Source organism: Antrostomus carolinensis, unplaced genomic scaffold (genome assembly GCF_000700745.2).
Source record: "Antrostomus carolinensis isolate BGI_N321 unplaced genomic scaffold, ASM70074v2 scaffold45500, whole genome shotgun sequence".
Taxonomy (NCBI): domain Eukaryota; kingdom Metazoa; phylum Chordata; class Aves; order Caprimulgiformes; family Caprimulgidae; genus Antrostomus; species Antrostomus carolinensis.
Window position 1 is genome coordinate 1 of NW_010291469.1, and position 50,772 is coordinate 50,772.

Consider the following 50,772-nt stretch of genomic DNA (forward strand, 5'->3'; position numbering starts at 1 on the left):
ACGGCTATTTATTGGCTTTTCCGTGGTGGTGGGAATCTCTTGATTTTTGGTGGTTGTGGGAAAGATGTACAGTCTCCCTGCTGAGAGTGCTGAGGGGATGGCAGTGAGCTCACCCTCGCTTCCAGCAACACTGCGGATCCATTTCTCCCCTTTCATTGCTGTAGCTAGCAAGGGTGCTCGAGAGGATGTTGCAAATCCACGTCGTCCTCCTTTGTATTTGCTTTTTTATGTGTCTTTGGCCTCCTTCATTTTTTTCTTGTTTTTGGTTGGGTCTTTTTTGCATTGTAGTTTTTGTCTTGGCTGACAGAGGCGTGATTTCTGACAGTCAGGCAACTCATCTCGTGCTGCACGCCAAGAGAAATATAAGAATACAAGTTCTTCTTCCCAAGAACGTATGAGGTGCAGCGTCAGCTCAGAATTTCTCCCTCAAGCCTGTCTATACAGCTGTAGCTGCTACGAGACCATTTTCTTCCAGTTGAACTGCTCCGTTGTGTTAGATGGCCGAGAAGTTGCTGTGACTGTTGTGGAAGCGATTGACCACTTTCAGGCCGTGTAGTGGTTGCATCTGTTGGTACAAAGCTACGCTACCGATTGTCGGTACAAAAGCTTAATGTTTAGGTTTCCTGAAATAGATAAACCCTCTTCCATGTGCACTGAATTGTTACGTATTCTAAATGCATTAGGAAAAATATATGCATCTTTCGCAGTAGCTCTCTATTCTGGCAGTTCGAACAGCGTAACACTGGGGTAATGCAGTCAGATCATAGTAAAAGGATACAAGGTGTACTGTATGGGAAATGACAGGCTGTCAAAAATATATTGTATATCCATTTGAAACGTACTGCTGAAATTTTTGTCGTTTTTACTTCTTAGCTGCATAAAAGGAACCTTTAGAGGAATTCAGTGAACCTTTTTTTCCCATATATTTTCTGTTCCTTATGTATTGATGCTTGTTCTACACATCATAGCTTACCCTTGTGATATTTCCTACTGTCCTTTATGATTTATTTTTATTGTAAACTCTGTGGAATTGTGTGCTTTTATAAATTAAATTACATAGTCTCCAGTTTTGGCTGAAGCTAGCTTTGCGGGGTCTGTATGTAAGCCATAGGGAACACTGTATTCTGTTATATTGTTTCTCAGATCTTGAGACAATTCCTTTTGATTTAAACTGAATATTTTCGTAATTGTTCTGACTTGTAATTACTTTCAGCAGAAAACATATTAGAAAATCCGAGTCCTGATCTTAGCAAGTCTTGCCACTGCTTTATTTTTAACACTTTTTTCCAATAAGTAGTGTGCAGCTGTGAAAACATCAGTAAAGTTTAATGTCATAATATATTTGGTCATCCATAAATCTTGACGTTTGGACTATGTGAACTTTTTGAAACATATTTTGTTGTTACCAGTGTCTATTTATAATGGTCCTCTGAAAGCTTTCCTTCTGTATAGGTTTTATCTTTTGCATTTAACATATCTGCATCTTTCTCTTTTGAATGTAGTTGAAATTAGTGTTGCTATTTTTTATTTTCTCATTTGCTTGTCAACAAAAGAAATACTATGGCTAAAAATAGCAACTATTGATTTTAACTTCCCATTGTGGGAGTGGACAAGTGAGGCTTTTTTAAAACAAACAGGAACAGTGAATGCATTTCTGTTTCTGCCTTAACTATTTATGTAAACAGCTTCAAGATTTTCTGCTTCTGTTGAAGTATTTGACAGCTTGATAACAAAATGCGTATAATAATACAAATAACAGCCTGTGTTACTGGTGTGGTTGTTTTGGGGTTTTTTTTCCCCTGTTCCCAGTCTGATTAAAGTTGTAACTGATATGTAACACACTTTGAGGGTACATCTGTACTGCTATCAGCAGTATCGCTCAGACAGAGGTAGCTGAGCTAGCTTTAAATGAACTAGCTCAGATACTGGAAACTGCCTAGCTGTGGCAGCAGAGTTTAGTCCAGTCTAATTTCCCTGATGCAGTGAGGACAGGAGGATCTCAGGTTCCTTGCAATTCAGATATTTGCTATAAATTAAGAGAGCTGGTAAGCTATTCCTTTGTGGATATATCTTTGAAAGTCATGATTTTGTAAAGTATGATGTTGTATTGTCAAACAAATGTAAATAATAACATCTTCAGCCACTGCAGAGGGCTCATCCTAAAGGACAAACTTATTTTCCTTCTGGAACACTGGTGCTAATATCCATTCCTGTGTTTCAAGGTTTTCCCACTCTGGAAAGACCCTCACCAAAACTGCAGATAGTGGGGTATTTTTTCTATCCAGGAATGACTCACTACTTGGGGTTTGGGTTTTTGAGGGAGTATTCTTCCCCACCCCTCGAAACACAGAGGTTTTTTGCAATTTGCTATTTAACTATATTGCTTGTCTGCTAATATTTGCTGCTTCATGGTCGTTTGTAAACATTGGCTGAGAGATTCAAGGAAGATCTTATTCATTTGGTTTTTAATATCTGATCTGGTATTTTGATTTTTGATACTGTTGACAAGGGTTGCCCAAAGCTTTTGGAGTAATGTATTGAACAGCCAGAAACATATTATACATTCAAAACAGCTAAAAATTCTTTAAAGGAAAACAAAACAGTAACAATTCTCTGATAGTAGTCTGTATTTCAATAGATTAAGTCTGCTGCTGGGAGTGTGTATTGGTAGGGTTTGGAGTCTTTTTTCCCAGTACGTGAGGATAGCGTTACCAAAATTAACTCACCTTGGGTTACCTCAGTCAGTCACTACAGTTAACAGAAAAATGAATTAAATTCCTTGACATCAGTGAACATGTATATAAAATAACTTCTCTTTGAATTTTTGGTGATGGTTAAAGACAGCAATCAAAAGACAACACAGTATTCAATCAGAATAATTACAGGTTTTTAGTCATGTGTGTGTGGAGGTTCTGCCCAAAGAGAAACTTCCCACAAATACAGGGTCGTTCAAATGATTCATGGGCTTTCAGTACTTTTTTAAATTACAGAAACATTGATAATTTTAAAAAATAATTTTCTAAATTATGTACTTTCTCTCACATAGTTCCTCATCAGTCATTTGCAACACTGTTTCTTATTATCTGATACCTGTGCTTGTTGTAGTGGACAGTGGTGCCACAAATCCACCCTTATCATGAGCAGTAACAAAGAGAGTAATGGGGGGTGGGGGGTGCTGCTGCAGGGAATATTGTTACAGCCACTAGGTGAGGAAATGGTGAAATGGGAAGCATTCTCCTTGCCATGTAAGCTGTCGGGTTCTGACGTGCAGATTACAGAGCCTTATCTGCAATACTGAGTTACACCACCTCGAATATCTCTCAAGTTTAAACTGCAAGCTTTAATTGGTTAAAGAATATGTTTCTAATGCTAGAGGAGCTTTAAATGTGTTGAAAGAGGTTATAGGTGACTGAGTGCAAGGTGCCTGGAGTTATTTTTGAAATAAATTTTTGTAATCTTATATAGTTTATGTATTGCTGTAATATAACGCTACATACTAAGACTTCAGCAAATTTTCCCAGAGGTCCTTCTTGTTGTTTGTAATTCAGAGAACGAGATGAGCCTTAGCATCAGCATGTTGTGTGCTAGGCCTGACAATACCTTGTGGGTCAGAAAGTGTCATACTGCAGCGAGCCAGGTACGTACTGGTGGCAGGAGAAAACTGTGTTTTGAATAAGCCTTTTGACACGACGGATGATGTCTGGTACCTTTCAAGAAGCAGTGAGGAATTAGTTTGTGTAAGATTCTTGGGAGTTCAGGTAAAATGTTGCTTTCTAGAATGTTCAACTTTTTGCCTACTAGCCTGTTCCTTAGAGCAGGAGGTGTAAGCAGTGGGAGGAAATAAAAACTTGATGCATCTCTATTGACAGGGCTACTGCTGCAATCTTGAATGGTGGAGGAGTGTTGTGCAGGTGGTTGAGAGTGTTATGGCAGGGTCTTTGTTCTTTCTTACACCTGGCCTGTAGCCACAGAGGAGAAGCTGGAAGGTAGCTTGATGAGAGCAAAACTATTGTGCCTTCAACTTTCTTAGGCTTTTCTTTCTGATACAGTGCTGAATTCCTAATGCTATACTGATAAACTCTCTCTGGATGGATACTTGTAAAATCTTGACATGTTGCCTTATAAAGAATTCCAGCCAGTAAGGTGTTGACTGACTAACCAGTAGTATGCCATATATTTAATGGTGCAAAAACTCAGAGTATCCTATGTATTGGACATCCTATGTTTCTCTCCTGAGAGAGAGACAAACTGGTATTAATTCAGTTTCCAGAACATCAATATCAGTTATTCTTTTAATTCAGCTCGCTACCTCTAAAGTATCTTGTTCAACAGGTTTCTGACACCACTGATCACTTCAGGAAAGCATTCATATTTTTCCTAATTATTAAAACATGTTTTTCAATAATTGTATAATGTAAGCACATTGAGCTATTATTTTTTTTCCTAGCTAGGGCATGCAGCCTCAATTTTATCAACTTTGCTGACTGTAGGAGTAGTTCTTTTTATACTGCCTGAATTATTGCTAATAAAATCAAAAGCAAACTAATATGCTCCTAGCTATTTGAAGGAAGCTTTTGTTTACTTCATTCCTGTTGTTCTGATGAGACATTGTATCTGAGACTAACTTTTTCCAGTTGGGAACAATAATTTTTCACATTAAAGTTACATGTGAAAGTACTGTAGTGCTTAATTAGAGGGAAAAAATAGCCTGTCCAGTAAACGTTCTTTGTTGGTTTCAGTCAGCCCTGTTTCGTAACTCTTGGATGTTGTAATTCAGCTGGCCCGAGTTTTAAGTGTATCTTGCAGTTCGGCAGCAGCAGGGGGAGCACTGTAGCTTTATTTGGGGGCTCTCCTTGACCAGTTCCAGAGTTAGTTGATTATTAGCCCAGAACAATGCTGTTCGGGCTCAAAAATCAGCTCATGTTAGGAAATCTTCCACTTCTCACTCCCTAGGTGAGCTGGAGACATTATTCTGCAAGCTTTGCCTTGCTGCACTTCTGTAAAGCCCAAGTCTACAGATGTAGAACTATACCTGCTGCGAGAACATGACCACCAGGTTTCTGTGTCCTGCTGCAGAAGCGGGTCAGGCCAATTGGAGTCACAGTCATGAGGCTGGAAGGGATCTCTGGGCATGAGCTGGTTCGGCTGCCTGCTCAGAGCTGGGCCAGCACCGAATGCAGGCCAGGGCTTTGTCCACTTCAGTTTTGAAAACCTGCAAGGATGGAGATTCTTGCACCTTTCTGGGTAACCTAAGGCTTAATTATCTTCACAGTGAAATATTTTTCCTTATGCTGTCCCATGCTAACGTACTGTAGGTCCCTTCCAACTGCAATATTCTATTCTGTTCTATCGCCATTGTCCCTCGTTCCCCTGCCGTGCACCTCTGTAAAGAGCCTGCATCATCTCACGTTTTATAGTGTACTTTGACACCTTGCTCTGTTGCCTACCTATTCTACTGTAAAACAGTTGTGGATTTTATTTATTTCATAGATTTCTTACTGAAGTCTCTGGTTAAATATTTTTTGGTCAGTGATACACACTAAATAAAATAATCATCAAATGTTTCTATTTTTTTATAAACCATTGCATTGTTGGCTGGTGCTCAGTTTGTTATCCCCAATAACATGTACATCCTTGTATTTCCTGTAAGGAACTGCCTGCTGTATTACAAGTATACTGACCTTCTCTGAAACAGTAGTGTCGGATCCTTGTATGTGTGTCACTGTGTTGCAGCAAACATCTTGGACTGTTTTTTACTTAGGGAAGGAGTCAGTGTAGACAGTAAATTTGAAAATGCAGTCAAGTTACAGGGTGGAGAGCAAATAGCACAAAAATGTGCATGTGTACTCATAGTATCTTAAGCAGAAACTGATTTGAAAATTTAATTACTGTGCAATCTAGTATCATGTTGCTCAAATCTACATTCATGGAAATTTTTTTGCACCTTTATATTTATCTTGTTTTTACTTCCAAGTTAATTTAATCTTGTGCTGCGCATAATATGTCACTATGTTCCCACATGGATTTAAGATAAAAATACTATTTTCCATGTATCCACCTAGCTTTTCTCTAGTGAAAATGTGTTAGGTTATTGTGTTGCTGCCATATAATTATAGCTCTGTTACATTTTTGGCATTCGTTGAATTAATCCCTTGCATACTTCCTCAAAATAAAAATGTTATTTAGATAAGTTACTGACATAATAAAATAAACCTTTTAAAATTATATTCCTGTATGCATATGTGTGTGTAGGAAGAAGACCAAGATCAGGATGCCATAGGTGGAAAGAAGATTATTAACTGGACATTTCTTTCTCTTTCTCAAATTACTACTTTGTCACAACAAAATGTAGAAGGAGTTCAAAAGTAAGTGGCAATGATAATGACTCTAGAACCAATTTAATATTGAAATAAAAATTGTAGACTATTTGTTAGATTTCTCTTATGATGGTTACATCATTAATCTTTAATTGTTCAGTTAAATCACTGATATTTAATATGGTTCATGAAAGATAGGTAGAAATACTGTTGATTTCAGATCCACTTTGTTTTACTGTATTTCCTATATTTTAGTTTTTCTTCAACTCCTTTTTTTCCCACTGATATTTCACATGGATATGGTTTCTGAGTTTACAATAGTATTAAATATTCTGTAGATTAAATAGATGTAACTAAGAACAGGCCAGTACTGAGCTTTTTTTATGAGTCTCATTTGGTAACTTTTTTGCTAAAACATTTAAGGTTCTGTACTCTAACATGAGTTATTGGAAAATCAGAAAGGTTTTAAAAGTTCGGAAAGGGATGGAAAGCTTAAGAAGGTGTTAGTAGGTAGCCATTATGGTGCACTGGGGAAACAGGCGGCAGCTGAAGACTTTTGATGTAAGCCCATTTTGTCTTTCCTGTAGCAATACTCTCCCTTGTTATTAGTGCTTAACAGCAGCTGAATTTAGGAGGCCAGGAGTTCAATCTTAGAGTCTAGACTTATATTTTAAGGATGGGATTTTTCAGAAGTGCCCAAATTATTTAGGAGCACTTGTGTCCACTAGCAAATTCTAAGTGATCTGAAAGCCAAAGGACTGGTCCACTGACTAGTTTTGGAGGAGGGAGTGAGGGGGAATAAAAAATGCAACCCTGTGCCTCTGAATACATAAACCATTTAATGGAGACTAAAATATTATTCCTGAAATGTATTTTGTTGCTCTTGTTTGTCACTGTTCCAAGGTAAAAAATAAAAAGTTCTTTCTTGGATTTTTTTTCTTTAAAAAAACAGAAAGAAAATTTGTTCCCATCAAATAATTTAAAAAAAATTCTTTCATTTACTCCTCTACTACATAGAGGAGTTTTCTCCTCTATGATATGCCTCTTATTTTAGGGGAGACTGAAGTGTACGACTCACCAGAGACTAAAATATGCTTAAGTATGCAATTTATTGTGAAACTTTCTCATTAAGATTACGAAGAAAAGCATTGAAAGATGGTACATTTCTTCTTAGTCTCAGCTGAACACATATGTATTTATATATATACACAAACTGTATAAGTGGCTTGTCAAGTATATACTGCATCTGATTGAAAAGAGGGTAGTTGCAGGGTATTTTATGCACTCTAAGCAGTTTAGCAGCAGCATTGAAATTTTGTTAGTTTACCACAGTGCATCATGTCTATACACACAAGCAGTCTGAAGGCCACAGCTAAGGTTAGAAAATCAGAATAGATCTGATTCAGTATGAGAATTTTGATGTCCTGAGTTCCCATCTACCATGGAGTTTTATGCTGCTGTCCATCTCCGTAGGACTTGAGAACCTTCTGTGAAGGAAGAAATAGCAATCAGGGTAACTAGGAAGTCTAAATGCCCCATCATTTCCCAGTCACTTATACATACTGTTGCCAGTGACATGCCTTGCAGAATATTGAAAGGATGAGTATCAGCATTGTTAGCAGGATCAGAGAAAGTATAAAGCCCTGAGAAACTCTGATTCTGAAAACACAGAGCTGGCAGAAGCTTCAGACAGAGAGGATATGGACTGTTTCAAACCCTGGAAAGTTCAGCTGGCCACGTTCCACGTCTATTTCAGTACACAGTGAAGTGTTTTTAACTGACTTGCGTGTGTACAGCCGTACAAATTTGTCATGCAGAACAAAGGAATATATGTTTTAAACACAACTGATTAGATTATATGCTTTACTTTGTTAGCTATTGAGGCTTTAACTAAAAAAAAAAAACCCAAACCAACTCATCTTATTCATCTTACTTGACAGTGTATTTCTACTGGCTTAGTGAAAACCCTGAAAAACAAATGGTTGCCTATCAGTAGGTCAGAGATTAATGACCTTAGGAAGGAATGAGAAGTGGAGCAAGGGGGAAGACTTTGCTCTTTTACAGGGGACTTGAAACTCTGATCACAGCTAGCACCTGTATTGTCAGGTATAGGTAAGAAGCTAAGGATTGCTTTGATGTAAAACTTAACTACCTGAGACATGGCTGAAGTTATACTGAAAGAACTGCAAACTGAAGTCCTAGCCCTGATTCCGTCTCTTCATCTGGAAAAATGCACACAGTTATTATAAAAGACATAACTAATTCTATGTTTGGATAGAGTAGACATAAATGTGTCAGCAACAGCATGATCTCCTACAAGGGAGTGTATTTTTTTTCATTAGTTTTTCAAGTTAAAATAAGTGGAAAAATTTTCACAGCATTCCAAAAAAATAGGATGAGGCTCTTTTTAAATGTCTTGACCATTACAAAAGTGGAATTTAAACTTCTAAATATTTTAGGTACTTTCAGTAATTTTATATTATTTACATTAATTTTCAAATGTATTATTTCTTAAGAGACTGCATGAAAAATAATATTGAAAGGGAAGCATGATCTTTTTAGTACTGTAAAACTATCTCAATCAGAGTGAAAAGGTATTAGTAGAAAGTGGAGAATAATTGTTCAGTTTCATCCTACAAACCCCTTCCTGAACAAACACTGATTTTTCTTGGGATTTTCAGCTAAATTTCTCTTCGGGATTTTTAATGTTCTTATTTTTGTTATTTCGTTAGTCATATCTTGACATTTAAATAGTATCTGTTGAAACCTGTAGGTGTTTGTTTACTTTTTTCAGTTGATATGTCCTCTCTGGTCATAAACGTTCATATCTGGAAGTTGATGTAGCTAAGTTCCAGTAAGGCATATACATATATGTATAATATAACAATAGTAAATATAGATATAATTGCAAGCAGACTAAGTTAAACTTTGGAACCTGTAATTTATTTTTTATTTCATTATTTTACTCTGCAATTTCTTCTAGGAAGCTGGGAGAATTTCTGAATTTTAAACAATTAAAGACATCTTTGAAAGAAGCTATTTTGCTAGATTATTATACGGCAGGATTTTGGTGGGCTAAAGAAATGAACTTCAGTCTTATACAGCTCTCAGGATTCATGGATCTATTAAATTTCGTGTTGGAGAACCTCAGTGGTAAGTATAATTAAAAACTGTAAAATAAATATCTGAAGTCGAAGGCAAGAATGTTTTCCAGTAATTTTAATAAAGCAATATTTAATTACAAATAATTGTAAGAGTATTTATTCTTGAAAGTTGACACGTTATACCTTGTACCTGAAAATAATTCTTATTGACAGGCATTAAACTTTTGTTAGACAGGACTGTAGTCCTTTTAGCAGAATATCCCTCATTCTTTGTTTGTACAATATGTGGTACAGAACAGCCAGATCTTAAAAAGACCTCATCTTTGCTATGGTAGAACAGTTAATAATTGCAGTAGAGTGAGAGGAAGGAGCTCCTAAATTCCAATTCCAGCTGTCTCAGTGACTGACTCACTGTAGCCTTGGGCACATTTCTCCTCTGTTTGAGATATTCAGTACATCCTGTAGCATTACAGCAGGTGAATTACATTTATTTTATCCTTGGAGGTCAACTCTCAGGCAGCTTTCTATATGGCAAATGCTGCATTTCTGGCACAAAATATATTGGTTAACTAAAGACTGGTGAGGAAGTAAACTGGCATCACTGCCGAAGATTAAAAATGACAATGAAAGGACTATAGCTCCTGTGGCTAAAAGGAAATTTGCAACAAAGCATGTAGCTTGGGTCTGGCGGGAACAAAATAACCTGAAAAAGTGGTAGCAGCATCCTCTAAAACCTGTTTTTCAGACATCACAATGCTTACTTAACATTCATTTTGAAAGTGATTATTATGAGAAAAGTCCATCCCAGAGGAAGAGCAAAAGGACTCAGTGGTTCCATTCAAAGAGAAGATGAATATTTAAAATCAAGCTCATATAGTTATTATATTCTTTCATTGTAATTTAATTCAAGGGCCTTTCTGACTTGGAATTTTGACAGAACATGTACGTGCTTTATGATCATTGGAATTCCAGTTGTCCTTCCTGTCTCCAATGAGAATGTATCTTAACATATGCTAACTATATTAATATAACAATGGAGAAGAATGGAAACATGTCAGAAATTAGTTTTATGAGCCTGTATGTAATGCGTGTGTACTAGACAGGCTGGTAGCACAACTGCTATTATTAAAACTGACTGACATTTTTCAGGAATGTGATCTTAGTTGTGTATAGCTTTGCCAACCTTTAACTCTTTAAGCTGAAATTTTCCATAGCCGTGCCTGCCTCTGATTAATTTTTACATATAAAATTTCAACTAAAACAGTTCAATGGGCTCGCAGACAGAGGCTGGGGGAGGGGGGGAAGTAGTTTTGTGCATATTCATGTTTAATCAGTTACGACTGTAATTGTTTACCCTTTTTTAATATCTGTTTCTTTATTAATGGTTTGTTACAAGGGGCGTGATCAGAAGAACAATCTTTTACAATACATAAACAGCAGTAATCTTTTTTTAAAGATAAACATACTGTGCATCTCAAATTTACATACTATTCTGCCTGTGGTTATCTCTGCATAAGTTAGAGGCCAAGCTATAGCATCTTAAACACCCATTATTGTGATTCTTACATTATGAAGGTTGATCAGGGATTTTGTAATGGAATTTTAATGCACATTTTATTGATAAGAATAATGGCAACAGACAAAAATGTTTGGCTGCTTGTTGCTTTTTGAGTTTCTACGTGGCTCATTATGTAAATTCTCAAACTTCAAGAAGTCATATAATTAAAATAGGCCAAAAAACCCCACCCCACCCTGTCCTGTTTATACTTAGTTTTTGTTCTTTGGTATTACTTTGCAGACAAACATATGACCTTAGGAGATAATTTAAAAGAACTTGGAAGAGCAATGGCTGGAATAGGAGAAACTTATTCCGAAAGAAGTGGTGACTTGAATTTCTTCAGCATTGAGCAAGCCAAAGCAGTCATTGATTATTTCAATATCAGGTATTTATTTCTACAGGATAAATCTGGTGGGAAATTGGCTGATAAAATAAGTTAAGATTATTTAATTGGATACGTTCATACTCTGACAACATACTGCACACCAAACTTTAGAACATTAAAAAGAAGAGAGAACGCTCATGTAGCCATAAAGATCTGGCCTCAGTTGCCAAAGCCCAGGAAATAAATTTAGACTGGCAGTTTATCGAAATGTAAGATTATGCTGAAAAGCTTCCTTTTGGGTTTTGTTTTGAGTGATAAAAGGGAAAGATGAGAGTGGTGTATAGAGAATATTCTTGGTTTGCTGTTTAAAACATTCTGTTTTTAGATTACAGTTGAACAAAATCTAGGTCTTGTCTTTAACTTTAAGTATTTGTCTGGCCTTGACAGCTGTAGCAGACTTCTTTAAGTGGTTTAAAGTTATGTACTTTACAGAATTAAAGCTACGGTCATGTATGAATAATAACAACGTTGCATTTCAAAGTTAGCAGAAGTTCAGTATCTACATGAAAAGGTTTCATAATAGGTCTCAGCTTTTAAACAGAAACATGGGTAGAGATGCAAACAGCAGTAATTCAGTTATTTATCTGAGAAAATAATTAAAGGTCTGATAGCAACCAGTCACACCTCTCCATCTAAAGTCTTAACTATATGGTAACGCATACAGACCTTTCTCCACTGAAATGCCATAGCTAGGTCAGTGGCTATGCTCATATACTGTTCTTTCCAGTACACAATGGATGGAATGATTCTCAAGCCTTGTATCACCCACGAGTGTCAGAGGCAAGGAGATGGAAAACGGAAAAGGTATTAATGTACATTGTACTACATCTGTAGCCCTGCAGCCCATTTTCTGACCTGAATGGTCGTTAGAGGGAGAGATTTTTTGGCAGATGGGCATAAAAAGTGAGTAGGGTCATGACTGATCCATACATAGAATTTTCTGACTGTTCTTTTGTCTGGGAAAAGTTTAACAGGTCAAAGAGCGTTTTTTTGGAGTGTTTTCCTGGATGCAGAAAAGTATTTCCTCTTGAAGACAGGCAAAAATAATAGGACGACTAATAGCTTTCCAGTTTAGGGTACTCAGATTCAGACTGGGAATTTAAACCCATCACAGATGATTTATCTGACAATTGGACTATAAAGTTTGTCACTTTCTCCTGCTCTCTGATTTTTTTCCTTTTGTTTCTTTTTCATGGAAAATACAAAAAACTTCAGGTTCTTCCCATATGAAATGAGAACGTTGCTTTAAATCTCAAATTTCTGTAGTCAAGGCAAACCAATGTCCTGCCAGTTACTAGCCCTAAACTAAAAGGAAACTTGGCATTTAAGGTGTCTCACTCGACTTCTTTTACTTCTCCCTTCCTGTCCGTGCCTTTTGTATATTTATTTAGAACAAATGTTCTTTCCAAATAGCATGTCTATAGCTCTCGTGTAAATTATCCATTGAAAGATATCTTGTCCATGAAGCAATTCCTTCACAATGGCAAGAATTTCATCCAAGAGATTAGGTGCTCCATCCTACTACCGCTGAAGTATCATCTGGGCAGGAATACAATCAGGCCACAAGACTTTTGCAACAGAATGGTATTTTGGCAACCAAATATGTGGCTCAATTTATCACAAGTATGTGCTGGTGCAAGGTCATGGATGTATACACATACACTGAAATGTGTCATATGTGTCCAGTTTATACAACCCATTATTTCAGACATTTGAACATTTTTTCTAAATAAGAAATGAATCAGCACACTTCTTATGTGGATATGTTTTGAACTTTATGAACTCAGAAATAGGTTGGCTGAATTTTATTACAATTCAAATTAATGTATTGCTTCAACATTTTTTTCTTGTTCTTCACTTTCTTTGTTTAATTTTAAATGATAGGCCTATAGCTTTTTTTTCTACTCAAGATAGCATGACATGTTTTAGTTCAGATCACATTTTTACAGATGAGCTGTAAACCCTTGGGATTTATAATGGAAATGGGGACAAATGCTTAACTACTTTGGCACAAACTGTGCAGCAACTATAATGACACCTTCAGGTGTGGTGGAAGGTGACAGTTATCATCTTTTTATCTTGTCTCCTTGGGCAAACGCACATCAGCATAGCTCTTGACATTTTCTTTCAGGAAGCAGTGGAGCTAGGGAAGTATGTCATTGTCAATCACCTTCAGATTCTCATATGACATCATAAGAGGGTCTATTCTTAACAAACTTGCAAGAGTAATTAATTACTAAAAATGTTGGTCCAGAGTTTTTTAGTCGCTCACAAGAGATACAAAGAAAAAAAAATTTTATGTAATAAATGATAGAAGAAAAAACTACACTGTTGTTTCAAAATAAATACTGATGCATAATTTATGTGGTTTGATTTAAAGAACATTAAATGGAGGAATTCTTTCCTTGATATAGGATTAAGGGTGCCAGGTTGAACACAGTTCTGTTTAAAATAAATAAATAAATGGAATTCTGAAATGCCCAAAGTAATGACTTCTATTTTGGGGAATATTATAAATTATCTGTACCTGTAACATAGCCCATAAAAAATATAATAACATATTTAGAGAGGAAGAGCTGATTTTCAGCTGTAAATCTGGCTCCTTTCCAAGGCACTGGAATAAATAAAATTTAAAAGAAATTGAAATGTTAAGTTCTGCCAGTGCAGTTTGAAAGATACGTGTCTGTCTTCTTGTGTATCTTGTGCTGTTCGTAAAATATTTTTGTCTTTTTCAAATAATGCCTGTTAGAATTTTACCAAATAATAGTTGTGTATGTGAGGGGACACATATATTTTCATAAATTGGTGTGAGTCATTTCCAAGTTAAGTCCTGAAGTCTGCTTAAATGTAATTCCTATATCTCCACTGAAACATGGCAGGAATTATTTGGTGAAGTACTGCACTAAAAATGTATGGCAAATGAAATGGCAAATATTGTAACAACTTAATTGCCTATGTACTTTGAGTTTGGGGGAAAGGAACTTGTTGTTTATGGTAGCCAAATTTCTTCTGCGAGCTGGTAAACAGATTTTGTTTTTGACTAACAGTAGTTGAATGACAGAATTAAATGTAAATGTAGAATAAAACTTTTATGTGGCTCTTAAAGAGCCAAATGTTCAATGAGGCTGCCATAATACTTCTCACCAAATTAGGAAATGTATCTGCACATATGTACAAAAATGTCTGTGCCCATTTGGGTAAAAATGTATTTGAAAGTTTCACAGATGCATTTGACTAACTGCTGGAAGATGTACTGCTGTTGTGTAAGAAAGACAGACCATACCAACATTTTAGTCTCCTAATTCCGAGCTGCTTTCATGGGCTGGAAGAACTGGTGCTGCATGATAGCCAGCACTTTAGTACTGCTTAAATTAGAGCAAATGTCCCTGGTCTGCAGTATTTCACGGAACCTCTGGTACTGTGGCAGTGGCCTGCAGCAGCTTGTAAGTACCAGTGGTGATTCAGGGAAGGACAGTCAGCTAGAATAGCGTCTTCTGAGCATTGACTGGCTGGCTTCCCCATTACCTCCCAGCGCCCGGGTTGTATTTCAGACACTTAGGTCTCACTGCAGCAGCCTCTTGCTTCAGGTACAGCTGGCTGGTTGAGTCCTTCTGCCAGCCGTGCTGGGATGCAAGGCTGCAGGGTGGGAGAAAAGCCTCAGCACCATGGGGCAGCCAGCCAAGGTGGCACAGGCTGGCTCTGAGAGCCCTGGGCACTGCCACGTCTCAAAGAGCAGCCTGTGCTGGGTTGTGTGGCCAGGCACTGGTTTTGTAAACGTCTTTTCATATTTGCGTGATATCCTGCATCTAGTAGCAGTGTCTTTAGCATTAGCTAGATAATTGCATATATTGAGTGTAATAGCTACTTTCATAGACTCATAGAAAAATTGAGGTTGGAAGGGACTTCTGGAGGCCCACTAGTCCAAAGCCCTCCTCAAAGCATGCCTCGGTATTCCAGATGTGGTCTTGCAAGTGCCAAGCAGAGAGACATCGCTATCCCAGTTGGTGGCTCTCTTAAAAAAAGAACCACTGTCCTGTCCTTAGCCAGAAAGCACAGGAACCAGTTACAGATGTTCTCTGCAAATATGGCCATACCTTTCATGGGCACATAAGGCAGGAGTGTGATAATCTCTTGGAATAGTTCTTCAGCCTAGACTTGCTACAAAAACATCAGAGCTGTGTTTTTAATCATATGTCAAAATGACATGACAGAAGCCAGAAGTTCTTTATCATGACTTTAAGAGAAAAAGTAATTGTAACAGATGGACTGTGACAAACCAAACCTTTGATTAACCAAATGCCATATCATTGATCATTAGGAAGGGAACAAGGAAAATTACTTAAAATATGTGAAGAGGAAAGCCATACGTGTTTTCAGGAAGATAAATGTTTTTGGGCCATTGAGAAAAATCACTTTTAAGTTACTCCTGTTGTAATATACAAAACTCCAGTGTGTCAATCTAGTTTTTCAGTTTTCTTTAAGGAAATAATACACTGATTTTGAAACATGACCTTAAGAGAATAAATGCTTCCATTCTTTATTGTTTTGGTGTCCTAGGATCAAACTTGCTCCCTAGACTGGCAGCCCATCCCAGAATCTGAAAGCTGATTTGGCTTTGTTTCCTTCTTGTCCACTATTGCTGATATTAAAGGCATAAGTATCCTGGTGATAAGTGTTTCAGGAATTATTTTTTTCAGAGTAGAACTTTGTCTTCTCAGAGTTCAATTTCATGAGGACAAAGTGAATGTATTTTGAAGTATCATACTGTATTTTCTATGTCCATCTGATAGTAAATCCTGTAAACTAAAAATTATGCATATTGTACCTGAAGTTAAACAACCATTTCTTTGGAAAATTTGGAGTGTTACCATGCTGGTGAGTAACTCTTAGTTTAACAGAATTTTTAATATTGTTAACTTTCCAAAGATTTACAGTTGTAAGAGTACTATTTCCTCTTGTTTGCAGCTTATTTAAACACTATAAACTATATGAATACCTCTTCCACAGTCCTAGAGAAGAACTTGTGATAAGTAATAAGGTAAGTCATTTATATAGATGGAACTCATTATGCAGAGTTATTTAATGAATGCACTGTGGCATATGTTTCGTATTGCTCAAAGCAACTGCATGTCAACATTACTCCATTACTAATGTAAAATGGCTGATTAAAGAATACAAGTTAGGGTTTTGATCATCATATTCAGAATTAATTTTGGGTTTCAAAAAAGTGTAAATACATTGCTTGGTTAAGATGTTAGTTGTGTTAAATCAGGGATACTTATGTGTATGTATTTATAATTTGATGCATGTAATTTGAATTAGCAATGCATGAGTCTGACTCTATTTCAAAATCAGCAATCAAAATCAGAAAAACTTGTGTATCAAGCGCAGTCTGACCACAGTCCTAATATGTATGTATGCATGTATATGTACAGAGTTTTATTTCCACTGTAGCCACCAACAGTTAATTACATTGACTGTAAAGAAACAAGCTTTCTAGAAATTCAATGTTTTGAAAGCATTCAGTTAATAATAGTGCATTGGCTTGACTGTAGACTTTGTCATGTATTCTAATTTATATGTGAGAAAAAACATAGGAAAATGCAGTGGTGCAGGATGTGACCTTTAATCAAATGGACAGATTCAATTCATCAAATAAACCTTCCTTTAGTCTGACTCTGCATTTTGAGGATGTATGTTATGATACATTGAAAAGGATTTACATTTATAATTTAAATTAGGAGACAACTGGTTGCTCTGAGAGGCACAGTAGTGGAATTTATTTGATGGTCCTTACATTTTAGCTTATCAGTACACACTGAAGTTAAAGTTAATGCACTGGAAAATTTTCTTTACACTTGAAGCTGGCGGCTTGACTCTGTAAATGATGTGGTAAAATTTCTTCCCATGTTGCTTTTAAATAGCCATACTATAAAAACCAAAGAGTTTTCTCAACATGGATGCAAATATTTGGCAATTATTCTTATAATTTGTAAGGTGGGTTAAAATTCCAACTGTAATTAAATCAATGACAAAACTGTCATTACATAAGTAGAGCAGGACTTCAGTGTTACTGTGTTAGAGTAGGTTTTTTATAGTAGCTAATCAGATCCATGGCTGGTTACCATCTTCTAATTGGTAAAATTATTTTTAATGAGGCTTGGATTAAGTAATTTCTTGTGTAAATTTGGGTAATGTATCTTGTCAGTTGTAGACTAGCTTAAAAGAAATGCCTTTGTGTTTTCTTAAAACCTATTTCTGGATGGCTAGGGTCAGCGTACACTGTCCCAGCCAGAGAAGAGTGGTTGCTCTGCACAGTCTGTCTGCTGGGGTGTAGCACCTCTGCTGAAGGTACCACCTGAACTAGGGAATGGCAGGATTGTGTTTCTGTGAATTGCATTGATGATGATCCATCAAAGGAACAAGTGCGATCTACAATTACAACTGTCACAAAAACCTTCATAACAATTTTTAGCCATAACTCTTTTACAGCTGTTCCTTACTTATGCACTAGTTCAGTTTAATCCATGTTTTGTATTCTGAGTCCCACGACAAAGAGTCTTTAATTTGTCCAACCACACTACAGTGCCCAAGAAGATCAATACTTATATTCTACAGTTTATTTTGATAGGGTGATACATTGTTCTTCAACAAGTAAGTTTAAAGCATCAAAGCTGCACATACAAATTTATGGCACTATTTGCACTTGCTTTATGTGTTAAACTGCAATGAGAGGTGAACCCAGCATAGACTTCAAGTTCTTTTGCTACCACTTCGTTATATTTAGAAATGCTTATCCATAAAGAAGATCATTACTTTCTATGCAGTCCCTTAGACAAAGAGCTCAAAGCCTGACAACCATGATGTGGTTTGGTGCGTATGGCTATGGCAGTAGCATGTCTGGAGTCGCACGCTCTGCGGTGCATTTGTTCAGGGAACAGAATAGGGCAGGAGATTGACTGGGAAATCTGCATGTGGGAAGTAGGTGATAGATCTGTGCTAAAAGGCTGACTGCTGTCTTGCTATGTAAATCAGTGTCTTACCAAAAAGAAAAAAAGCTTGTGCAGGCACATGGCACACCACAGCTGGATGTGATCCTTCCTCTAAGCTGAGTGCTGCTAATGTCTTTAAAATGTGCTGTTTTCTTTTAGCTGTAGCGATAAAAGTCTATTCTTTTGGAATGAGGGACTGTAAACTGTAGCGGACAGATTTGCCCAGATAACAAGAACCATGGTGTTCTAAGAGCTTAATTACAGTCTTATCTCCTTTTGCAAATGAAAACTTTGAGACAAGTCAGTGAAATGACTTGTTTCAACTGAAATTATTTGCTTCGACTGAAATGACTTGCTTTAGCTCAGTGAGTAAATTTGTGCTCCATGTGTGCTGAAAGTATTACCTACTGAATAAAAGTCCAGTCGCCTAATGAGAAGACATTGATTCTTTAAAAGAGATGCAGCTACAACAAACAAGAGCAGTTCTTAGTATTGTAATGGATATCCTTTTAGAGAAACTGCAGTATGTGTTTTCCAGGGAAATCTTATAGAAATGGATTGTAAACTCATTGGACTATTTTTTCTCCAGCACAGGCAATTATACAGTGTTCTCAATTGGGTTTCCTTTTTGATCTTTTGCTGCAGTTATTTCCAAATGACCCTGTCATTTCCTGTGTAGAATAAAATCAGACAAGAAAAGGGAAATGACTCAAAACTCTGTTAGATTATGCATACAATATCTGTGGCCATGCCACTTAACAAAATTTAAGTTCCTTAAATGTGGCACATAATTAACGGAGCTTCACAGTCTGATTAATATTCTGCATTTGATGCAGCTAGCATAATAGAACCACCTTTGTAAAATACAGACGGTATTTAAGTCTTATTTTAAAAAAAAAAGTAACAAATGCCTGACTAATCTAAATACATTTTTACATTGATTAAAGCCTTTAAACCAAACTGCCTGAGATGATCATATTGCCTAGAAAAAAAAAAAAAAAAAGGTTAAAACTGAAAGACATGAATGCCTGGTTAGATGATAAAACACACATCATAAATACTGCCAAAGTAGGTTAGATGTAAAATTTAAAACTTGTCTTTCCAGCTATCAAATAGCTTAGTTTTCCTTCATCCCAGATCTGCAAAGACCTATATACTATGTATGCATTAATACCTGTTAGAAAATATGATGGTACAAGAAATTACTGAGAAGTGATAAGATTGCCAAGTAAATTCCTCGTTTGTTTGGGGTTTTTTTTCCTGTTTCTATTATGAGCAGTTCCCCACATTTAGAATGATTACAGAAGCAGCAGTGATTTAGCGGTTCTGTGGCTATGATCCAAAATAAAATGCATGCAGTGCTAACGTACCAGAGTTCTTCAGGAATATTGTTGTTAAAGATGCTGTTTTTTTCCTTTTGCCTGCTCTGGAGGTTTTACTCTCTAGCTGTGATTTAGTACACCTATATTAGCCTGCAATTTCAAAGAAAGCAAAAGGAATACAGACTAAATCTTGATGTGCAGGGATTCAATGGAGCAATTCCTATTAACACGTCAGATCTTATAACAAAGGTTTAAATTGTTAATACTGAATTGTTTTTACTCCTTTCTGTTTCTATGTTCAGTTAATTTAGTTTGCTTTGATAGGATGATATATTACAGCATGTCTTGTATTTTCTTTCTCACATTTACAAATTGTACCTTATACTGCAGTTCATGTTTTTGCTGCTCTCTGTTGTGTATTTTTGGATGGAATGAGGCTAAGGTCTTTTGGGATTATGTCTGCTTTGAAACATTTCCTAATAAAAATAATGTGGTTGGTAAATTTAGTTTTATTCCTAGTTGCTTTAGCCAGCCTGATGGAGTAATCTGCTATTTTATGGCCCAGATGACTAGCTAAGTTTGACTTCTTGAAATAGTAGTGTACAATGTAATTTTCTTTAGAGATGTCATAGTGGGTCAGGTTGCAATAAAAATATCGAAGATTAAGTTTAATGGCAGTGCAGATTCAGTATTATAGCAGTCACTAGATATCATCCTCTGTACTTAGAGTTACAGAACAGTTTCCATTAATGCCTTCTTTCCATGTGCTCCTTGCTTGCTGAAACATTAAGCTTTCGGACTACGTCTGGTCTTTATCCAATTGTGGGTTGGGTTTTTTTTGAAAGTTTGAACAAAATCCCTTCTGTGTTTGAATTTAAGGGGGTGGATAGGAAGAGTATAATATTTGAAAGCTAATAAAGCTTTTTTCTGATGGCAAAAGACCTGAAGTCTGGGACTTGACTTTGATATCTAATCCTCATTAGGTGTTGCGTATTTAAATTGGTTAATCAATCACTGTTTAAACAAATTTGCTCAATGATTTCTTGAGAACTGCATTTTAAAGATGTATGAAACCAGAACATTTCCATAAGCATATCAGTTCACACTAGAGAGATTCATTCCCCAGCTAATGGAGTGCATGCTTTTCAAAGCTTGAAGGTTTCAAATATTTGTAATGCTTAAAAACCACTGAGTTGATTTTCTGTAGCTTTGTTTTGCAAATATCACCATGGCAAAGACATCAAGACTACTTTGAAGGAAATATGAGCATAGGACTGGAAGGGACCTCTTCAGTTGTCAGCTCTAGTGCCGCTTTCTCATAGGAAAACATATATAATCCTCTTCAGAAACTTGTCAAACTCTGGCTTAAAAAGTTAAGTTTTTTTGTCTTTGCTGTTCCAGTTAGAAAGCTGCCCTGGTGCCTGGTTTCTGTAATGGTTATAAAACTTCTAATTTCCAGTCTAGGTGTATTCATGACAAGCTTATGTGAGTTTGTCCTTGTGCCAATTTGTGCCAGTATTGACCTTTACTTCTTATTCCATCCCCAGTGTTTACTTTTCTAGTGTATAAAGAGACAGCAATCTTACTGTCAGCCTTCATTTAGCTAAACTAGAAAAGCCAGCCTTCTCTAATCTTTGCTTTTAGGGTAGGCTTTTGATACATGTGTTCTTACACACGTACCAGCCTCTAGTTATCCTGTTGGCCATTTTCTATAATTGTTCCACTTTAAATCAGTTTTGTTTGAACATCAGTGCCCAAACTGCACATAATATTGTTGCTGAGATAAAAGCAAGGCCTTGTACAATATCAATAGTGCTTTCTTGTTCTCTACTGGGAATAACCTACATGATAGGTCCTAGAATCAGTAGCACATTTTATACCTGTATCATGTGGCTGTCTAGTCATAGGTCTGCTATTCTGATTCTCCTTTATTACTGTATTTTCCAGCTGAGGTACTCCCGGTGCACATTAGGCTTTAAAAAAATTATGTCCCTGCAATGTCACCTTACAATTTGTCATTGAATACAAGAGTGAATATTCTTCAAGGTCCTTTGGTCCCATCTGTGTGATATTCCTGCCCTCTCATGAATTGATCACATCTCTCATATTTCTTTTGTCTAGAAAATTGGTTATCTTATTAAATAAACTATAAAATTAGTCTGGCATCGTGTATCTTTGATAAACCAATGTTGTATTATATACTATTTTTTATTTCATTTCCATGTCCTTATTTATTTTTTCCCTCAAAACATGTTTCTCAAGCTTTTACTACTATCAAGATCAAAACTACAACTTCAGGAGTAGGTTCATTATTTTATGATTATGAATGTTTAAAACTAGCAAACTGGTACTTGATCATTTAATGTCTGAGGGGAAATTTCTGATGTACGTTACAGAAGTGTGTAGTACCCAAGACCGGATTACTGAAGTAAACAGCTGGAGAGACAGTGAGTTTTGTGGCAAAAATTGCTGATATTCAGTTCTTTGATCTTGAAGTTTGCTATGGCTATAACCAGAGAGATCTTGAAGGACTTGTGGTTAGTCTGAATGAAAAGTGGACTCCGTTGGAATTGTATGCATTATCACGTGAAATATTTTAAGCCTATCTGGAACAGTGGAGACCACTCTTGTTTTTCAAAGGCTGTCTTTGGTATACTCAGTTACCAGTAGTGGAGATATTCTGACCTTGAGCAGTTATGCTTCCATGTAAGTCATATGCTGATGGTCTTCTACAGCTGTTTTAACATTCCTGAGTTTTGGTAGCTGAACTGTGCTGCCCTGAAACTCCAGGGTGTTAGTAGAATTTATAAGCTGGTGCTGAGTGCTTTTGCAAATCTTCCTTTAGAGAATGATTGACAAAATCTTTTAAAAATTATTTTCTTAGGAAACATCAAATACAAACAAACTTGCTTTTTAATTCAATAACATGTGTGAAGTAATGAGAGTAAGACTTAGGGCAGGAAAAACTAAATAGCTGACATGTGCTATGCCTTCAGTATGCAGAGCACTATGGTTCTGACCCAGCCAGCGTTTAAACAAGTGCCTCTTTCTAAGCACTTGGGAACTTTTATTTCAATGGACCTATTCATGTACACAGAGTTAAACTGAGAAGTGGCTGCAGTGACATTGCTCAGCACGCTGGAGGATGAAAAGCTGAAGACGTTAGAGCAAAAAAAAATTTGAAACTCATAATAACTTTTTATTGCAGTTGTACAGTTGACAAAGCATCACATTTTTTGACTGTGTGATGTTAAATAAGAGAGAGAGGAAAAAACCCTTGTATTGCTGGCAGTAAAATATTTCTGGAACTCTGCAGGAATTAATATATACACAGATGTGCTTCCTGAGTTGTTTTTTATTTATTTAGAAAGTGGCTCGATGTCTTTGTGTGTGTGTGTAAACTTACATAGTTCTGATAACAGCAGTAATAGCTTATTTATTTGCCGGAATGCAAGTCAACTAGGAGTTGTAGGTATTGACTGGAAGGACAGACAGCATGTTTCTGCTACTCATCAGAATGTTGTAAGATCCAAATGACTAAGTGCTGTAGAATGTTGTACACATTTAAAAATATTTATCAACCCATATGTAAATTTTAATGGGAGACAATGAGATTGGCAGAAATTACTTGGAAAATTTTAAAGTGGTTAAGTACCTGAAGGTAGACTGTTAGGATATGAATTTTGTTTTTCTTTTCTAGTATTCCTGAATACCTTACTCTGTTGATGCCCTTTGGGAGTTCTTGCTGTTTTGTTTGACCAGCATAAAACAAAATAATTGGAGCTGAGCAAACATCAGTATTTTTTTTCTTAAACAGAAGATTCTGTGATTTTTGCAGTTTGATTTAATTCCAGTTTAAAACAAAAAATAAACACTTTTAACAGAATTGCTATTCTTACATATCTCTGTTTAAACTCCCTCAATCCAAAGCAGACCTTTTGAAGGCTGTTTCAGAGCCCGAGCTCCATCCTGGCGCCATACAGCATAGTTGCCTCTGCTGGGTCTGCGATGTGGCCCTAGAAAGCAGGTTGCCAGGTCAGCTAGCGTGGCAAACTCTGTCAGACAAAGAGCTTTGTAAGTAAGCTGGTGAGAACCAAGTAGGCTGCTGCTTGCATGTTGGTAGAAAGTAATTTGCAAACTCCATTCTAATATTTTAGGTAGTTCAAAGAATAATGTTGGTAAGGAATCTGCCAAAAAAAAGAGGGCACATTTTATTTTAATTATCCCATTGCATTATGTCCACTGCAGAACAATACTAGTTTTTGTTAAACTCTTCCATGTAACATAGCATGGATCAAGAAGTTATTCAAGAAAGTACTCTGCTTCATTTATATATATATTTTTTTTTTTTTTTTAATTGTTTGCCAGCGGATACCATTTGGGTCCTTGCTGCTCCAGTGTGACTTACTGGAGACTGGTTGGCCAGAGCAATTGCCCTATTTCTAAAATTTCCAGCATGATCTTTGTTAATTAGCAGGCACAGATCCATGAACTATTTTTGTACCCCCTACCTTTATCTGCAGCTTTTCATCATCTTGAAGATTAAATTGTATACATAAAAGTAGCAGTGGAACAGACAAGTGATGCGATATTTCATGGGACTGTATCCCCAAGGGTGAATATTTATGTATAAAATTCATACAACTTGTGATCTTATGTTATTAATAACTTGTTGACCTTATTAATATAAATAAACAGCATAGCATTTCTTTACTGTCATGTTTTGTAATCAATATCCATTTTTATAAATTTTTATCCTTGTAGTTACTGTTACAGACAAATGTATTCGAAGTTTAAATAAGACAAGTTTTGCAATCCTTTAAAGTCCCTTTTTAAAGTGCACCGGAAAGTTTGTATGTTTTCTAATTTCACTTTGGATTTTACAACTTGTCGCATGATACAACATAAAGTATTTTTACTGAACATTGAATCTGATGTATTTGAATATTTAATTCATAAAACATTCTTTTGATTTCCTATAAATATGCTAAGCTCAGCAAAATGCACTGTTACTAATTAGAAAGCTGAGTTTTATAGGATGTCTGGTTGGTATGTGAGGTAACTTATATAACTGCTTAGGCTTACATTTAATAAACCTTAGCTACGAAAATTGTTTAAATTTCAAAGAAAAAATAATAAATAAAATGAGGGCATAGAATATTAATGTGAACTGTGCCTTTATTTTTTAAAGCATTCAAAGTTAAATAGTGGTGGTCTGTTAACAATCTAGGGCTATTTGGCAAGTCTTTAAACTTACTCAATAATCAAAACATAAAAGGACAATGGAAACTTTTTACAATAAAAGAAAAAGGAGTTGAGTGCAGAAACCAAACAGATTATTCTCTGCTTTTTCTTGGTAAGGAGGTGAACTTTATAGGAAGGGCAGCAAGCTCTGAGTTAGGGTTGCCTTTTCCTGTCTTTGTTATAAATTACATCTGTCTGTGAAGAATCCTCTCCGGTTACTTCATGGATTATGGTTACGGGGGAGGTGTGTGTGTCTGTCTGTAATGGAGCAGAGAAAGACAGATTGGAGGGAGCCTTCTTTTAATTTTACTGGGTTTTGGGCGTTTTATTTCACTTAAGAAATGGCAATTCTTTGCATTAATTTGCCTTCCTTACTAAATATGTGGATGGATAAAATTCCTAAGATCCCAGCTGTGTAAATAAAATATTAACAAAACAACTGTTTTCTTCAACATTTGTATTATTTGTTCTTTGTAGCTTGCTAGACTTCTGGAAGACTTCACCACCATTTAGGTTCAGTGTAATCATTCAAAATGTTTTTGCTAGGGCTTAAATAGGGAAAACATTTGGCAAAGGGATGGACTTTATCCAAAGCATTATGCTTGATTCTTTCATGAGAGTCTGAATACACTCAACAGTATTATGAGGCACCAGAAATGAGGGAAGAAGCTGCCAAATGGTGCTGGAAGGAGAGTCATATACTTAGGCTTAGTGTGCTCTTCATGTCCTCCTTTCCCTGTACGTAGTACCTAACAAGCTGAGGTAGCCTATGTGCAGCGATGCAGATGGGAGAGAAAGGGGCCATGACCAAGTTCCTATAATATTTCTTTCACCATTTGATCCTGAAGCAGGAGTCGTTTACAGGTTGCTAGTAACAAAGCAGATGGGGAAATTTTGTCCTTCCAATCCCCTCCTTCAGTGTGGGCTGATGGCCAACACCCACTAGCTCCAGCCCGCTGAGCTTCACTATCTTGTTCTTCTGTTTTGGGAAATAGGTTCCTATCTGTAACTTTCATCAACCTTAACTAACCTCATGATTTGGGAATCTCCCTCCAATCCACTGTATTGCTTACAGAAGCTAAGGCTTCATTATGAATTTCCAGCTACTGGACTCAGAAAAACATCAGATAGGTAGACTATACTGTACCTCCTCAGAGTAGGCTTGAAAAGCTGGAGTCTTTTAGTGTGTTTCATGATTAAGACTATTATCTGAAGTATTTTATGCTTTGGCTTCCCATTGCACTGTTGAAAATTTGGTAGTGAAGTCATCCTCAGTCTCCTCTTGACCATCTTAAAACAGCTGAGGAGGAATACCTGATTGTTTATACCTAAAGTTTACTTTTTCTTATAAAAGTGGGCAGAATCTTTGGCTGACCTTATGATGGTGAGGTTGTGAGTATGAACTTTATTTGCCTTTTTTTTTTCCAGACTGATTTCACCCTCAAATTTTGCCTTTGTCTCAGATTGCAAAGACTATGCCAGAGCCCGCATAGGTTCTGCAGAGTTACACTGCAGATGGTGCTGTGTCCAGAGTAAAACTCAAACAAACATGGATGTTTTTCAGCTGAAATACATTAACATTGTGCTCTCCACTTTTTATGATGAGTAGTGCTTCTGATATTTTTGGTTGATTCTAAAAGAATCCAACAATACTTTAAAAACATATTGCAAAAAATATTGTTACTGCTGTCACAGCACAGAATATTTTGCATTAATTACATGCTAATACATGTATTACTCTGTTTTCTTAGAGTTTATGTGCTTGGTAAAAGTTTTGTTGTCTCTTTATTCTATTCAAATAACACTACACAATATGCAGTTGCTCTGTAGTTTCTTTTGACTGTGCGTATCAAATTTGGCTTGTCAATACAGTCTAAGGAAATGGCACAGATTCTAAGTGATAAAGATGGATGTTGGGTGCTGCATTTATAGCGAGGCCATCCGAATATGGTCTCAGAGTTGTGAAAACGTCCCATGCTTGAAAAGTCTTGAATTTTGGATTGATCAAGGCTGCAGGCAAGTTTCAGGCACTAACCAGCTGGAATTCAGGTCTGTATCTTTACATTCACTGAGTATTGTGTGTTGTGAATAGATTTTCAATACATTTCAACCACTGACAATGTGTGTATACCCCGTGTATTACTCCTGTTTAATAAAACAGAGGAGTGATAGGGATGTTCCTTAGAACTTATTCTACTTTGAATATCTGCCTAACATTCTCTCAGAGTTTTTCTTAGCATTCATTTTGTATTCATGACACCTATTTATCATTTTATTCTCTGTCAGTTATAGTCTTAATGATTTTCATTTGTTCTAAGGGATACTTTGCCAGCTTTTAGTATTCTTCAGAAGTTAGGATGTAGTTGAAGATTTACATTTTCAGAAATGTTAAATTACCTGTAATGATCATATTTCAAATGAAGTGTTTAACCCTCACTTAGGCTTGTTGCAGCAGACTGTTTTCAATTTTTAGCATTACTGTTGTCCCTGCGCCTTGGTAAAAAGAAAGTGATAGCTAGAGGCTAGGTTGTTGACTTTTTCTGGTTTTGTTGGGTTTTGGTTTTTGTTTGGGTTTTGGGGTGGGTTTTTTTTTGGGGGGGGTGTTTAGTTTTGTTTTTTAAAAGTTATACCAGCAGGACATTGTAGTGCCCTTCAGTGAGGTTTCTAAAAACATCATTACATTTCTGTCCATTTTGAGAATGATCCCTTGAGTCTCTTGACAGGTGTATGCATGCTGGTACGTAACTCAGTACTGAACCATTATGTTCTGTTTAATAATCACATTTTGTTTGAGAAATCAAGAAATCATCAAGATAGAACTAAGGAACTAAACGTTACTCATTTTACATGACAGAGATTTTATCTTTTGTCCCTCCCTCCATGCTGCGCTTGCAAATATATCTCTCTGAATTACTGAATGTAAAAATAATATCCTTTTCTTTGCAGCCCTTGCACAGCAAAACACTGTAAGAGAAGTTAAAGAAAGGATTTCAATCTTATCTCTGTGTTTCCTAGATACTGCTGGCTTGACTTCAGTTCCTATTCTTGTTATTCATACTTGCTATATTGCAGTGTATTTAATTGTCTCTCTTTGTTCTGATCAATCCTCAGTTAAATGGGTAAATAATAAAAGAAAGAGGGTACATAATCATATTACAAGAAATAATTGGTCAATCCAAGCATTACTGGATCTTTGTAATGAGCGGAAAGAACATGGCTTTGGTATCAGATAATAAAGGCCAAGCCTTTAAAATTGACAACATAAACACGTTGCTACATTGACACTCTTTTTTTGTGAATTTAAATTACAAATTATTGTGTATAGTCAGAATCAGAGCAACTGAAAAGTCATACAACATGGATAGACTTTATTAATTTTGGATACAAATGACAGACATTAGACAAGCTTAGAAGTCTGACAGACTAGGAGAATCTTAATATTTAACAAGGGCAAGATAAAATGAGAACTTGTCTTGTGGATTTTTTTTTTTTCTTTCATAGTAGCAGGAATATTACATAAACTAATAAGCAGCAAACCATATGCATTAGAATAAAATGCAGAAGTCTGCAATAAGGGAGCTTATTTAGGAAACTGGAAAGTTTAAAACCTGTATGTTAAATAGCCAACAGGCCATGATATATTAAACAGGGGACTGTGGGTTGCTCTGGGAACTGGGAATCAGACACTAAAGTTTTTCAGTACTTGGGTGCCATTTACCGGTTTGCAGACTGTAACATGAGTTGATCTTGTTCCACTTTGTAGTGAATAAATACTATTAAAAAAACAACCTGTTTTCTTCCTTTGCACTTATCTGTCAATGTACTGCCAATTTTAGAAGCAAAATTAATTGTTTAATCAAATAGGTGTCAATAACTCCAACCTGTACAGAAATACAGAATTTTACTTTTTAATTTCTATTTTCCCTTTTTTCTTTCTGACAAACCTAATTGGGGAAGAATGGATGAAGAGGAAAGAAAAGGTAGCATGACTGACTGTTAACAAACTAAACCCTGCTCTGTGGAATTCAGTTGTGTAAAAGGTCATATTTATAGATTTGTGCCACTTACACAATTCTCTGTGTCAAGTCCAGTAAGATTAATATGGTGGGAGAGTGAATAAAGGTTCCCATTAAGAGTACACTGAACTTGCCAAATGCTACAAGAAACAGTAGTGGTGCAGCGGGGTATTGCAGCTTCATTTTTACCTGGGGGCCACACTGACCCTGTCAACTAGTTCCTTGTTACTACCTAATTTACTTGGGCTGCATAAAAACTTCAGTGTGACAATAATATTCTATTGAACTCTGTCTTCAGAGAACAGTAATTTCTACTCATTGATGACATCTTGAATTTGAAAATTAAAGAAATTGTTGAGATGGAGACTTTTGGACAGATTCATCATGAAATGACTTTTAGTGTCTGAGCTTCTTTTTCTGCTATTAGTTACAAATTTTGAGTGTGCAGTTAGGAGTTACAATCCAATTTGGGTATTCTCAGTCCACTGTACCTCAAGTAATTTCAGGGGATCTACTAGGATTGTATCTAAAATAGACACTACATTACCATGGTATGTAATGGTAGCAAAATTAGGCCTCAAACTGAAAATTATTAAATTCAAAAATATTGTTGAAAAAATACAAACTTCCCATATTTATAGTTCACAGAATCACACAGAATCACAGAATGTTAGTTGTATAAAATACTGCTATAGCTTTGTGATGTGTGTGTAAGTAGAGTCCGAAGTGCTATATTAGTTCATCTTATGATCATTCTCAAATAAGACTTCATATTAAAAACATTTTAACTAATTTTGCTTTGTATTTTCTGTAGTAAATTAAGGAGCCTAGTTAGTTTTCAACATTAAGAGAAGGTTGCTTTAGTATTTCTGCAATATAACAGGAATTATATTTGTTAATATACTTCAGGAGCATTTTAATTCTAATCACACAGATGAAAGGAAATTTCAAGTAATGGCAAGTAAATTTAAATTACACAACAGTAAAGACTTTCATACCTTTGAAAATATTTCAGCACTGACTTTTTTTTCACTCACTTTGATTATCCATGATCACAGCAGCAAAATTCTATTGCTGTTGCCATAATTTCTAAAGCATAACTGTGCTAACATGAAATATGTATATATAGGTACATTTGCCAACTTGTTTTAATTTTTTCATTTGTTTTCCACCTCATGTACTGGGAGGGGCTGCTGATCATTACACTGGCTGAAGGAAAATGCAGAATTGTTGCAGGAGAAAATGGAGGTATGCAGGCAATATTTGCAGAGAAAGTAAGCTTTTTTACTCTGATTTCAAAGTGAAGAAAATTAGATTTCCATCCCATAAAACCTGCCTCTTAGACCTCTGGGATCCCTCAGTATGCTAGCCAGCATTTGCTGGCCATGCACTTGCAAGTGTCTCACAAGCACTGTGTAAGAGGGTATTTTTATGCCATGTAAACTTGCCAGCATTGCACCCATTGGACGTTGGTCTGGATCAGGCCTCACAAGCTCTGTGTATCTAGTAATCTAGTTCATATAGCTTGGCTCCTCCTGCAAGCAGGGTCTCAGCTAAGATAAAAAGCTGCAATACTTAGTGACCATGCAAGGGAGGAAGATTCTGTCCAAGGAAGCATTTTCCTACCCTTCTCCAACTTGATGCCCTCCTGTGATGAGACTTGCCACCTCTTCAGCAGCACCTGCTTATTGTAAAAATGAGAAGGAGGAACTAAGCACCACTGTGACTAAAAATAGAATCCCCCCTTTATTTTTTTATTGCCGCATTTAACCTCTGCTCTTTTAATCATAGGCACAGCAGGAAAAGGGGATGTGCTTTAACAGCTTGTCAGGTATTAAGCAGTGCAAATTTTTAGCTAGAAGTCATGCTATCAGTTGGAAGTAAACAATAAGGCTACATATATTTAATTTTTAATAAATTTTGAGTTGTGCTATTCTTTTAATTACATTAATCAGGCAGGCTCCAACACTGCAAGCCTTAGGGCTTGAAGTGCAATTTCAGTGCTTTGTAATAAATTTGCCGAACTTTGGAAAAAGATGAAATGGCTTAATATTAAACATTTGCTTGATTTAAATTTTACTAACCCATGCACTTTATAATTCATATTTTTTTCAGTGCGAGGTACTGCCACGGGAGAATTATAATAGTAATTTTGAGTAAGCATTCCTTTTGCACGCAGGTTTTGCTTATAAACTAGGTGAATAGAGGGGCCTTGAGTATTGAGGGAATGCTAAAGATCTACAGAGCCTTTTACTTCAAGGTCATTGGTTCAAGTGCACATCATTAAAGACAGAAAGTTAACATCTGACTGCTGCTTTATAATACACATGAAATGAGTTAGCGGTGTCAGTGGAGACAAGGAAAACGTACAACCAGTTTAACAACAAGAAAGGAGGTAGGAGTAATGCACAGGTCCAAAAGAGAGGAGGAATCAGGAGATACCAAATTTACAAGGCTCCTGTCTTCCCCTGTGTGCAGTCCTAAAGGCTGTATTCATTCTTCAGTCTGGAAAGGTTAGAAAGGCTGTAGCCACTCGACTCGGTCTCATTTGATGTCATAAGCTTAATTTTGTTGAGCTGGGTAAATACTAGGTCGGAAAGGATACAAAGGAAATTTAAGTAGAGATGGTTTGATGATGAAGTAATAGTGAACCTGGTTTGGTGCTGCTAGGGCACTGCACATCAGGCTCCTTGAAAGAACATGCAAAACTGATATCCCGACCTCACATCATTACCTCAAGTATATAAATCACAAGCAGAACACTGTTGGCCGTGGCATCCTCATGAATGCCTTCCAAGTGCGTAATTACAGCCTGCCAATGTTAATTCACGAGTAAAGTTAATCGAATGAGGTACTCTCTTTTGATCAGTTGTGCAGCGGCATTGTGGTTTAAGGCATTTTTGAAGTAGTAGTTGCTTTTCAGTGATGTGATCCCTTTATGTGAGACCTCTAAGAAGATTAGGTGTGTTTAGAGGAAGGAATGTGTGTAACATGGCAATGATTTTTTATTAGCCATTTCTTATTTAGTTATTAAAATGAAGTAAATTGCTTGTCTACTGTTGTAAAAAGTGCATTATTTTTCCCTTTTGTTCTATGAACCACTGAGATTTTAAAGGATACTGTTGTGCAGCTGTCTTGTCTTTTCCTTAGGTCTTGTTATTGTCATTCGTTTTGAAATCTGGGCTGGGGCTGGACCCAGGGTGCCTTTGCTCAATGTACATGTTTTTTAGTGAAATAAATTATTTCAACCATTGTAAAAGAGGCCTATGACTTCTCCTCTCCATAGTGGCTTTAGTTATGAAAGTATACAAAAGTTGTTTGGCTTTTTTGTTGTTGGTGGTGGTTTTTTTTATAAAAAGCTTGACATTAAGTAGTTATTTTATTAATAAGCTCTCTTAAAAACATGAGTAAGAAGGGAAGTAAGATGAGAAAGACTAGACAAGGTGAAACTCAGCCTTGTAGACAAGGGGAGATATAAAACAGTTTGTGCAAAAAATGTAGAGATATGCAACCCGGGCTTGGTTTGGTTTCTTTTGCCCTTGAGCCCTTGTTACTCGTATATTTAAAGTTTTTATAGCTTTGGAAGAGGTTTTAGTCATAGGTTTTTTATGGTTTTAATATGTGTGTATGTTGAAAATAATTAGTTATATTTTATATTTAACATGAGATTTTATTTTTATTCTAAACACTTGTCTGGAGCAGAAAACATTTTTTGATAAACTCTTACCTGTCTGAGCTATGGGATTAATCTAATGTAGCAGTTGTTAATTTATAGGTGGTTTCACTTAATTGTAATGCGGAAATATCACTGGAAGATTTTGTAATAGAATTTATGACTGAAATTGTGGTTTATTTGTAAATAAGTATGTGATGCTCAATGAAAGGATCTCTGGAACTTTCCTGAATTTTTTATTCAATAACCTTATCCCACGTTTGTTTTTATGAGGAAAATGAAGTTGCAAGTATTTCACTGAAGAGGATGGATGTCTTTTTTGAGTTATGTCATAAGCTTCTTTATAAAAAATACATTCCAACCTCTAAGTATTCATACATTGCAAGAGTATTCTTTCTTTTCGTGGAATGTTTCATCTAAATTCACCTCATAATTTTATTTTTGACAGTGACAGTTTAAAACCTAATCAGGGTCAAAAAAAGGAAGGACTCAGAAGTCAAAAATTAGATATTTTTGCAGTAGTCCAGGGAAAACATGTATCAGTGCTCTTCCTGAAAGAAAACATGGTAATTAATTCTACACTTTGCACCTTGGTTTTTTTGCCTCCAAATTTGAATACAAAACTTTTTTGATATAAAAATTAATTAGAATTTAAAATTGTTGTCATGTCTGTAAGAAAATTACAGACTTGAAGTAATATATAAAAAAATACATTCTTCAGTCACAAGATACGGCAACCTGCAATATTTGGTTGGAGGATTTTTAGGGTCTGAAAGAAAAAATTGATCCAACAGAACTTTTACATTTCAAAATATTAGTGCATCAGCTTTATTGGAAAAAGCTGAAATTGTTCAAATGACCTCAGTAAAACAATTTGGACTACAATTCCCGGAATGCTCGTGAAGCTGACATGTCTACATGTTCTTAAAAAGTCATAATCCATCATTCTGATGCTAGATCGATGGATTATGACTTTCTGATGTCAGATCTGTGAATTAAGGCTTTTTTGAGTACAGCCTGCTATCCAATTATTGCCCCTATTCATATATTATAAATCATTATTCCTTCACCAGGTAGTCAGCAGTTTCTATTTCCTAACGTTTCAGAGCCTTCTTTTTTTAGCCATTGTGGTGCTCCCATTGAGCAATCAAAAACAGAGTGCTGACCTGAAAAATAAAGCTTCTATCACAGCAAATTGTTGAGAGAACAACATTCATTTCTAATTCTTGTAGTTTCTGTTGAAATAAAGGGAATTAGATTAGATTGAAACAAATCTCATCCCCTTCCTGCACAAACAAGCAATATAATAAATTAGCACAAAGTTGTTGGCATGTATTGACTTCATTTTTAAGTGCTCATGCCTGAGTTTCTTAGAATTGATGCTTTTTTCTGATAAGTTGATTTTTTTATATATATATGAGGACAGATCAGCTTCTGATTTAAAGCTGAAATTTACCAGCGTGCTACCTTAAGTGATTGTGTCTATTAGGTGCTGTTAAACTGAAGTTCCTGTGAATGAATAATTTATAGAGTAATAAACTTACTTCTAATGCAATGGAGTGTATGATAAAAGTAGAAAATGCTTTACTGTAACAGTTAAACTATCACACCAGTTTACGTATGTCAAAGCAAAATGCATCTTAAATAACTTTATTAAAAGATATTCAGAAAAAAAGCTATTTTAGAACCTATCATGCATCCAAAGAAGTCATTAAATGAAACGTAATCATGCTGTGTTGGAGAGTTATCTCAACAGATTTCTCAAGCTATGGGAATTTAAGTCTAGTCCATACGTGGATGGAAAAAATCAATAGGATGATCTTGGTGGTGGTGGTGGGTTTTTTTTTCATTTTGCTGTACTGATAGTTTTTCATTAGGATGCAGTTTTCACACTAGATGGCTGTGCATAAAATATGTCCAGTCAGTACATTGCTTGTGGAGTTGTTGTCAAAAAGGATGGTAATCGATGAAAGGGAGGGTGGTATAATGAATGCGGTAGAATTTGGCTTTTAATAACTATTTGTTCTAGTCCTGTTTCTGTCGTGACAGAGTTATCAGAGCATTGGCTTGTGCCTCAGTTTCTCCGTTATTTGAGCAGCCATGTGGATCTAAAATCTGTGTCCCAAGGACTGTTTCTGTGGCACTTTTCTGAAAAACAAATTTGCCTATCTCATGTTACTCGTGTTGCACTTCGGTCAAGGGTGTTATCTGAGACCACATGAGAAAGTTAACGCAGTATTTTGCATGTCCTGTCATTGAGTAGTCAGGGCCGGAGGGCTGATGCTTTAATATGCTGTAGTTCAATTCTTCTTAAAGGAAGACATTGTCTTGGCATATTCATCTTGTTCCTTATTGTTTCTTCCAGGAACTCTGGACGTTTAATGGCATCCTTGCTCTCACCTTCCTTTTCATGTTGTCTCTTTTACATTTTCGAATTTTTGCCATTAAGACTTCCAGGGTGCTGCAGTGTTGGAAAGAGCTGGTTTGTTGGGAGAGCACAGAAGTAGATATTTTGTGAATGTTTCTGGAGAAAACATGATTTCAAGGCCAAGTGCCAGCACAGTGATGGAACCACCAGTGGGGCTTCAGTACCTTTCTTGCTTTGGATAGATTTCCAGCGTGATACAGCTTTAGAGCCCGGTTCTGCTGATGGGGAGTCTAGCAAAGCTCTTTCTGCCATCCTCAGAAGTAGGCTCCGACCCATTTTCAAATGTCCTGTTAAATGCAGTTGCCCACTAGATGGAGACATGATATTTTATAGACGAGTAGATATACAGATGGTGATCAAACCCACCAGCTGCTGCCTGCTCTTTCTGGGCACCTTGCCAATTTACTGGCAGTATGTTGACTGGGAAGCAGACAGTGACACACTTTGATCGAAAAGCTTGTATGATGATTTTTTTTTGTTGTAATATTATTGTTTTTTTAAAAAATGATAAAAGAGATCAAGATGTGTATCTTGATCAAAGGGTACTGCTGTCTGCTTCCCCATCAGCAACTTTTAATTTATAGAAATCAGATTGCGTGGAAAGCAATCAGCAAAGGTTTGAGGTCTTTCTTGTTCTCACTGCCAAGAGATGCTGACAAGTGAGAAAATTAAAATCAGAGAAGGTAGGGAGAGAACTAGTAGAACACAGGTTGAAATATAATTCTTTAAAGTTCACAATTTTAATAATCTTAGGGCTCTAACAAAATCCAGTTAAAGTGCTCAAATTGGCTACTGCTTGTATTATGAGAGCACCTTCTCTGATGGAGGATGTTGCTTTGAGACTAATTTACCATTGAGAGAGAAATATATCTGTTAAGTTACTTGTTGTCATGGAGAAATAACCTGTCTCTGGTTTGGGGGCCAAGTTTTTCAAAGATATCTCCCATCAGCTCTATTTCTTCCACATGGAGCTGTGCATCCAGTATGATTTATTAGGGTGTATGCTTGATAGAATGAATGCCTACAAACAACAGTTAAACCAGTCAGTCCTATAAATGTGAAGAGAGTCTACACTGAAAATTTGTCTATTAGATTTGGTAAGGTCTCTTCTCTTTAGGGTCTCTGGTACAGTCTTTTTTCAGCTCTTGGTATCAATTCATTCTTTAAAAGCCACTTTTTGGTTTGCATTTTTTTGTCTTTCTATGTTTAAACAACAATTAGCAATTACAGATATGTATATGTGTGTATATATATATATATGGATGGCATCATCTGGAGAAAGACTGTGTTTCAGTGCGTAGGTGAATATTTCTGGCCTATGTTAAAACACAAACCCAGTGGCAGTGGTGAGAGTCGCTTCACATTCTGCCAAATGTTGTAATCAAAATAAAGAATCATGTGACAAGAGGACCTAGGATATGTGACATTTTGTCTAGATGGAGCAAGGAATTATCAGAGGGAAATAGCCTGATGTAGATAAGGAAGTGAATAGAGCCCACCACCAGAAGTCTTTAGAATGCTGTCTTTGATATGATCTTTGGGTTATGGATCTATTGGAAAAGTAAGTGAAAATCTTGGTTTGGTAACAAGAGATACTGTTGAAACCACACTAGACATTCAGCTGCTTCGTGCAGTCTGGCATGCTTGGCAGTTGGGGCCAAAGGGGAGTTTGAGACTAGAATAATAAGTGTTATAGTTCAGCACTGCACTCTGCTGCAGGAGTGGTGAAGATGGATCTGTTCAGCCTCACTGCCTCTCCTCCGCGTGCGAGACCTTCAGCTCTGCTGTTAGCTACTTCCCATCGCTCCTGCTCTCTTCCTCTGCACACTGACCCATGCTTTTCCCTGAGCTATTAAGTCTTTCCTTCCACAGGACCACTTTAATTCCTGTGTCCTCCTCCACCCTGCCTTTCTCTCTGTTGCCAGCTGAGCTTTCCAGCCATTAGTGATTTTTCTACCCCCTCCTCAACTTCTCTGCTTGGCAATCCAGACACATTTGGTGTTCCTGATGGGTGTTTTCTTCTGAGGGTTAAATCGAAAGACAGCAGCTTCAGAATAGGCAATGTCACGTTTCTGGGTATAGCTGTGCAATCTTAAGAGAAGGTGCTGCTGTTTGGCACTTGTTCCCTCTCAGTAGCTACGATGTTGCTGTTTAGGAAAGCTGGCAGGGAAAAGGTACTGCTAAAAGGAATAAATAAATAAATCCCTTTGACATCATTGCTTCATTTTTTTTTCCTATCAAAAGCTGATCATCACAGATGCGTTGTCTTTATCTCATCAGGAAAACTGCGAGCAAACTTTGCGATCACATGGTCTTTGCCTATTTTTGTAGAACAGAGTTTCTCAAAAAGACAAAACATGAGGGAAGGAGAGGAAATCCCAGAGTGTAGAATTCAACCCAGTACCCTTCATAAGTGAATACTTATTCTATAGCCGACTCAAGATTGTCACTTCAAAGTTGGTAGCCTTTGCTCTCAATCCTGATTTGTGTTAAAATTCTGTATGATTGTGGAAAACCTTTCTGAACAAATGTAAATTTTTTGTGGATTTTGTTAGTTGTGTGTGTGGTAATTTTCTAAAAGGTGATGTTAACTTAGAGTTTATAAAGGATAAGGAGTTAAGTGAATGTTGGTTTAGTTTTTTTATTATTTGGGGAGAAAGTCTTTAGTAGAAATACTTGTTTCTTCTCATCCTTTGTTTAAACAAATTTTGAAATATCCACATTTGATTATATGATTTGTCATGAGCTTCCTAACAAGTCAAAGCAGAATGAGATTTATGTACTTTTTCACCAGAAACCATTTCATGCCCCAACAATGGAAATGACTCTTCTTCTCAGAAACCTTCCAAGTCAAAGTGGGAGGAGATAATCTGTAAGATGTTACCTTCTCAAAAACAACCTCACATCATCCAAGGTGTGGTTGGCTTTGGCAGTTTACCAAGAGGAAACTTATTAGATTTCAAAGCACCCACCAGGCCAAGCTATGCTGAAACAAAGCTTTGTTTAACTCTTGCATTCACCAGACTAACTCTGCCCCTATCCGCAACCATATTTTTATTTAAGGCGAATGACAGTGTTGTAAGGTAGAGTTAAAACTAACCTCAGCATGCAAGCTGAGATCCAGTATAAACAGATTTATGAGCATGTGCTGTAATAAGGAGAGCCTGTTTACAATAGGATATGAAATTCAAGTATGGTATAAGGAAGCAGTGGTTTCTTTTGACCAACAGGCTATGGTGAGAATAGTGCAGGTTCAAGTTATATAGAAATGCAATTGTAAAGTATTACTGATATCTTAGATTTCTGTGGGGTTTTTGGTATACTGATCAAATATTCTGGTGCTAAAATAGACTGGTTTCACATAGAGAGGTGACTGAAAACTGTAACTCTGAAATTTGAGAGAAAAATTGACTTACTTCTGCATTCCCAAATTGGAAAATGTATGTTAATAATGTAATTTTAATGATAAAAACATGAAAAATAAGTCCCTAAAATAGTGTTGAGTCAATTTTCTGATAAAGTAAATTTGTTTTCCCATTTGTGATTAAAATGACCTACAGTAAGATTTTTTTTTTTGTAACTAGGTGTTAATTAAAAATATGGAAATGGATTTAAAAACATTCCAGTTCACAGTGGAAGAATTACCATAACTGATTTGTTCTCAGAGCTATGCCTGTTTTGAGATGTTTTTAAGATGTCTAAGTTACTGGTTGTTTTTCTGCATGATTGTTTCCAAACCAAAATGTGATTCCAATAAAAACAGTAATTGAATTTACAGTCCACAGGACAAATTGTTGTTTTAACAGAAACTTACACACTCAGGGAAAGACTTTATGTTTTAAGTCTAATAACAAAGAGCACAAGCTCTCCATTTTTATGTGACTGTATATCCTGAAAAGTTTTCTAATATAGCATATTTTTTAAAACCTATACTGTAGTTTTTAAATTGTGTGAGCAATTTTTTTTTTCCCTTCAGCTCAGAATCAATATTCTTTAGGTTGGGTTTGTTTGTTTATTTGTTTTTTATGCAAGCTTTTAAATATTAGAGCAGCTTTTTTCTGTAGCATCAGCTCGGGGTGAATCAATATAGATAAGCCTATTCACATCTAATGCACCTGATGACTGAGGGGAGTTTAGAGAGAGCTTGTTCCTTTGTCAATTGGTGTTGCAGGCATGTGTGGAATATGGGGCAGTTGTGTGAGGGGCTTCTCCATGACCAGTCTTGCATGGAGAAATGGACAGGAAGGGAAGGCTGTTCAGGAGTGGCAGTGGACGAAGGCAGAAGGTGGGACCTCTGTCCAACTTGGGGCAGTGCTTACGTGTTACTGGATGAACAGCAAAGGATTATTTTTCTGCTGTCAGACTTTCTCAGCAGGAGCTCCCAATCACTTCTTGAAACCTTTTTGTTTCGAAAGTTTCTTTTAAAGTTTTTCTAGTTTTTCCTGGGAATCTTCTTGGTGCCTTTCCTTAATGTACATTGTACGCAGGTCTAGATAAAGCCTGAAGACTGTGCTTACTAAACTCAGAGGAATCTGGTGGGGTAGCACACAGCTCCCTAGGAACACACCTGCTCTAACTGGTGTGCACAGAGCATGAGACATGGCAGAGATAGACGTGCGTGCTGGAGATTGGCATGTCTACATGAGCATTTTTTTGGCAGTCTTAGGACTGACCTAAAGTGCTGTGGAACAGTAATAGTTGATGAGACATTGCTGCATCTCAGATGTAACACCTGGAAAAAACAGCCCAGGACAGTGTGAGCAGACATCTGACTGTTACTGTACATGCTCAGGGCTGCAAGAGGAATGTGTTTCTGTTTTCAGCAGAACCTACTTTTATGATTTTCTAATGTGATCACTTGACTAATTAAAAAAAGCCTTAATATTTTTCATATTTGTAGATCCAGCTAGGTGGGTACTGTGAGAAAGGTTCTTTTGGGGGTTTTTGAGTTTGTTTTGTTGGTGGTGGTTTTTTTAATGGCTTTAGATCCGTGTTGAGTATAACTGCACAACCAGAATAGGAGCTGCCTGCTCTTTGGTTTTTTTATGGTGACCTTGAAGTGGAAAGGGGGTGCTGGCACTTTGAAGATTCCTGACATGCAAGAGTTGCACTTTTAGGTACTAAAAAAAAAAATCTGTCACCCATCCTCAAAATCTGTATGCATTGTTTTAAAACGATTTTGTTAACCGCAAGCATTTAAAATGGTGAGAGAGATCCCAAAAAATCATGAGACATGCTTAAAAATAATTGTTGGTTGTTTCCTTTCTCTTGCAGTCTAGTTTTTGAGCTTTCAAGATTTATGTTTCCAATCTTTCCTCTGCAACCAGAAGAGCTAGACACTAACTTTATTTTTAAATGAAAGCTGAGATTCTCTTTTAATCCCATAACTCTAGATTTGGCAATGCTAAACACAATGTGAATTTAGAGTGACCATTCCAAGGTGAATCATTTAGTGATGTGTCCTCAGCATGAAAGCCAACTGGGGATTTTTTTTTAATGTCTCTTATTTTGTCTTTCTAAATAATCTGTGAATTGGAAGTAATAATTGGAAGCTTGGTAAAAGCAGAAGTAGATGACTGCAGCCCAGTAAAATCAGTATTTTTTTTCTTTCTGGTGTATTAGGATATTCTTACAGAATCTAGGTATTAAGGGCATTCTGCATTAAGATATCTCCAGAGAGGAAGGCTTTGTTTGTTTTTGTAGAAGCACCCTTTTCTACTCAGTCGAGCATTAAAATTGGCAGCAGTTCCTGGAGCAGCAAGAAAATTCTGGTTGTTGCCCTCGTATAGTTACTGAAAACAGTAAGAGGATATGTAAAAGCTTTAACTCTGGGGAAAAATATTTATAACTGTGACAGTATGTTTCCTTACAATAATTTATGGGCAAAATGTAGGAAAGGAGGAACACAAGCTATAAATAATATTCTGTATGTAAACATAATGGCACTAGCAAATTCTTTTTATTTAAAAATTAATATTGATGTTCATTAATATAAATTACTACATTTCAGATGACTCTGATGTCCTTGAGGCCAGATGTCACTGACTGATTTACAGCTTCCTGGGGGGAGGAGTAGATCCTGTTTTGTCAATGTAGGCACCGAATTGCTTCAGATAGCTATTTTGGACTAGATTAATTACTGATGTATTGTCAACAAAGTTTAAAATGTATTAACTTAAATTCTAAAATACAGGAAAAAAGAGCATAAAGTATACCTTTGACTTACTGAACTTTTGTCTCATTTAAGGAATAGTGGTTTGAAAACTCCTGCCCAGGAACGTGCACACAGAATTTCCATGTGCATCATTAGCAACTGGGGAGAGTACTTCAGAGGCCAAGTTTAGTCCCTCATTGATCTTAATTCTACTTTAAATATTAACACAAATGTGTATAGTTGAAGGCATTCAGAAGGAAGCGCTGCCATCTTAGTCACACTGCACAGATCATATATCTGGATTAAGTTTTTGAGTGCTTCATAATATCCTCAGTCCTTTGGACCTTGTGTATAGCACTGTTGCAAAATAGAATGGCAAATGTATTTGTAGAGCTATCAGCAACCTCCCAGGAGCCTCCTCACCTATGAGAACACGGGTGGGCGATGCCTCAGAAGGCAAGTAGGGTGGATATGTTGTGATTGCATATGCTGGCAGGTTAAAGGGGGCAGGGGGGAAACAAAGGCAGGCTGGTTTGGGTCAGTGTAAGACTGCATCTCTGTCCATTACTTATTCAATCAAATTCAACCACATGAAATACAGGCAGCTAACAAACCATATTTTGTAAATGCCTTTTATTCCAGCAACTGAAATTCAGCACATTTGTAGGTGTGGAGCTGGGTATGCTTAGCATGAATGGCAAACTAATGTAAATCCTGTATTAAATATTTTGGTTCATAGCAAGTCTCACATATGATCATATATAAGAGAGAAGTCTGTACAGGTCTCTGGTAGCATAAGGTCCTATCCATACAATTAGAAACTACAAAGATGATATGAATATAGAGAATAACACAGAAAAAACATCCTTTTTTAAATGCATCTGTCATTCACATAAAATCAAATCCATATCCATTGAAAGGCTTTGAAAGATGTTACAAGTCTTTAGAAATGGTCCATGCTGAATGTGGGATATTTTTTCCAATCCTTATAAATAATTATTTTCCTATGTTTGGTAAGATGAGCTACAGAGAATTTATGTTAAGACTCTGTGGAGGGGAGTTCTGAATTTCAGATGACATTAAGCTGAAAAGGTGGTTTTAAAATGTTTCTATGATACAAAAACCTTGTATCAAAGAGGCAAATACACCACCCCCTCAGCCTCTACTCTCATTTATGAAATAAGTAAGCATAAAGTATATATTCTAATTTTCAGCAAGTATATTAGTAAATCCAAACTGACCTTGACCTTAGCTTTGCTAATTTCCTAACTCTGATATTTATTCCCCAAGTAGATTGTTTCCCTTCATACCACATACATAAATACTGCAAACCTTTCCAATGACTTGAATTAGAGTGTAAGTAAATAGCTGGGTTTAATCTACATAATATTTTGAGAGCAGACGTTCTGTGCTGTGACTATTAAGATATACCCAGCAGCCATTTGTATAATACTAAAACCCTCTTACATATAATATTAAAAGTAATGCTATCAGCCAGGGCTTGTTTTATGCCACAGAAACTTAAATAATAAAATACAGTGTGGATAAAATCTGCAATAATAGTAACTTAAGCAAAATTAATTTAAGTAACAGATAACATCTGGGGGAAAATGTAATGGTATATTGGTAAGTTATGCAAAGCTAATTTTATAATAACTACCACATCTGTGGAACTCATTTATTAGAACGCTTTACCAATCTTCTTTCCTGCCATTATTCTGTTCTAGAAATTTTCCTGTATACTATTTTATTGTCTCTGCTCTGCCTACATTGGTAAAAAGGTAATTTGCTAGCTCTCAACAACAAGAAAAGTATGTGGGTTTATATGCAGAACAGCATGACACTTTCTTATACTTGCCTCTCTTTATGCACACTTTTACTAGAAAGAATTCCAGATAAAAACTGTGACATGGGGCTGTGTGTTGAGAGTAATGTCTCAACACCAGCTACAGTCCTCAGCAGCGGCTACACGGAGGCTTGATGAAACTGGGGTGGGAAAGTAAAGGTGATGCTGAATGTTTCCCAGACTAACCTCTGCTGAATGTTGGAGCAGCCTTCAGCCTGCTCTAACTTGTCCAGGTTCAAGTGGCCTTTTGGCACCCCACCACACCTAGGAATTAGTAAGAATTTTGCATTTAACTTCTGCTCGCTCCAGTCTCTTGGAGCATCCTTTTGTCTGCAGCTGACACGGATATACCCTCTACATTTGTGCAACTGCCTTACAATTTCTTTATGTTTGAATTCTCATGGACCCACTGGACCACAATATGCAGGAAAATATTGCCAATTAATTTTAAAGCGTTATCATCCTGCCAAACTGTTTCTCACATTTCGATAGTTATATTGATTCAAGAGGACACTTTGATTAATACATCTTTGTCATAGTGAATAATGCTCACATAATGACAAATCTTCAGGAATTAAAAAAAAGGAGGATGAATTTTTTAATGTAGGTCAGGGGAAGTAATACACCATAAATTTACTCAGACTTCAGAAACTAGCAGCATTTTTTAAAGCCACTGTAACTGTATAAAAACTTACCGTGTCTCCTTCTCTGTTTTTAAATAGATTTTACTTCAGAGCCATTGGTGCTATTAAACATGAGGTTTTGTTCAAAGGAAATACAAAGACTTAATTGTATTTTTTAAAGGAAAGTATTTCATCAGAAGGATTCATTTAAATACATTTGTTGGCTTCGGGCTCTCAGCACAATTCATTCGTTCTAATTTTCCCCTGGACTTGTTAAGGACACAATGTATAGGAAGGAGCAATGCAGAATGGCATTTTTAGGTCACTGTATTTTGGCTGTAAACTGTAGTACTGCTCATAAACTTATTACTAAACAAAATACTTCATATTCTACATTGAAGTTTCACAGTCTTTTAAAAAAACTTTTGGCTGAATATTGAGACTATTATAGCTCATTAAAGAGACTAGTTCTGCTATAATTTAGTTATTTCTTAATGATCCAAGGTTTATTATTAGACACGGAATAGATGAGTAAAGAATGGCTCTCTTTAAAAGGACGCAGTGAAGTAAAAATATTATTCTAAAACAGAACCTCTGAAAATCTTATCCATGCTACAAAAATGTATTTGATCAGCCAGGAATTGATTTTAAAAACCCGGTCTAGTTTTTTACATGATTTCATTTTTTTTAAGTTTGGACTGGAGGGAATAAATGGAATAATGATTAATCTAAATAAAGAAAATATTTTGAGTGAATAATTAAGTAACTAACCAAAAGATGTTATTTTAAGGAAGCAGAAAGTAATTGTGAATTCTCGTCCAATTCAGCTAATGTTTTTTAATAAGAAAATACAAGGTACAAAATCAGAAAATGGAAACATTGGCTAAATCAGAAAAGCTCTAGTTTAAAAAATATATAATTTGAAAAAAAAAAAAAAAAGTTAATTTCTGTTCCAGAAAGAGTAACATTTAGCTCAACTTAAAGCTTTTTCATTTTGATACAAAACCTCAACTTGCTCACTATTCCTTTTGTGAGTCTGTAGGCACTAGCACAGTGCTGTAAAATCCAGGTCACAAGTGATATAGGAAAATGCTCCTATAAAGTTTGGTTTTTCTCCTCACTTAAATTCTGTAAATCTTTCTGTCAGCCTTTTGGGTTCCTATAAACATGGGCTAATACTGTCTACCTTTTTTAGCAAGCTCACACATGACAGTGAATCTTGAAGATAATGGCAGAGTCCAAACATAACTTCTGAAAAGCTTTCAGGATTACCAAAGAGATTTTTAACACAATATAAAAGTACAATGGCTAGGTCTCACTGTTTATTTTCAAATTTTGCTATAACTTTTGCAAATATGTAGAACCTTTAATATTTTTAGCATGTTTAACTGTAGCAAGTAACTAAAGAAACCAAATATCAACCTAGCTATGATTTCACAGGTATGAGGAAATTAATTTATGGGAGCTGCAATTACCCTGATGTGAATTAATGTAGTTGACTTACACATCCAAGCAAAATCGTGTTTGTAATAGCTGACTCAGAACTGGAACATCTGCCTGGTATTCTCGGTGGGCACTTCCCGTTGTAGAGGCCCCAGACATGCAGTTTTAGTATTATACTCTGTTCCTTGCTTGTTTAAAAATACCTTTTGTCACCCTATTTGGCATGTATGTTTTGTTATCTCTTAAAAAGAAAATAAATACACAAAATCTTGTCCCTTTAGAGGACTCAGGGCTGCCTTCTGCATCACTCGTGAGAGTCTGAGCAAGAACTAAGTGCTGCATCCAGCTACTCCGGGGGGAAGAGACATTTCCTTGTCAGAATATTCCTAGAGCTGCAGTTCACATGCCAGCAGAATACTGGTGTGGTTCCCATGTTCACAGGAAAGAAATGGGAGCAAGTTGATGAAGCAGCAAAACTTGGACCGATAGCAATTCTTAAATTATAGTCACATATTAAAATATTTTCCTTAAGGCCTTATTTGATGCAGCGTCACTACAACTTTACTCCACTGACTCCTTTGAAAGAATACCCTGGTGGTCAGCTGAACCCTTTAATTCCAAAATGCAACAAGGTCCCTGTTCAGAAGTGACAAATTTGCATTGGGAAGACTGCATGTTACCTAAGCTCTGTGTTTTCTAAATGTAATTATCCACATGAGTAAGAATCTGTAGTGTTATGAAATTATGAAAATCATCTGTTCTTTCCAAGTGTTATAAAGAGGGCCCCTTGAGATGCAGCAAGAAATTAAAGCTGATCTATAATCACTTTCAGTATGCTTTCTAGTTCTAAGCACCTGGATAGTAACAAAAAAGGTATTGTTTTTTGTTGTTTGCCAGCCATTTCATTTCCATATAAAAAAATCTGCAGTAAACCTCTGAGCAATAATTAAACCTGAATTACTTTTTTCTTTTTTTTAAATACTGCCAGTATGTGATTGAACTTGCCCCATCTGCAGTTCCCCCCTTCCCTGTTATGCTGGAAGAAGGCACACCTTTGGATATCTATTCATCATTCATAATATCACCAACTACTGCAGAGACAGAATCTAAGGTACAGAGTTTTGGTAGGTTTTTGTTGCTTTTGGTTTTTTTTAGAAAAAGCTATTTTTCTATGAGTCTCCTACCTCATTTATTCCCATTGGAGCCCAGTGACTGATGATATTTATTCCCCAGAATATAGGGGAATATTCTCTTCTAAGATGGAATGAAGTTGCTCTTACTGCATTAGTTGGTCAAGAGGACATTTGAGTCAGCACGTCTGGTCTCTTTCCCCACGCAACTTCATAACCTCAGGATCTGCCTGGCCTGAGCAGTAAAAGAGAGACATTGACGGTCTCTGTCAGAGCAGGAGTTCTCAAATGCAGGCTTCATGTGTTGTTGCATGTCTTTGGGCTGATGCTGTTTGGTCTTGTAGGGGGATGTTCTAACTCATGTGTTTCTGGCTGCTGCTAGGAGTCTGACCAGGAGAGTTACCTGGAAGAGCCCTGTCCAGAGGGAGAGTCCTTCGAGGCAGATGCCGTGGCTGGTGTCACTGCTGAAGATCAGAAGTCCGCAGTGGGTGAAATCCCCAGTGAAATTATTGGCAACCTTGAGGTACTATTACTAGGAAGCTATTAACTAATTCTGTCTATGGTTAATTAGCTATCTCAGCCTTAATGAATATAAACTGTATGCTTGCTAAAGCTGGCAAAAAGCATATCCATATGCTGTAAAAAATGTGAATTAGCCTCTATAAATAACTCCTAGTTTAGTCAGCTTACATGTGGTAAGATAAAAAATATTCAGTAATATAACAACGTATATCTTCAGCATTACTATGTGTTAAGAAAAATGGACCAAATCCTGCTCTCGGCGTTGTCAGTGATAAAATTCCTTTTCAGGGGTTCAGGATCAGCTGCTGTGATGGAGCATATGCAACATGTGCTTAATATAAATTGTTAGATGCAAGTATGTTACACATCCTTTAATCTGTGTAAGAAATAACATATTTATGCCAATTCTTGACTTCATTTGGTAGGTGCATATCTATACAAGAGCTGCCTTAATAGAACAGATCTGGTTTTGGTGTGTGATCTGCAGACTCTGAGGAGTCCATGAGTTCTTTCTATGGGGTTCATGAAAGGGAAGCTATTGTCAGTGGACTTAAATTTGTTGTAGGGTGATCTTCTCTACAGGTAGGTCTGTAAATTGAAACACGTGCAAAGCCAACAGAGTAAATCATTGTTATTTTGTAAACTGCTCCCTCAAGCATATGAAATTATTGAAAGCAAACTAGCTAGAACCAAGCTAGCTAGAACCAGTTCCACCAAGGACCTGGTGGAATTTGGTTTTATTTGCAACAACCAGGTGGCATTAGGCGCTTTAAGCTTTAGATATAGCGCATTGCATACTGTTGACCAAGCAGCAGTCTATTAAACATCTAACATTATCTGAAAATAGTGTGATATTGGTAAATTGCTTTACATGGGTTATGAATGAAAGGAGAATATAAATTAGAATAATGATGCCATCATTAGATTTACCTATTTGATTTCATATTCTATTTCAACATGTCTTTAGAAACAGGATGGGACCTGGGCTATGTTGTCTTATTCCTGTCCCTGTCTACAGAAACAAAATGAAATGCCTGGTTTTCACTTGACCTTGATTTCATTAGCATCAGTGCTAAGAGGGTTTTTTTCTTTACAAATTCTGCACAGACAAGAAAAATATATTTTTAATTATTTTGCAACTCTAGATATATACACAGAAAATATTTTCTGTGTATATAATATTTTCTTTTGTTTTTTAAAAGTCTCCCACCAATGTATCTTTTTCACCTGATTTCTGAGTTACTTGACCTCTGAGGTAATCTTCTCATTAGATTTTTACGTGATACATGGTCAGACTCAAAACATTTTGTTAGGCGTGAACTGTGATTTCACAATCTGCATTATATCTCCCGGGAACATAAGGCAGCTGTTGCTCTAGTTGAGTCTAGAAAAGAACTTTTAGTCTGAAATCACAGTGCTGACAATCAGTGATCACAACAGCAGCCATGGTGAAGTATGGTGGCAGCTGATTTTCACTGAAGGTAGAATCAGAGACAGAGGGATGTAAAAACTGGAGAAGAAAAGGCAGCTGGGGTGGGTGGCTGGGAGAGGATTAGCCTGGAGGATCAGTGCTCCACAGCAAAGCAGTCTAAGTATACAAATAATGGAAAGGGATATGGATATACTTGAGCATGGATTGAATATGGTAAAGGTCATCTGCAAAGATACAAAGTTAAGATAGAAATTCCAGCTTTTTATGCTAAACTGACCGACTGAGAACTAAAATGCAAACATTTTAGCAGTGGTTATCCATTCATAGGTTGAAGTATAGCACTAGTAGGGATTTCTAGAACTGGCAAGCCAAAAAGTTCCTAAAATGGCAAGTTACTGCAAGCTTTTCTGGGCCAAATCCATTCACTTTATCAAAATTACACTGAGGCCATCAAGAATGTAACTCTGAGTTTTAGAACAGTTTATATGGAGTCTGTAAAGGACATCTGAGCCTGTTCCAGTTGTTTTAACAAAACTTTGTGACTCTGGGAAAGACTGTCGTTTTGCAGTGATCAGTGCTAATATTGAGAAATATACATAAATTCGCCATAAAACCTCAGTATTTTTGGCCTTTTTTCCAGTGATCCTACATTTCCAAATGCTATGGAATTAAAGATTGCTGCACTTTATCACTGACAAAGATTTCACTACAATATGTCACAACCCTCATACCTTCCCCACAAACGTTACATTGTAAATTAAACACTGAATGTCTGCAGCAGCCTGTATTTTCAGAATGAGATAGACATTCATAATTGTGTTTGTAATTAAGAAAGACAAGCAACATCACAGAAATATGGGGGTTTTTTATTGTTCATTTTCACTAGTGCTTTCTAATTCCAGCAATGTTTCAATAAAATGTATTACACTAGAGAACAAACATCTGCAGCAAAGGAAAACAGTGGCAACAACCAAATCCCAAAGCAATTTTTCTGATTCGGTGGTTATTGGTAAAGTTTGCCTGAGAATACAGGCAAATTAGCCTATCTCCCAAGACAGGGTTACATGAGAAATGGGTGTCCCAGATCACTTCCTGTCCACGGCAGTCATACCCTACGTCGGGATTGTGCTCGGTAATATGATAAAGTGTTATCACGTAAGCACAGGCTGAAGCACCGTGATGTCTGCAAAACAGGAAGGTGTGTAGGATAATGTCTGTCTTACTGCACTACAGCGTGTCAGAACCACAAAGACAATGTGCAGCCTAAGATAGCTCCATCATAACCACTCTTTTCTTCTGATTTTCTTTACAGGCAGAGATAAATGAAAAGCTGCAAATGCAAGAAGAAGCTTAAACTTTGAGAACAGAAAAATTAAAAAGCCCTAAATAGCCAGATAAGAAAGGTGATGTTGAGTTTTACAGAAATTGGACAGTAGGGGATGGCGCGCACAGACGACTGGCTCCCTGCCTGAACATAATTATTTTTGTATAAAGGAAAATGGTTCTGTTAATATTTACCTAGAAATAGTTCATCCCAGTTCCTCAGATTTACTGTGTTCTGCCAGTGTTGTTATTTAGTTTAGACTTACGTAGAAGATTATAAATGGAAGGCTATGTAATTAAAAGATGTTGAACTTCAGTTTATTTCTGAATAGAAATCCTTTTTATTTTTATTTTTTAAAAAAAGCTATAGTTTCATTCCTTTTTCCAGTTGTGAACTATTTAAGTTTCTGCTTTACACCTATGGGGTTTTTTCAGGAAATGTTGCTAGAAGGAGAATACGTAGAGAGAAAACATAATTTTGAGGCACTGCAGATGTAAGGAGAGAATTTAATTAACATGTAATTACACACTTTTCACTGTAGCCGTTCATTAATAATATGTATGTTATTTCATTTTAACTTGCTTTCTAGGCATTAAAACAAATTTAATATCTTACACGTCTTTATTTCCACCACATTAAAATTGCATAAATGAAGAGTTTGCGCTTTTACGGTATTCCCAAGAAGAGTTTCTTTTGATGACAGTGAAAATTTTTCTGGAATGCATGTAACCTTCCATCTGAGAACGTTTTCCTATGCTGTCAGGCATTACAGAAACGTTTCAAACTCAGAAGGCACCTAACCAAATGAATGGCCTACGTCTTTATTTCCACCACATTAAAATTGCATAAATGAAGAGTTTGCGCTTTTACGGTATTCCCAAGAAGAGTTTCTTTTGATGACAGTGAAAATTTTTCTGGAATGCATGTAACCTTCCATCTGAGAACGTTTTCCTATGCTGTCAGGCATTACAGAAACGTTTCAAACTCAGAAGGCACCTAACCAAATGAATGGCCTGGCGCTCTGTGCCCTGGCAGCTCCAGCGAGCGGGCGGCGAGCCGTGCGCTCAGGCCGAAGGCTGGGCCGGATGACGTGGCCTGGGAAAGACAGTGTTTTGTTCGTTACAGGTTCGTATCTGTAAGGAGTGAGCTCAGTCAGACGCTCGGGTTTGTTCCATCTCGCCCCATTCGCACGCGGGTCCTGCCGCTTGCCGAGCCCGGCTCGGCCCCGGGGACGCAAGAGAAGCGCTTGAGGCCGTTGC

The 50,772-nt window shown here is 36.6% G+C and overlaps 1 protein-coding gene across 1 annotated transcript; it reads left to right on the forward strand.

Moving 5' to 3' along the window:
• Positions 1 to 6,256: 6,256 nt before the first annotated feature.
• Positions 6,257 to 49,543, forward strand: CABCOCO1 (ciliary associated calcium binding coiled-coil 1). The gene is made up of 9 exons (XM_029087085.1): positions 6,257 to 6,365; positions 9,301 to 9,470; positions 11,220 to 11,364; positions 16,330 to 16,402; positions 22,682 to 22,707; positions 30,463 to 30,484; positions 46,205 to 46,216; positions 46,618 to 46,758; positions 49,502 to 49,543. Exons 2-9 carry the CDS (start codon positions 9,401 to 9,403, stop codon positions 49,541 to 49,543), a joined length of 531 nt encoding a protein of 176 aa, XP_028942918.1. The 5' UTR covers positions 6,257 to 6,365; positions 9,301 to 9,400.
• Positions 49,544 to 50,772: the final 1,229 nt, after the last annotated feature.

Excerpts from the sequence above, each read along its gene's own strand:
- CABCOCO1 (XM_029087085.1), top strand. The coding sequence starts at position 9,401 with ATGAACTTCAGTCTTATACAGCTCTCAGGATTCATGGATCTATTAAAT. Across the intron at positions 11,365-16,329 it reads ATTGATTATTTCAATATCAG|CTTATTTAAACACTATAAAC; the intron begins GTATTTATTTCT and ends TCTTGTTTGCAG. Across the intron at positions 16,403-22,681 it reads AACTTGTGATAAGTAATAAG|AGCACTATGGTTCTGACCCA; the intron begins GTAAGTCATTTA and ends TTCAGTATGCAG.